This window comes from Mus musculus, chromosome 13 (genome assembly GCF_000001635.26).
Source record: "Mus musculus strain C57BL/6J chromosome 13, GRCm38.p6 C57BL/6J".
NCBI classification, from domain to species: Eukaryota; Metazoa; Chordata; class Mammalia; order Rodentia; family Muridae; genus Mus; species Mus musculus.
Window position 1 is genome coordinate 44,352,420 of NC_000079.6, and position 72,089 is coordinate 44,424,508.

Sequence of the window (72,089 nt, forward strand, 5' to 3'; positions counted from 1 at the left end):
TTTGGTTTGCCGCTCTAAAAGAAATTATGCTGCGTTATGCCGTGGGGTGCGAGGCTAAGCACTGCACAGAGGATAGCTTGCTGTTGGCATCCTGTGGAAGGCATGTCTGATTGCATGAAGGTTCAGTGTCCTAGTTCCCTTCCCCCAGGAAAAACGACACGGGAGCTGGCCAAGACCTCTCTGGGTGATGAGCCTAAGGGATGGTTTTGTGTAGGGCCCCTATGCTTGCACACTGGGGATCAGACCTCTACCTTCACCCATGAGGCTTGCTTGCAGCAATTAAGATCTGGCCATAGGTTAATTAACATCCTGGCCTTTTGATGCACCTGCCGCAAGCAAAACACAATCTCCCCAGGAGTGGCTTGGCATGATTGAGAGGTAGTCAGTGATAAGACTCCCTGGGCATGTCACCAACCTAAGACAGGGATCAAACCAATGCTGTTTGTCACCCAAGGACGGGTAAGGGGCATGGCTGCGGGGGGCTATCTACAGACATTCTCTCTGCCAAAAAAGAAAAAAGGGGGAATTGTGGGGAGCGGGTGTGGCGGCAGTCCCAAAGGCGCCAGGGACTGCAGCTAAGTCATATGACTTGCACCTGACTTCCTCATATAAGACACAAACATCTTGAGTGCTGCGCAGGTGTACCAGGATACAGGTGAATCCAATTTGGTGGAGATTTGCCCCTGCTGCCCTGATTAGCTGAAGCCTCGTGACTGGCGAGGGGGCGTGGCCTGCGGTGTGTGGATGAGAGAGAGTATAAAAGGAGTGAGAGGCCCAGGGTTTGGGGGAGATATAAAAACAAGGGAGATATATAAACAAGGGAGATATAAAAACAAGGGAGATATAAACAGGGGAGATATAAACAAGGGAGATATATGGAGAAAGAAGAAACAGGACTGAATAAATGTGTGCAGAAGGATCCTGTAGCAGCGTCGTTCTTCCTGGCCTGTTGAGCGCGCGCAACATTGGAGTATAAACGGGTGAGTGAGAGACACGATTTCTGCTGCTGAAAGATCACTCTGCTTTCTGCATGAAGACTGGGTTCAGACGGAGGGAAGAGCAGAGAGCATTAGTTCAGGGCTCAGAGGGCTTGATGCACAAGCCTGAAGACCGAAGTTCAATCCGTGCAGCCAACAGTAGGACACCCCTCAAAGTAACCCTCTGACCTCCACGCATGAGATGTAACATACGGGCATCCATAATCATATCAACACGCACACACACTCATGCACACACACAGGCACAAACAACAAGTAATGAAGAGGAGGAGGAAGAGAAGGTAGAGAAGGAGAAGTAAAAAAAAAAATGTGTATCTTTAAGAAGAACACCAAGTCATATAAAAGTCCAGGCAGAGGGTGATGGTAACCTGCAAGGTGCTGCCATGACAACTGTGATCTGGTATGTCAGTATAGAGCTGGAAGGAGCTTCTGGAAGAACTGAACAAGGAGACAGGCTGCCCACAATGCAGAAATCGGTTCGGTGGCCATCAGTCTCTGCCCAGAGGCACACGGGGCTTTAAAGAGCATCAGCATGCACACAGAAACCAGGAAGTGACTGGATGGCATGGTAGGCTCGCAGCCAGATGCTCAAACATCTGTGTGGAAACAGGCTACGAAGTTTCCACCCATAAGGAAGCTCTCCACCACAACTCAGGTCAAGAGAACAATGTGCCTCCCTCTCCTCTCTCCAGCCGGGAACGGCACACACTAGTGTCCACTCTCAGGTTTCAGTTCATGCGCCGTGCTGAGGCGCAGCCCTTCTGCTGAATTAATATTTCCATCTCAGTGAACAAGAACAAGTTAACACACCAAGAGCGTGGGCTACCTTCCAGGGCTTGTCTGCTGACAGATTAAAAAGTATGTCAACATGGCTTTATAGTCACAAATATCCAAAGCAGAAGTCTTTTTATTTGCTTTGTTTTGCTTTGCTTCTCCAGTTTATTGATAATGTTGGTGAACCTGTGTCTGCATTTTATGCAAAATCTGACCAGGCAGGTGATGCTGGCTAGCCCTGCTAGGACCTTGGGGTATGAAAGAGTCAGGAAGCTGCAGTCCCAGTTGTCAGTCAGTTTCTCCCTCCTGCTGAGTACATCAGCCTGGAAAGGAGAGATCACCAGGGTGTGTGACATTTCCTTCTTATAGTATGGATGTCGTGAGGTGGACTTTTTTAATATCTGAGTTTTATTTACAACGTGCTGTAATAGGAGGAGTACTTAGCAACTTTTCAGGAAAGGTTGACTTAAGAAGGAGGAGGAGGAGGAGAAAATATCTTACATGATGAAATTTTTATTCACATGTAAAAAAGAATTATGTATTTTCATTTGCAGGAAAAATTGGAAGAACTGACGATTGTCATGTTAAGTAAAATGAGCCCTTGGCTCCCATGTTCTCTCTCATATGCAGACTTTAGAGGTGAACATAACATGCATAAATCATGGAAAGAGATGATGAGGGGGAGAGAAAGAAACCTAAAGGGAGAGGGAGGAGTAGGACGAAAGAGGGGAACTGGGAGGGAAGAAAGAGCAAGCGTTGCCTGTTCTCCATCATAAGTAGTATTTTAAAGGGTGTGTGTGTGTGTGTGTGTGTGTGTGTGACCAAAACACACGCACCCAGAAGGACAACTATTTGAGAGGAAGAAAGTGATCAGGAAAAAGTGGGGAAGAGGGACAGAGGAAGGAGAAGCAGATGAGAGCAAGGGACAATCATATGTGCACACACACACACACTCACACACACAGATACACATGCACACACTCACACACAGACACACATGCACACACTCACACACACACAGACACACATGCACACACTCACACACACACATGCTCACTCACACACACACACTCACACACAGATACACATGCACACACACTCACACACACATGCTCACACACACAGGCCATAGCAATAACCCAGAATGTTTGTAGGAGACTCTTGAATAGCACAGACCAGCTTGAAAGAGGGCTTCTCACGCCTGGTGTAGGGGTTTCCGTTAGGTGGCCTTCGGTTCTTGAAGGGAACATTGTCAGTCCAGAGGAGAAATCTTTATTTAAAATGTATGCACATGTATTATACACAGACTTCCAAGGATCGCAGGTTTTTGTTGTCGCTGTAGCCCTGTAGGTTTTTTTTTTTTTCCTTCATTTTGTCTTGTTTCCTTTTGTGTTGGAAAGCAGTTTGATGGTACGGTTCTTTATGACCTCTTCAGGCATCCTTACTGGTTCTTTACCCTCATTCCCTCCTTCTGTGTTCATCTTTCTCCCAACTCCCTAACCAGAGTCCCCTCCCTTCTCCCAGTCCCCCAGTCAGATCACTTGTACACTGTTATTCTTCTCTTCAAATTTGATTTTTTTTTTAAAGCCAGTAACTCTAGACTTTTTCTTACTCTCTGCCTGGGGTGTCTGGGTAGGGATAGTGATTCGGAGCTGACTTGGATCCAAGGTCGCAGCACAGCCAAGGGCTACGCTGGAGCAGTGTTTTCCAGGGGCAGCTCACAGATCAGTTTCACTCCACCACCTGCTTTTTCTCTACAGTCCGTGAGCTGAGAACAGCTTTCACATTTTTAAGTGGTTGGGGGAAAAAAATCAAGACTCATATTTCATAACATACGAATCACACCGTGTCACACACGAAAACGACATGAAATACAAGTTTTGGTGCCTATAAATAAAGTCGCCTTGGAATGTGGCCAGGCACACTCATTTGCATGTTATCTGGGGCTGCTCTCTGGAAACAACAGCGAAGTTGAGACCTCTGGTTATTGGTTAGGTGGCCCACGAAAGTTTGAACCCTTGACTGGCCGGCCTGTCAGAGGAAATGCTCGACCATTCCTGCCACAGAGTTTAAGGAAGAGGTGTGTTTGACCTTGTCCCACGGCCTCCCTGGGTTTTCTGTTTCTCTTCGGGCTCCTTGCAGATGAGTCTCATTTGTTTGAAAATCTATTCTGAGCCTCTTCACACCAAGCAGCATGCTCCCTGGGTCCGAGGGATACGGCCCAGAAGACTCAGAAGAACAATAGTAGGTTCTGTACCGAGCCCAGAATCCCACAGAGGAGAGGCCATGAGTCACAGAGGAGAGCGAATGCAGTGTGAGAAAGATGTAACTGTGGCGAGGGCCGCAAAGATGAGCTTCAAGGAGCTAGAAAAGGACCAAAGAGGTAACAGATTTCCTGTTCTGCGGCATCAAATAAGATATGCCAAAGAGTAGATGAACAGTTACCCGGGAATCATGGGAAATTCTGAAGTTGTCGAAGGAAAAGGGAGGAGGAAGAATTTAAATGCCTTCACCAGAACCCCTCTTCGATATCTTCTACCCTCTGGGGATGGAGTGAAGCTGGAGGGAGTAAGGTCAATGAGGTTGTGAGGGAGGAGGGAGGAGGAGGAGGAAGAGAAAGAGGAGGAGGAGGAAGAGAAAGAGGAGGAGGAGGAGGAGGAGGAGGAGGAGGAGGAGGAGGAGGAGGGAGAGTCAGGAGGACCGTGCCTCTCGAAGACACTAAGCACAGAGGTGAGGAGTTGTATGAGTGTCTGGCTAACAAACTCTAAAAAACTGAAAGAGACCAGACGAGTAACTCCTAGTGCATTCCTGCAATGAACAGCAACAAGAATTAGCAGGAATGTATGCCGCAGTGTAAATGAATCTGGGCCACAGATCATAAAGTGAGAAAAGGAAAGTCCAGAAGATATCGCACACAGCATGCCGCACTTCGATTCTTTTGCTTATTGATTGATTTTGCCTGAGCCGGGCATGGGCAGTACATTCATGCCAAGGCGTGGCTATGGAGGTCAGAGGACAGCTGGTGAGAGTCGGGTCTTTCCTTCCACCGTGTTCGTTCCAGAGTCGAATTGAGGCTATCAGGCTCGGCAGGAATCAACTTTACCTCCTGAGCTACCCTGAGGGCTCAAGACCTTTTCACAAAGTTAAGTGTAACCAAAGTTTAACAAGATGCTTTAGAAACATATTTGTGCACATCTATATTTATACATATATAGTTGCACGAGTTTTTTTTTTTTTTTATAAAGAACACAGTCTTGTAAAGGAATAAGGCTTTGCAGAGTCCGTGGTCCACACAAGAATGAGTGTGTTAATGACACTGTGAGCAATGAACGCACAGGTAGTTATGGGTTTTTTTTTTGTTGTTTTTTTTGTTTTTGTTTTGTTTTGTTTTGTTTTTTGGGCTGGGCAGTGGTGGCACACAACCTTAATCCCAGTGCTTGATAGGCAGAAGCAGCTGTTTTCTTAAGTTTGAGGCTAGCCTGGTCTACCAAGCAAGTTCCAGGATAGCCAGGGTTACCTGTAGAAACACTAGTATGAAAGAAAGAAAGAAAGAAAGAAAGAAAGAAAGAAAGAAAGAAAGAAAGAAAGGAAGGAAGGAAGAAAGAGAGAGAGAGGTGGAAGGATGGGGGGATGCCCATAAGAAGTTATTAAACCAATATAGAATGAAGGGTAATATGATTCAGGTTTTTTTCTGTATTTAACGTTTATTACAAAATTATAAAACAGAACTCTATAACAACAACAACAGCAATACACACTTGTATTTGCTTTTTAACACCCAGGTGAAATGATCTTAACATGAGCCACTCAGAACCACACTCACATCTGAGGGATTTCAACAAATGTGACAATAGAGATTGACTCTCAACCCCTTTAGAGCTTATCCCTTTAGAACCGGCTATTCCGACCTACAAACCAGTCATCTGTCCGTGTCTTTTAAAACAAGACTCAACTGAAAGTCACAACATAGTATGTAATGCCAATGTCTCCCTCTGGCTTGCATGGGGAACAGGGCAAGTATGGAAACCCATCAGGAGCCTACTGTCGGGCTAGGAGTGTGTCTCAATGGCAGAGCATTTGCCTAACATACCAAAGGGTTCACTCTTCAGTGCTGTAAGATGGGGGGTAGAGGCTGCTATAAACAACAGTTGGAGCTGACGGCTGTAAAAGTACAACCTGAATAGGCAGAAGGTGGCAGAGATAAAGACTATAGTCCTTTTGTTCAAACTGATTTACCGTCTGTGTTTGCATTTGAGGCATTGGTATTAAAGAGATGCTAACACACCTTAGCCTTGCCTCCCAGACCTGCATCCCTAGCCACTCTGGAGACTGAGGCAGGAGAATTAAAAGTTCACTTGCAAGTAGTCTGAGTGACTTAATGAGATTGCTTCTCAAAATAACAGCTAGGGGTAAGAAAGTGGCTCAGGACATAGCTTAGTAATAGAGCCTTTGCCTGGCACATGTGAGGAGGTGGATTCAATCCCTAGTAAGGGGGAAAATGGAGGAGGAGGAGGAGGAGGAGGAGGAGGAGGAGGAGGAGGAGGAGGAGGAGGAGGAGGAGGAGGAGGAGGAGGAGGAGGAGGATGGCGGCGGCAGCAGCAACAACTCAACAATTCCATAAACACATGGCAGAAAAGAAAATGAATCAGAACAGGGCTTTTGACCAAGAAATTCTAAAGCCTTGGAAAGGTTATCAGGTGAATTACAGACCACGACTGAACCGTGATTTGAATGGATTAGAAGCATTTTCAGCTAAGGAGAATTCAAAATATTTCTCCTGTAAGAGCAGCCAGGTTATGGTGGCTGAGAAGGAAGGTGAAACACTAACAGGGTTCCTGGTATTTTTTACACACAGGCGTTTTTTGGTCCTTTCTCAGGCTAAACCAGAGTTTGTTTTTGCTTCTGATGCTCTTATTCCTGGTCACTTATTAGCACATTTAACAAGCAGATGACTCAAACTAAAAACTAAGGTAAGGGACTCAGCCAGCCCCATTTCCATCTACCCTATCTGTCTCCTCAGCCAACAAGCCTGTAGAAGAGGGGCGTGGCATTGCTTACAAACCAGGCTTCCCGATTACAAGCCTTCCAAGCGAGTATTCTGACTTTGAGGAATAGAAGATTAAAAACAAAATAAAACAAAACAAAACCTGTCCCTTAAATAATGTGAATCATAAGAATGGTAATCAGTTAAAATTTCCAGAATGATAATGTCTGCAAAAGCCCTAGAGAGGAACCGATTTTTAATTCTGAGGAATCCAGAGGGTGGTTTGCTCAGGCAGTTTGTTCACAACAAGCCTGCTCCAACCGGGTTGTGGGGGGGCTGGAGGGGTACAATTGTGTGCCCGGCGGAAATGGAAATTATGCGCTCCGGTAACCCTGATCCGCATCACAGCTAACTCATTTCCATTGGAAGTTGAGCTGATTTGCCCCAAGTTACAGGTAAACAGATTTGCATGAAGAGTCAGTCTAATCATAGGACAGCAGAGTTAGGAAGGGTCTGGGTACCACCTAATGAACCTCCATCATGAGACAAAAAGGGAAACTGAGGCTCATAGACAACCCCCCCCAAGCGTCTGCCACATTTGGTACTGGAACTAGGGCACGCATGTCCCCTTCTTAACCGCCTCTGAGCTTTAGCGAAATCATCCTGTTATCTTACTACAGACAGAAAAGCAATGAGGGAGATGAGATGGAGAGGGAAAAAAAAAAAAGAAATTGAAACAGAGAAGGAAGGATGAGATAGGCTGTGACAGACAGACATTGCAGGCGAGACGGCCCGCCTCAGCCTGTCTTTATCTGTCTCTGTATCTGCCTCATCTCATTCTTTCCGGAATCCCTTCTCTTTCCAGGCTCCCACGGGCTGGCTCCTAAAAACATAGAGCTAGTTCATTCTTTCCAAACACCTTCGAAGGGGGCCCCCAAAGGAGCAGAATGCTGGCAGTTGCTCTCCAACCTGGGGGAGGAATCTTCTGCTACCTTTGCCCATCCCCCACCACGGCTAAGGAGGAAGGAAGCCGCAGATCATTTAGACTCATGAACACCCTCTGACACCTTCATAGAAGCAGAATTTTGGGCCTGGCCACCACCAAACCTCAGGGGCCTACATTTTAACAGGATGCTTACCTGTCTTGATTGTACACTGCATAGCTATTGCCAGTGTTTGAAACAGTGCCTCCTGCCTTCACACACTGTCTTCCTGGCCCCCAAGAGGGAGACAGGTCAGAGATCTTAAAGATGAAGACTTACACAAGTCTTTTAAATGCTAAAAATCCATCACGGGATATGCCTCGAAGTAGATACATTCATTTTAAATAGCTCCTTCCCTGAGTGTTGCAACTGCTCCATCCTCTTCAGGCCAGATGTCAACTGTGACAAATTCATAAGACTCCCTCTAACAAGGTTGGTTCTACAAATTCTAAAGGGATATAGGTATCCTGGTTTCCCTGGCTACTCTTCAATCAGAGGAAGCAAGAGTGGAGAAATCTTAAATATTTTCAACTTGCCCAGTCCTGGGGCAAAGCAAATTCACCTATGCCTTGTTGAAATGGAGGATTCAGCAGGTATGGATCAGAAAGACAGAGAGGAGTCGTGCTACAGGGATAAACCTGCAGGCCAGGCTCCTAATGAGCAGTATGGTGGCAAAAAAAAAAAAAAAAAAAAAAAAAGAAAAGAAAAAAAAATCACAATGCAAAACAAATTAGCCGGGGAATTTCCCAGGTGTCAGTTTCAATGAGGGAGGGACAGACGAAGAATGAAATCATCCCATGGAAAAGATTCCCAGCTCTGGAGCTGCTCGGGGACCAGTGACTTCTAGCCTTCTTTTTCCCAAATGCGTGTCACACTGACACGGTGAGGATTTCCTATGAAATAATCCCTTTGCCAACATCAGCGAATCACCCTCCCCTTTGATCAGGACAGACGCTGCGGATCTTGAAAGTTGGCCTACTTAACACAGCTCCAGTGAGGCTGCTCAAAATAAGATCTCCGAGAGCGGAGAGGGGAGAACGGTCGTCGTCGTGTACAAGCATAGAGTGAGTAAGCCTTTGAGAAGAAGAGAGAGGAAGACAAGCCTGCAGAGAGAGAAGATTCTAGCATGGGTATCTCGTGAATAGATCCTACCAGCATGTGATACTTTTATACAGCATGTTATTACCTCCGAGGGTTTTACTTAACCTGCAGAGTTGGCAGTTGCCTTTCATATTTAAAACTGTGTGTAACTGACAGTCCGTGGCACAGGGGACAAAACAAAAGCCCAAACTTCTATCATGAAGAATCTGAATTCTATACCTCTGTGTGTGTGTGTGTGTGTGTGTCTGTGTGTGTGTGTGTTTCTATCTCTATTTCTCTGTGTCTCTCTCTGTCTCTGAGTGTATGTGTCTCTGTGTCTCTGTCTCTCTTGTCCCTCTGTCTCTCTCTGTGCGTCTGTCTCCCTGTCTCTCTGTGTCTCTGTCTCTGCCTCTCTCTGTGTGTCTTTCTGTCTCTGTGTCTCTGTCTCTCTCTGTCTCTGTCTCTCTGTGTGTGTCTTTCTGTCTCTGTGTGTGTGTGTGTGTGTGTGTGTGTGTGTGTGTTGGTATGACTATGGAGGTCAAAGGTCAGCATCAGGGACCTTCCTCAATTCTTCTCCGTCTTATTTTCTGAAACAGGGTCTCTCACTAAATGTGAAACTCCCTGGCTTAAGCAGATTGGCTGGCTACTGAACCCCAGGAGTTCTTCTGTTCCCACCTCCCCCATCTCTGGGATTACAGGCTTATGGTGTCATCCTGGCTGTTTTATGCCATTGCTGGAGCAAGCACTGTACCAACTGAACCATCTCCTGCACACAAGCCACCACCTCCGTCAGTCTACAGCCTCTGGGTACACATCACGACAAGAGCGTCACTGGATTATCAACCAGTCACTGCACTTCTCAGGGCAAAGATCCCAGCCACCCAGGCTGGAAGCAGTTTTCACTCTCAACTCTAGTCACCTCCTGTCCTGCGGAGAAAAGCTTAGTTTTTGAATTGAACACACACACACACACACACAGGGAACCCAGGAAATCTCTAAAGTTACCGCATCACTTGTTGCAACAGCAACATTAAAATAGCACACCCATGTATACATACATTCACTCATGTATATGCTCCCCAGGCCTTTGAAAGACTCCCTCACCCCTATTTTTATTAGACTCTGAATCCAGCCTTGTGACCCTGTCTGAGGACAGTCCGATCTGCTTTACATTTGAGCCAGTTCTACCCTGCTGTAAAAACAAGCAACCGCGAATGCTTGTCTCTCCCATCAGGTGCAGGCTGATGGGAACCAGGACTCAGTCGTAAAGACCTGGCTGTTTCGCCTCATCAGAAGTTTGGTGAACGTGAAGAATTAAAATAGTTTATGAACACGGAGCGAGACCTCTGGAGGGGAAAGCAACAGTGAGAGGGAAGGCTTGGCTCACCACCATTTCCAAGTACGTCTTCAAAACCGATGGATGACTGTAATACGCCCCATCATGCAGTCTGTTGCAACTCTACCAGTTTGCTAGGGCTGGCTAGTCAGCTGCACAGGGCTTTCCTGGAAACCCCTCATTCTTGGGACTGGGGGGTGGGGATGGGGGGGACAGCTCTCTACAGAATCCTCTTGACATAAGAAAGGATTTCTTTTTGAAAGTCCATCTTTTCTTTTCCCATCTGTTTCCTCTCACGGCACAGTTTGGGGTCAGATCAGGTCTTCTGGCGTTCCGGAGGATAACTCGGCCCTTTCCTGTGAATATCCAGACTGGAAAGGGCTTCCTTTCACCTCTTAGTTCACTACAGAGAAAGAAGCACAGGGTGAGGGCAGTACTCCGGATGGCCTGTGTCTGAGAACCTGCCACAAGTAAATGGGGTGAACGACTTTGGAAGGGCAAAAAAGAAAAGAAAAAAAAAAAGAAAAGAAAAAAGAAATACCCTCAAAGGGGAGGGTGTTAATTGAATTTGGTTTCAAAATTTGCAAATTCCTGTGTCTGCTTAAGGCAAACGAGGCATTAGAGCTGCAGAGTCCATTGTGCCTGCTGAACAGGACCTCCTGATGTGGGTGGGGTGGGGCTACTAGGAAGGCCTTTCTTGTGGCTGCTTTGTCTTTCAGTTTGGTGAAAGCTGGCCTCTCACTCATGGGATCCAATGTGGGCTGACAATGGACACCCAGGAGCAGATAATGGTAAAATTTTATATTAATCCTGCCAGAGTGGGTGAGTGATAAAGCTGAGGGTGTGTTGGGTGCCAGGAGCACAGGCCTCAGGAGCTCTGCCACAAGCCCTAGTTACAGCTTATCTTGGGCTATGGATAGCCCCTTAATGGCCATTCCTTGCCCACCTGTGTCTGACTTAGCACCCTTGTGATTAAAGTGTAGAACTTCTTAGAATGTATTCGCAAAACCACCCAAAGGCTAAAGATGTTATCCGGTGTCCCTGCTTGGCTCTAACCCCCTACCTAATGTCTCTACCAAACGCATTTGAAAAGTACATTGATTTATAACTTTATTTATTCTGTTACAATAAAAATTCCATCAAATTGTTACCATGTTGGAACGTTGAATTTAGGACAGTCTGAACTTGTGTTGCCAGGCCATGGTCACTCCTACTTAGCTTCAGAATAAATTCTCTTTCTTAACTTCTTTTGAGGTCATGGGTGTGTTTTTGCATCGACAATGCCATCTTTGACGTAGAGTTAGCCCTGACCAGATAGTGAGTCAGCTATCGCCTTGGCTATAGACTTACAGGCTTCTAGAATTCTGAGCAATGAAATTCTGTCATTTTTAAATAACCAGATGCAAGCCATTTTGTTACAGCTGCTGGCAGAAGCTGGCTCCCTCTCTCCGGGCATATATAGGCAGGAAAGCCCACTGGAGTCTGTGGTGAGAAAGTAGCCATCTGCCAAGCAAAAAAAAGAGATCACCACCAAAGCATGACACGCAAGTACTTATATTCTTAGACTACTACCCTCCAGAACTCCAAAACATGAAAGGCTGCTGTTTAAGTCCTTCTGCCCAAGCTGACTAAGACAAAGAGTGAACCCCATCTAACTCCATTCCTCCCTCAAAGCTGCCAGACTTGACCCCTGCCCCTCACTAAGTCTTCTTCCTTCCTCACAGCTAAAAATAACCCCTCCTTACCCAGGCCTAACAGATCTTCATTTCCTTCCTTCCTTCCTTCCTTCCTTCCTTCCTTCCTTCCTTCCTTCCCTCCTTCCCTCCTTCCTTCCCTCCTTCCCTCCCTCCCTCCTTCCCTCCCTCTGTCCCTCCCTCCTTCCCTCCTTCCCTCCCTCCCTCCTTCCCTCCTTCCTTCCTTCCTTCCTTCCTTCCTTCCTTCCTTCCTTCCTTCCTTCCTTCCCTCCTTCCCTTCTTCCCTCCCTCCCTTCTTCCCTCCCTCCCTCCCTCCCTCCCTCCCTCCCTCCCTCCCTCCCTTCCTTCCTTCCTTCCTTCCTTCCTTCCTTCCTTCCTTTGTGCTGCACATGGCGAAATTAAGCTTCTAATTGCAAGAGGTGGGGAGAAGCCTCAGGAACATGTGTATGTATATGCTGTGTACACACAACACAGAGAACACCCTCATTCTCAAAGTCCCACCATAGAAACACCGCCTGGACAAAGGCTTTAACCGTCATCTTTCAAAGGAGATACTGTTATGTGTATTTCCATCTGGATTGGCATCCTCTGACAAGCTTTTACTGACATGTGTGTCATGTCTGGTTCTTATAAACATCCTTTTTGACGGGGGTGAAAGGTCAGCTTAACTTTCATCAGCAAAAGCAAGAGGCCATTAGTGAAGCCTGTCTCCATCGCTGATGTATTTTAGAAAGCTCCCACCAACAGGCCTTTTTGTTACCAATGTGAAATGTTTTTGAAACACAGAGACACAAAACAAAATCCACAAAGTCTGGGTACATTCAGACTCACAAAATTGCTGGCCTTGACAGAGCACTAATGTTTTGCTGAAAGTCATTGTGAAGAGGGTCAGCAAGGCAGATAACAGAGAGATAGGTCCCTGCTGAGGTAGAATTTCCGCACACAGCTGCATCTCTAAATGTACCCTGTGGTTACATGGCCTGGAAATTTTAAATGTAACCACACTGGGTGATCAGTCTTGCTTTCCCAAGGTCAAAAGCATCATGAATAATGGTATCACCATTCACTGTCAAGAGAGTACCAAGAAGAATGTTATTATAATTAAACCAGTGTTGTTGCCTCCCACCAGACACTGTAGCATGACTTAAAAGCACAGGGATGGAAGACTAAGGTGGAAAAAGAAGTGCAAAGAATTGTGGACAAGGGGCTAGTGTGGATGAACAGAGATGGGAGGAGTTTAGCTCAGATATGTAGCGGTTGTATAGTAATCCGATTTATACTTCCTGGCGGGGGTGGTGCGTGTTCCTCGCCGCCCATCCAATGTTCTGGATTCCCAAAAGAAAGATGCATACACAGCCTTCCTTATGCCTAATATGCCTTAACAGAGCAATGGTTGGGCCCCTCTCAAATTTCCACATGCTTACACCTCCCCTCTGATACTCCTGAATTATCACTTACTAAAATCTCTATTCCATCTTTGCTATCCCAGACCCAATCGGGGAGGGGCCCCTGGGGCCGCTCTTCCCTGGCTCTTACATGATTGTTACTCTGTCTTCTGCAGCTCTCCTGCCTGATCCTCCTGTGTTTTGTTTATTTTTTTTATTAGTTTGTTTTTAAATTTAATAGGAATGTGTGCCGCCCCAGCCTGGAAGTATAGAATGGGTTAATATACTGCTGCTACACAGATGCCTCCAGGAAGAAAGACTGATGCTTTTTGAGACTAGGGAAAGGTTGGAAAACAACCCCTAAGTAGTCGTAGAGGGAACCATTAGAACTTTCTGACCATCATCAGGAAAGGATGAGGGAGAGGACAAATCCACACATTCTGTCAAGCAGCACCCCTGAATCACAAATTCATGTCCTGCTGTCACACAAGCTCTAAATGTCTGGGCGGGACATCCAAAGAGTAGCCTTTCTGGGGTTGGGAAGGTAGCTAAGTTTGTAGAGTGCTTGCCTAAAAAATGCAGGAAGCCCTGGGTTTGCTTCCTTACACTGCAGAGAACTAGAGTTGGTGGTTCACGCCTATAATATCAGCCTTGGGAGATGGAGGTAGAAGGACCAGAAGTTCAAGGCTTTCCTCGGCTATCTAGTAAACTCAAGGACAACATGGACTACATGGGACCCTGTTTCAAACAGACCAACCACAAAACAAACAACGGTGGTGTTTATTGCTCCAGTCAGAAGTACCAGTGCTGTTTGAGAGGGCAAGTGACAAGAAGGTAGAAGCAGGAAACAGCTCAAAGACATGAACAGAGCCCACCCTGCTTTTCCATTTGTCTGTCATAGGGTAATTTGTTACCCCGTGTTCCTACCATTGTTCCTCTGGACTTTTGGTCTGTGTTTGAGAGATTTAGTTTGTTCCATTGGTCTATATGTCAACTTGTGTTACTCTGGCTTTGTTGTATAATTTAATACCCAAGGGAGCCTTTTATTTTACTTGTGTTTCCTTTTTAATATAGACTAGGCTATTTTGTTAAAGGATTTTGCTGCATCTTTGTTCTTTCAAAAATGAAATGAGTACCTAAAAAATACAATAATAGGGGGGATTATAATCTTTGTAATGTTAATTTGAACATGATATTTATTGCTATTGCCTTACGTATTGCTTATTAGAGACTTAAAGTTCTATTCCACGGGGACCAAATTAGTCATAGTTGAATTAGTTTCTAAATTTTACATTATTTTTGTTGCCTTTGGAATGACATATTATTTTTTAATTATTGTTTTATTTCCTAGATGAAGTCAATGTGAATAGACCAGTGCGAGAGAGGAGGAATTAAAAGCATTAGATTTCTTTCTTAGTTAATTTTATCTTGCTGTGATAAAATATCATGGCCAAGGCAACTTATAAAAGAAAGCATTTATTTGTGGATTACAGTTTCAAAGGGTTAAAGTCTGTGACCATCATGGCAGGGAGCATGGCAGCAGGCAGGCAGGCATGGCACTAGAGTAGTAGCTGTGACCTTGATCCACAAGCATGAGTCAGAGAAAGCTAAATGGGAATGTTAGAACCCCTAAGCCCAGCCTGACCCCAGTGACACATCTCCTTCTACAAAGACACACCTACTCATCCTTCCTGTAGAGTTCCACCATACTGGAGAGCAAATATTCAAACTTATCAGCTTATGAGGGCCATTCTTGTTCAAACTACCATATCCTCTAAGTTAATGATTCCTTTCTACCAACAAGGTAAGGGAGTTTCCCTCAGCTGAGACTCTTCAGGGATAATGTCCAGTAGAGAAACTTTCTCCTATCTTTCCTACTGTCTTTGATTCCCCCATCCTTATTTTTCCCTTAGACCTTTTTCAAGTCAACTCAGAGCACCTGCCCACCACCTTTGCAGATTCCACATTCTCTCTACCAACAAGTAGAGGAATTCAACATTGGGGTCCTGCTTGCTTCTCACAAATGCCAAAGCTTGGCTGCTCTGAAGTTCAAGGGCATGAGTAGAGGGGTGAGCTCTTGTGAATGAGAGGAAAACTAGGTGCCAGTTCTGGTTAATATTTTAATCTCCACCCAGGAGCATCTGGAGATCTCCCAACTGATTCCCTTCATAACTGCAAAAAGCATCTTGCCAAGCCAAGCATTAATTTGCCTTAAAGCCATCACAGTGTAATCTCTCGGGAAGAGAAGACATCTCTGCAGTCAATGTGACTTTGATCTTGCCCCTTTCAAGATAATGAGGCCTGGCAAGATGGTGCAATAGAAGCTTCCATTCTTGCTCAGTTGAGCTTCTGCATACCACAACACACATCACAGTACCTATAAATGGCTCTCTGTCTGCCAGTCCAACTGGACAGACAGTCCTGGCTCTGCAGTTGTTTTGATCTAGTTCATTTGGATGCCAAATGATCCCCTAAGAAGTGGAGTGCATTTAAAGGGACAGTGAGAGCCGGGTCTTCTAGAAACTCCCCATGGACGCAAAGAGCATTATTAAAACTACGAGCTCCAAACCTTCCCTTCTCTTTGCCATTCTAATGCCAACATAGAAAAGAGCCCCATCCCATAGATTAGTATGTACAGCTTAAGTGAGAGCAGAGGCAATATAATAAAACATCCAAGGCCCAAATTATTGACATAATTCTAAACTAAAAGCAGACTGAACTGCCTACAGTCTTATGGAATGCTTGGATATTTGTCCACAAATCAAAGTCTCTCTAAGTCTGGAAAACACATTGCCTACAGAAGACACCCTCTCCATTGACTCGTGACTGCTCCCTGCCCCTCTCCCTTCAATCACAGTTTTCTTTCTGCTTTTCCCTTTCCTTCCACCAACGACTCCCATGCATCCTTCAGTGGTTACAAACGCTCCCGGTTAAGAAAAGACAAAACATTGGATTGTTAAGGTTTATGGTGGAATTCAGCTGGATCTTTAAAAAACCAACTCCTTTGGGGCTCTTTTCTTACCCTATCCCCCCCACCGTTTTCACAGCAGAATTTATCACTTCCTCCCTCCTAAGTCACCGTGTGCCACTACAAGGCAAATGCATTCTCATACTCAATTAGGCAAAAAAGCAGAAAAGTCTCAAAGAAATCCAAGTCTGTCTGTCCATCCACTCCCCCTCCTTAACACTGAGCTGTGGTTAAAGCAGCACTGATATTGGGAATGGCTGAAACTTTACTACGCCAGGCTTTGTCTTCTTCTAAACCTGTGCGCTGGCCCTCTCCTCTTTGTCTCCTCTATCAGTCTGTGCAGTCTACAGAAGACCTAGGCCGGGTCATTTTGTCCTTAGCTCTCCCAACCTACAAGGACAGTAGTTTTCCATATATACTGGAGAGTTTATTTGGTTTTGTTTAGTTGCTGTAGGGCTGAGATGGAACACAGGGCCTTGTCGCATGCCCCACTAACGTTCTATCACTGAGCTGTGTTCAGTCCACAGTACATTGATGGGAACTCAGTGACTCCAGGTCTATGATTTTCATGCAGATCAGGGAACTCGGTAGCCATCCTACAGAAACCATCCAAGCTGGCTTTGCAAGGGAGATATCTCAAAGGCTGGGAATATAGCTTGATAGTAGATGGTTATCTAGCACATATAAGGCTCCAGGTTCAGTCCACAGCACCGCAAAAAATATCATAAAAACCAACGGTAGATAGGAACAATGGAGATACTGCATCTGTGGCAGGATGCCAGAAGCACAGGAAGCCATTGTCCTGTGCTGTGAGTCCATGCTCACTCACGTGCCTGCATCCTTTGGATTTCCCTTTTCTCAGAGAAGAGAAAGGCGTTTCTGTTCCATATTTTCTCTCACTTAAGGACTGGTCCAGCCTCAACAACCTGTGCCAAGAAGCAGACAGCGTAGCCGTAAGGACTTTTTCCCCCCTAGATAAATGTATCATTATGCATTCACCCCAGAGGATGAGGCACATTGTTCCGTTTCCAACAGCCAGCAAGAAAAACCCCTGCTGAGCAGAATGAAGAAAGTCTCTGCAATTAATCGGCAGAGTGGAACTGTTAACCTTCTCCCAGGTTCCCAAGCACAGGGATCCTGACCAGGCGGCTGCAGAAATTAACCAGGGGTTGGCGGCCAAGGACGGGTAGAGCAGAGGGAGAAATCTCTCATTAACAATCCCAATCAAGCCCCCTTAGCACTTATTCCCCCCCCCCCTAACAATTGTTTGAGGCCAGGATGTTACACTTGTTGAATGTCATTGTCGTAACAAATCTCTGCTTTTTCCTGAAACCTGAAATCCCCGACTGTCCTTGGAAGAATTTCGCAGAAAGCATGTACTGGAACTCCTGTGATCGGTTCCCAGGACAGTGCATGCTTCTACTAGGAGGCCTCTGATAATGTGCGTGTCTGTGTGCGTACATATGTGCATAGACATCACTCGGTAGATGTGTGTGTTCCAAAGATGCCCAAACTAGTATGACACGTTCCGAACTCTGTGTGTGCTTGCTCTCTCTCACACCCCTCCTCCTTCTCTTCCCCCTCCCCTCTCTCCCTCCCCCTCCCTCCTTCCCCAGTCTGTGTGTGTCTGTCTGTATTTCTGTCTCTGGCAGAGATGGAAAAGAATCGGGTACTTCTCAAAAGTGATTAAGTCAATGCCCAGGAAACCGTCCTGTGTAAAGGTTGCAGCCATGTGGTGCACCTGGATGCAGTGTGTGTGTGTGTGTGTGTGTGTGTGTGTATACAGTTCTCCCTCCAGCTGTCCTCCACTCTTGCTGTGCTTTCAGGGGGATCCCTGTAACCATGTTTCTTCAACAGGACCAGGACCCCAGCCCACGTTTCTAGGAACAAGAGTGAGTACCAGGCCTACCCAAGCCCAGTGAGATTTCCCAAAGGATAGACCCTAGGACTGCAGCAGAGGAAGATACTCTGTTGAAGATGCTCATTGGCTGGTACACTTGAGGGGAAGAAGAGGACACTGTGTTGAACAAAAGAAACAGAACATGAAGACAGGGATTAGTGAGGCTATTACTCAAGTGCCCAACGGCCTGACAAAGGAGCACCATGGTCTAGGGCTAACGCACTGAGAGTCCTAAGAAGGGAGTCTCCAGCTAAGACAAATGTTCCTGTGCCCTCTACATTCTTTCTACCTCCTTCAGCAGCAGACTTCTAGCAACAAAACAACTCATCAGACACCTTTATTTAGTGTATATATCAGTATGCTATCATCATAGTATTTGACCCATATAAAATAGGTACACCGACTCCTTATGCTGCATATTTATCTATCCACATTATTGATAGACCTGTAAGGAAAAAATCCTGGAAGAAAGGGTGAGCTGAGGGACAGCTTCACCATAATGCTCATATTTTACAAAGGGGAAGAAGCCACTCGAAGTAGCATTGGAAGGATTGCTTGACTCAAGCATTCGTCACCCTTCCTATCCATTGTCTTGTTCCCTATTAATGCCATTAATATAATCATTAATATAGCCATCCCTATACCTGTGAGTCCTCTGTTTCCAAATTTTTCCTGGAAACAGAAACCATGAACACAGAAGGATGTAGAAGATTTTATACACTCAACCAATAACACCAAATTCACTCACCAGATTATCCAGTTGGACTTAGGCTATCAGATGGCAATCTCTAATGAGTTTGAAAACCACCCTTCCTCACGTTGGAGAACATTGCTGAGTCTTTGTTATCTACTTGACATTCTACTAGTGACACAGAACACGCATGACCCTACTCCTTTCTCCAGAAGCTTAAAACCAAGTGGAGACCAAGAGAAAGGGGTATAGAACAAGTGTTATACTGTGACACGTGCTGACACTGAGGCTTGAATCTAATACAGCAGTGGCACATTGGAGATGATGGGGGGGCAGGGGTCACAGAAGGATGTAGTGTGGGCTGGGTCTTCAGCATGGTTAGAAATGCGTGAGGCAGATGTCCTTTTAGTCAGATGCCTGCCTCACTCACAAGTAGCTTGCTGAGTAGATCTGTGGTATAACTCCTGTCAACAGAAGAGGGAAAGTTCTGGAAGGAGCAACTAGGTTTGCTGTTGAGGCTCATAAAGGCCCTTATTTCCATGCCTTGAGATTTGAACAACAAAACCAACAGAGAAAAGAGACAGTAACTGTGTGGGCAGGAGATGGGGTAGAGAGGATTGTGATTAAAGCATACAATATGTGTGTGATGATGTCACTAAAAAATCCAATGTTTTATACAAGTAATAGATTCTCATCAAGATTTTTTTTTTTTTTTTTTTTTTTTTTTGGTTTTTCGAGACAGGGTTTCTCTGTATAGCCCTGGCTGTCCTGGAACTCACTTGGACAAGGCTGGGCTCGAACTCAGAAATCTGCCTGCCTCTGCCTCCCGAGTGCTGGGATTAAAGGCATGCACCACCACGCCCAGCTAAGATATTTTTAAAATATATACATATAAATATACACATACACATAACATATATACACATACACATATACAAACATATACATACAGACACACAGACATACACACACACATACACACACACACACACACACACACACAGCCCCTAGAAACTTTGTTGACTCTCACAGGCTACCTGCTGGCCACTAGGAGCCATTAAGAGGGCTCTTTTCAAATTCTTATTTTAGATTTATTTATCTTATTTTATGTATGCACATGTTTTGTCTGCATGCATGTATTTTACCATGTGCATGCTTGGCACCCACAGAGGTCACAGACGGTGTCAGAACCCCTGAAATTGGAGTCACAGATGGTTGTGAGCTACGATGTGAGTATGGGCAACTGCCACCTGGTCCTGCTCAAGAGCACCAAGCGCTCCTCACCTCTCTCCACCTCCCTTCCTCTTCTTGAGTTTGGATAAGGAAGAGTTCAGAGGCCTGCCAGGTAGGAAACTAGTTTGGGTCTCTCAGCTTTTCTGAGTCCTAGGCTCCAAGTTCCAAGCTCATAAGTAGTTTCTCATGAGAGCTTTTGTTTTGACTATGTGTAGGGCTTATCTCAAGTGTACACGACTTCCTTGTAACACTTCCTTAGCTTAGAGTCCTAAAATAGACTGACACTTAGACCAAGTTTTATGGATGCTAACTTAAAGGTTTCTCTGCTTTTAGACTTAGCGCACTTAGGCTTGTGAGGTTCACATACATGAGATGCTACTTGGCCTGTCGATGTAAAAGCTGCCCCCTTTTCTTCTTATGGTCATTAAGGGCCATCTCAAGCCAATGGGGGGCTAGGGAATCTCGCTCCACTGGCAACGTGCTTGCTCACATGTATGAGGTACCAAGTTTGTCTTCTAATACCACATAAACAAAATTTGGTGGCACATACCTATAATTCCAGCACTCTGATATAAATATCAGAGGTTCAACATCATTATTAGTTCAAGGCCAACCTGAATTACATGAGATTCAGCCTTAAAAAATGTGAATTACCTGTGCTGTGGATGTAGCTCAGTAGTACGGCATTTGCCTAACATCGTGTACAAGGCCCTGGGTTTGTACAAAGCAGAATACACTCACACACACACACACACACACACACACACACACACACACACACACACACACACACGTAAAGTACCTCTAAGAAGAGAATAAAAAACTGAAAAAACGAAAGGTAGTTGTTTTTAAATGAAAGACATCAAAAACAAAATGAATAAACAGAGCATTAAAATATACTTTTATATCAAACCAGACTATCTACAACCTAGAATTTTTATTGTAAATGTAAATTTCTTCCAACTTAAAAGACTAGAGTAGCCACTCAAAGAGAAGCTAACAGTACTCAGCCAATGACATACACACATACACATACACACACACACACACACACACACACACACACACACACACACACACACATACACATACACATACATATACACACACTTTGGCCTGCTCAGTAGTCCTGTCCAGAGCCATAGATGCAGCATATAAGGATTCTCATCCCTAAAATTGAGTTGTTACCCAAGTCCTGATCAGTGTGGGGACAGAGATGCTGGAATAGGATACAGCCATGCGCAGCCATAGCAGCAGCACATAGCAGCACTGAGACAGGGCAGCTTGCCCAGCAGAACAAAATAACCTGAAGGAAGTTTGTTTCGTTTCATTTACAGTTGTTATGTTTTGAGACAGAATTTTGCCGTGAACCTTCAGCTGGCCACAAACTCACCTCCTCCTACCTCCACCTCCTGAGTGTGTGTGCATTACAGGGGTGTGTCACTCATGCCATCTACATGGAGATATTTTAATATGCCGTGTATACAAACATAAAACACACATGGTTTCAAAACACAAAATAATGCACGTTTGCAAGGATGCAGAGAGCACAGATAGGCATAGGAAGCCGGTACCCTGCACAAAGGACAAAACAGCGGTGGAAACAGGATTGACAAGTCAAGATGCAAAGACGATCCTTGAGAAGACCAGCACTGCAGAGTCCGAGTCCGAGTCCAAGGGGATGGGAGCCACTCTACCACAAGGACCAAGAGGAGGGAGAGCAATGGTCTCCCTTATTGATGGCCTGCAACACTAGGTCCCGTGTTTGGGCAATAGCCACTTTTTGGAGTATGGGTATCTAATTAATCAATGTGTAAATAAACAAGTGACTGAGAGGAACAGTGAGTCAAAGAAAGAGTGTCCAGGAGACAGAGTCATCCTCTGTAAATGAATTGTCAGCAGGACTTCCATATGTGATACAAAGTGTTGACAGCTGCGTCACGAGAAAGGGACAGTGTGTCTGGGACACTAGAAGACAGCTCCTGACCCAGTTAGGGAAGGATAGGAAGGGCACCCCAGGAGACTAAGTCTGAAAAGGGACGTGAGTGAGAGGGAGATTATAATTCTTAAGAAGCAGGAAAAACCGGCGTGCAGTCTGAAACTGACTAGAGTACCTAACACGTGCTTCATCTAAGACAGAGCACAACCGCCATTTTAAGAGGGGGAGCCTCACAACGTGGTTTGTGTTCTGGAACCATCTTCATGGCCAACTGATCGCCAGATAGGAAATAAGAACAAAGAAACACTCCATTCTCCTTTCAGGGCAAGCAAGCGAGTGCACAACTCCAAGTGGGTAATGCCTAGAGCTGTCTGCCTCCCCCACCCCACCCCCAGGAGCCGAGTCTTCTGCCACCCTGTGAAGTCATTTCAGTTCTGCTTCAGAGTGACACACTTTGAACAGAGAGGCTTTTTGCCTGCCGAGCTAGTTCCTGCATCTCTACTCCTCCTGTGGTTGTGATTAGCATCCTTCATCTGTGTGTGGATGCTCACCACCGACACACTTGACAGGTCTCACTCTGGGAGATGTTGCCGGGAGTGCGTGAGGCTTTCGGCTTGAAACAGCTTGATGAACTCAGTCTATAGCTGTCTTCAGACACCAAGAGAAGGCACAAGAGGACAGTTCAGACTGCGAGCCGTCGAGCCGTAGCTGGGATCTCGCTCCAGCGTGATGAATTTAGTCTAAGAGGCATTAGCGAGGCTGATGCTAGAGGGAACACACAAGAGCTTCCACCTTAAGGTGATCTTGAACCAGCATCAGCATCCCTGAATGGCTGGTTAAAGCAACATGCATCTATCTGGCCATTCAAAACTAACATCTCTAACAAGGCTAGCGACCTGGTTGATGTTGCTGGGGGGTCAGGAGGGGAGGTGTATACTTTTAGAAGAACCAGTGGACCATGCCACTCACAGATGAAGATACTGAAATCCAGGGAATAGGACTCTGTAAAATCACAGCAGTTTTTGATGAGCTAACCCAGACCTAATGAGACTGTAAAGATAGGAAATAGAAAGCAGTGGAGATTTTGGATGAAGGCCCCACACTATCAGTGGTTGGCTGATGCTCATAAGATAGATACCCTTCCAGTCTCACAAACACGTTCTCCTTCCTCCTTCAGCCGAGCTTGAGGCTGGCTGCCACGCATTGGGTAGGGTCACAACAGCAGCAGAGGAGAGAGAGAGAGAGGCCAAGAGCTGAGCCTAACAAAGCCCTGTGACCATTGCTGCAAATCAGACTGGCTATGCTGTGCCGTGCATCCATGCTCCTGCACAGACTCGAGTGGGGCTCGAGTCTAAGAGAACCAAGGAGAATTGAGTGACACCTGTCTTAGGCTTCACGACAATCTGAAAAAGCAGAAACACGTCTTCCCGCTCAACCCAAGTGACAGTCACCTGTCAGCTCTAGTGCCTACCCAGTGGGGCAGCGGCTGCTCTGACCAAACACCCCCACCCCCCAAGAAACCCTCTGAAACATAAAGGGATCCAGCCAGACTTCTCCCTTTGTCAGTCCGCCATTGTGTGGCTTGTATTCTGGGAGAATGATGGCTAAGGCAGTTGTAGGACTTTCAATGCTTTAAACAAATGGGGGTTGGGGGGGAGGCACTAAACAAAAGGAACCACAGGCCTGTTTACTAGAGAGAAGGCTTAATTGGCTTCAGAGAAAGTGCAGGAAGTGTGTGGGTTTGCTGCTCTCGTTTGTCGGGGGCCCCAGTGAAAGGCTGGAAGGGACAGAGATTCTGGCTCCCCCCAGCCCCGACTGTCTGGCCCCTCCCTCTCTTTTATGAGGAATTTGATGGAGGAAGACAAGTAAGTCATCAGATGGGCCCCGGCCATCAGCAATGTCAGTTATTGAGTCTAAGGTGCATTGTTTGGGCATTAAGAGTTCAGAGGTCAAACCTCTCTGTTTACTATACCCAGGGCCTAGAATACTGCAGAGATCTCACATAAGGAGCTGAATTTTTGTTTAGAGCAACTGAATCATTAAAAGACTTTTTAAAAGGGGGTTTTATTTTAATCACGGTTATGCTTGTGTGTCTGTAGGGAGGGGTTGGGGGGGTGTATCTGAATGCAATTGCCCTCAAAGGCCAGAAGAGAGCGTGGGAGAGCCCCGGGAGCTGGAGTGACAGGTGGTTATAAGTTGAATGACATAGGTGCTGGAAACTGAATGTGGGTTCCTCTGCAAGAGCAGGACCTGGCTTAACCACTGAGCCACCTCTCTGGCCCCATGCGATTATGTCTTTGTGGACTATATCATCACCTGCTATTTCCAAAAATGGACATTTCCTGCATTGAAAGTTGCATGATTTCAAATGTCATAAAAGCATAGTTTTGTCCACCGAATTGTTTCCTTCAGTCAGACGTCAGTCACAGGACTGCTAAACATGTGTGTCTCTGGGTCTGTTTGCTAGGTTGCCTTTTGAGACTGTATAAATGCTGCATGTGTATCCCCACCCTCACCCTCACCCCCACCCCCACCCCTCAGAGTCTTTTTGGTCACAATGTGACTTATGAGGAGGGTTTCTGCACTTCATTCCAATGAGTCCTAATCTTGGTTGACCAGGGTAGTTAAGCAAACCATGTCACAGTTGCTGCATTTGAAAACGTGTCATCTGGTAATGCCGGGGCTCCATGGACAACATATATTTATTAGTGGACACTTGGAGAATACAGGGTCAATAGCTGGACAAAGCCTCTTTGTGCCAACAAGAGATGTGGTGAACAGGGCTGGGGATAAGGTGTGGTTCTTAGAGTACTTCTCTAGAATGTGTGAGGGCCTGGCTTTGCTCTGCATCACCATATAAACTGAGTGTGGTGGGCACACTTGTAATCCCAGTGCTGGCGAGGCAGAGGCAGGTGGATCAGGCCATGCTTTGTTTTTGATGACCATAGTGACAATTTTGGAATTTTGGTTTCTTTAAAGAACACAGACATATTGGGGGAATATGTTTTCTTTCTGATCCCAGGTGTGGGGATATGGGCTACTTCGAACTGACCGCAGCATCTGACTAGGGTTTGCTTCATGTGTGCTCTGATAGAGGTGTGATTTTTGCCAGCTGCAGATGGTTTTCAAGATTGTGTGACATGTGAAAATCTGGGGATTTTTCAGAAGGTATATAAATGATAGAGCCCCAAGAGGCGGCAGGGTCAGTTGGCATCGTCTTATTGGTGGTTAGTGGTTGGTTCTTGTTGTTTTGTTGTTGGTCACGGTTTGTTAAGTGCTTGTGAGCAAAGAAGAAACAAGGAGAAGAAATAAGATATCCTGGCTCGAAGATCAAACTTGCTCCAAGAAACTCTAAGCCCCTAATCAGCAGGAAGTAGCCTAAAGATAACATTGCCTCTTTTCTAACCCCTGACTTTATTCAGGGAGCCTTTCCCTTCTATTGTTTTTGTTTTCTCTCTCCCTCTCTCTTATCTAGTGTTAGGGAGTTGAAAGGGTAGAAGAATAGGGGTGAAGAAAAGTGGAAGAAAAAACACACACAAAGTAGCGAAAAGATAGTTACAGAGGCCTCCTCCCTGGGATGCCTGAGGTCCAGGACTAGAGAGATAGATAGAGATAGGGAGAGGGATGGGGAGAGAGAAGGGAGGGGAGGGAGAGGAGGAGGGGGAGGGAGAGGGAGAGGAAGAGAGAGGGAGAGGGAGGGAGAGAGGTGGCAGTATATATATATATATATATATATATATATATATATATATATATATGAGGTTGATATCAATATAATAAGATATACTATTTCTCAGTAAACTCCTGTTACCAGTATGCACTAAAAAACAGAAGGCAACATGGTCATTTATTATGAGCATTACACATGGTACATAATTACATATGCTACAGATTTATAGGACTATAGGACTAGCCACCCAACAGGTTTGTTAACATCAACATCACCAGAAACATACATTGAACTATTGTACTATGATGCCAATAACAGCTATGCCTCACTCCATAATGGGAAACTTTTTAAGTGATTATTATTATCATCCATGTGCCTTGTTTTTCTGTAACATGTGACTATTGTACACAACACTTATCAACTGTGATATGAAACCAAATTAGCAGGTTCACTTTGACGACTAATCACTAGTGGGTCTTCATAGCTAGCTGCCCAGCAGCCCAACCTATAACTCACCGATCCTTGATGACCCCTACCGAAAAGGCTGATAGAATTAGCAAGGACCGCAGCTGCTGAGCCCATGACGATCTTCCTTAGAAAGATATCGGAAGCTATACACCCAGAAAGGCAAATTCTCCTTATTTTTCCTTTACTTTTGAATCTTCCTCACTTAGGCTCAAGCTTTTGAGAGCATGCTCTCAGAACAGCAGCAGACGTTGGGCTAAACAATGGCCGTCCATCATGCCGTAAGAGAGCTAGGACCTGTCTCCAAGATTAAGTCTGTTCTTATGGGTTGAATCCTTCCCTGTCCTTCTTGGCTCTCAACGTTACACACACTAGTGAAACTCTTTGTCCTAATCTGAGTTCACCCCTCATCAGCCCGTCACTTCATAACCACACGTAGCCACCACATAAGCCTTGTGGGGAAAAAAAAAATGTCCTCCACAAAATCATTTATTTTTAATTTTAAGAATGACTAATTTGCTCCCAAAGAATGTCAGAGATCCTTAGGGCTGTACAAAGATCCATCATTACCAACAATTGCTACTAAGGCTAACCCCTATGTAAAATATCATGCATATAAATGGGTTAATTTTGAACCACTTCAGACTATTAAAGCTTGAGTCTGCTGTGAGCCTTATCCCAAGGCAGTGCTCGGGAACATCACGGTAGCAAACACCTTGGCTATATGTATTCCTATTTGGTTGGCTTGTTTTATATCTTTGAATGTTTAAATAGGCAATAGGAATGCTAATTAAAATGCAGTCATGCAGATAAATTATACCACGTTCCTAAAAGGTAAAATGAAAATCTTTTTGATTCCAAAATCTTTGCAGGATCTCAGGCAAAAGCACAGCATGAACTAAAACCTAAGGGAACCTTTCCATGATTTTTGCATGTTTAAAATATTCATGCAGTACTCATCCCCGGGTTTCTCTATTTGTTGTATATGCAATGCAGTGTGTTGATTATGAGTCATTTCTTGTGAGAATCAGGACTCAGCATCTCTAGTACAAATGTTCGTGATTCAGGCCGTTGAATAATTTGTAGTATCTGTGTTCTGCCTGTAAAGCAAGAAATGTAATCTATAACACGAAGCCTCCTTCAGTCTAGGCACAAGGGAAGCTTCAAAAGCAATGGTGGGCGATCAGCCACCCATGGGGTCTTCATCACACCTGTTTGCTTTCCGGCCCACAGGACACCTTCATGCCAGCAACACCAAACAAAGATAAATGTCTTAGTGAGGGTTTCCATTGTGCTGTGAAGACACACCATGACCAAGGCAATTCTTATAAAGGATAACATTTAATTGGGGCTGGTTTATTGCTTCTAATGTTTTGTCCATTATCATCAAAGCAGGAAGCATGGCGGCATCCAGGCAGGCATGGTGCAGGAGGAGCTGAGAGTTCTACACCTTGTTCCAAAGGCAAATGGGAGAAGATTGGCTTCCAGGCCAGCTAGGAGAAAGTTCTCTCAAAGCCCACCCCCATGGTGACATACTTCCTCCAACAAGAAAACACTCCCCCAACCCCCTAAAAATTACACCAACATCTAGCAGTTCTTTTGAGCGTCTGATGCTTAGTTTCTTACCTTGTATGGTTGGTTTGGGTTCACAGTTTGAAGGATACAGTCCGTCATGGTGACAGGAGCATGAGTTGCCTGATCGCACTAAGAAAGAAGAGTGAGATGAGTCCTAGTAGCCTTTCACTCACTTTCTCACTCTTTCCTTTTTACCTGGGCTGAGACACCTGTTCATCGGGTGATGCTGTGCAAACTCAAGGTGAGTCTTTCATCAACAGTTGTCCTAGGTTGCTATCTGTTATTGTGATAAAACTCTGACCACAGCTAGCTTGGGAAGGAAAGGCATTGTTTGGCTTATAGGTTACAGCCCATCATTGATGGAAGCCAGGGCAGGAACTTAGGCAAGAACTTGAAAAGGAAACCAATGGATGAATGCTACTTACTGCCCAGCTACCTATCTTATAGGCCCCAGGCCCACCTGCCCAGGAGTAGTTCTGCCCACACTGTTCTAGGCTTTCCAGTCATCAGTAATCATTCAAGAATCACTATCAGGACCAATCTGATGGAGGCAACTCCTCAACTGAGGTGTGTCAAGTGTACAACCCAGACTATCACACTCAGTTAACCCTGAAACACACTCCTAGACATCCCCAGAGGTGATATAAAATAAAGTCAGTGATGGCAATTAATCACTCCTCTACCGTGAGACTTATCAAGTCACTAGGGCTTGGGGTTGGTTGTGTTACCACTACCACAGCCAAGCAAAAGTTTTTAACCTTGATCCTTCTGATTCAGAGCGTCTGGATTAAAGGATTGTGCTACCATGCCTGGTTAAGGAACTGTCATCTATTGGGGGAAAGTTGACAAATTGGGTTGGCACTATCACTTTATTAGAGAAACAGCAAGTGGTTTGCATTCCACAAAAGACTATACATGCATCCATTCCACTGCTAATGTATATCTGTGCGGCTCAAGGTAAGGATCTCAAGGCCTTACCAGCATGAACAACCTATATGTCTTCATCAAGACCTTGTTTTAAACTGCACACAAAAAGCAATCACGTTTGTAAAGTATGTGTGTGTGTGTGTGTGTGTGTGTGTGTGTGTGTATGTGTGTGTGTGTGTGTGTGTTAGTCTTGCTTCAGTGTAAGGATAGCTTGCTTTGTGTATCATTTACAGCTCAGGAAGTAACTAAAAAGTAGTAACCCTGTCTTGGTTACTTTTAAATGCTGGGATAAATGCCATAACCAGAACGACATATAGACAAAAAGTGCTCATTTTTGGTGTATGCTTCCAGGCTGATCAGAATCCATCCTGAGCAAACAGCCAGAGCAGGAAGTTGACAGCATCTCCATAGATACGCAGGAAGCAGAGAGAACAAATGGAAGTGAGGTGAGGCTACGAACTCTCAAAGTCTGCTCCCTTTGACAAACTTCTGCCAGTAAGGCTCCCTCCCCAGAGTACTACCAACCAGGAATCAAGGGTTTAAAATCCTGGGCTTATGAGGGGCATATCTCATTCAAATGACCACAAAAGCCAATTTTTTTGTTACCCCTGGAAGCATGAAACATCCTAAGAGCCCTTGTCCACTCTGAAAAGTCACAAGCTCAGACAACTGGCCTTAAGGCATCAACGCAACCTTGTTTCCCCCAATGTTATAAAAATTTATATTACCGTCCAATCATTTTTTCCTATTGCAATACTGGCATACACTTGGAGAAACTCGGCAATCTGGTTTCCATCATGACCTCAGCCAGAGGACTCAATAAACTTGACTCAAGTTCTCTGTTTACCTCATTCGCTTGTCGTCCCCTTCATTGAAATTCCACTTGGTTCAATGACCTCTCGGTTTTTTCCCTACTTTGCCTGCTGGTATTGTCCATCCATCAAGGTCCATGACCCTCCACTAGGGGCAGTTCATTTCCACAGTCCCTTTTGGGATTCACAGTTCACATTTGCATATAAAAAGGCAGTCACCAGCCTGACCAAAAAATAGCTTCCATTGTCTGCTCTTCAAATGAGTCTAAATAGAATCTTAGACATTTGGAGCTGAAAGAGCCCTGAGAGATCACCCAGCCATTCTTCTAACTTTATAAATAAAAGAGCAGATCTATGGGATTCTGTGACTTGACAGGGAAAATAACACAACCAGGTTTTCTGAGTCCAGTCCACAGCCAGAGGAGGTGGTTGGAGCATCCTTCAAGCTCAAGGTATGTGAGATGAAGCCACAGTAGACAATAAATGCGATGATGTCTCAAGGAGTGAGATCAGAGATCCCTCTCAGAGATGCTGTCTTGGTGGGGACGGACTCAGAAGTGAGAAAGATTTTAAGGAAGTGGCATCAGGAGAGACCTCTCCATTCACTGGGCAGGAGGAGGCTTAGGAGGCCAACCTAATTCCCATTCTTCCTTTAAACAGCTGAAAGCTCCTAACAGCCCTGCACCCCATCGGGCAAATGACAGACAGAACAATTGTCTTGTGGTCCCCTTAGAGCACACTTTGAGATTCCGTGATTCAAGTCTTTTCTTTTAAATTATTCTGCCTTCATCTTTAGCATCTCTTCTCTTGGGAGTTTATTGTTTGCGACAACCTATGTAGCCTCAAATTCAAGATCCTCCTGCCTCAGCTCTCCAAATACTGGGATCTAAGGTATAAAGCACCTACCCTGCCACCTTCTCTCTGATTTTAAACACACGAACCACCAACTCTTGCTCAGGAACCCTTTATTCCACGAGCATTCAGGTCTTGTCTGGAAGGGTGGGGGGATTTTTCTTTTGTTTTGTTTTGTCCTGAGTGTTAAGTCTCCTCAAGATTCTTAAATATAAACATCATTTTAAAGTATTAATAAGCTAGAGAAGGCCTCATGGTATAACCTAGTAATCTCTGCTACTTGAGAGGCTGAGGCAAAAGGACTGGAAATTCAAGGCCTACCTGAGCTCTGAAGCATGGTCAAGAACAGCTCAGGTAACTTAGTGAGACCTTAAAGAAAAAGTATTTACACACACACACACACATCACACACATCACACACACACACACACACACACACACACATCACACACATCACACATACATACATGAATGTAAGTTAGCAATAGAGTACTTGTTTACCATAAGTGGGTTCAAACCTCAACACACACAAACACACACACACACACACACACACACACACACACACACGATAAAAGAAAACCAACCCAAGTGTTCATGGACACTGCTCTGGTCTTAAACCAATATCAAATCCCACTCCCCTCCTGGAATCCCTGAAAGCATATAGCTTTTTATTTGCTAAGTTCTATCATGTGTTCTATTTCTGTAGCAAGACCTAGGACTCTCAGCAATTGCAAGTTCCTGGGACAGCACCGTGACTCCATCTGGTTGTCTCTGCCACAGCATGCAGCAGTACCAAATCACAGCGGCCTCCCCTTAAAGGGACAGCAGGCTCTCCTGCTTCAAGTCTGTGAGATTGCTTTAAAACACCAGTGTTCAACTGTTGCATGTATTTAAAGAACGTCCGTGGCCCCCAGAACCTCTGGGCGCGAGTACAAAATACTGTTCCGAGGGGAGCCCGCAGCAGCTCTCAGTGTTCTACTTGCTGTTCATTATCACGCTTTAACCAGCGAGACAGAGAGCGTCAACAAGGACCAACTATAAGAAACATATGATCCTTGTTCACACTTACATAAAATAGTGACAGTGCTGTTAGTAATTAGTCACCAGATCCTCTCTGCTTTGTTCTTTGGCATTAGTAATACGCCACATGAAGTTTTACACCAAATTAACATGACTCCCATTTGACTGTTTCGGAACACTTTGAAAATGTGCTGACTCCCTTTCTACAGGAAGAGATGCGTCTGGCTGAAGATGGGCTCTTGGATTGCTTGCTTCCGGCCTCGAGAACAGAGAGATCCCTTTCAGCCTGGCCCATAAAGATCCAGAGCCATACTGTCCTGGCTTGATGGCCTTTGGTGAAGGAGCTTGTCTAACACTGATAGCAGAAGCTATGTTGCTCTGCCTGGGGAACATAGTGAGATGGCTCAGCGGGTGAAGGCTGCCCACCGAGCCTGAATCCTGAGTTTGATATCAAGAATCCATGTGACTAGAGAGGAGAACTGACTCCCAAACCTTGTCTTCTGACCTCCACATGTGTTCTGTGAAATGGGTGTACTCAGGCAGGGACTCACACACCTAATGCTAAATAAATGGTATTTTTAAACTTTATTAACATTAATCCATCAAATAGTCATCTTAACAGATAAAAGAGATGAAGATAAATTCAGGCTATCGAAAGGACAGTTGCATCACTGGGACTCAGTTCTGCTCCATGGTCAGCTTGAGGACAGAAACATGAACCAGCATGCGTGGGATTAATGTTAAGCTGCTTTGTCATCAATGCTAAATCTGTTGATTCAGGTTTTGATTTCCTGTCTGTACAAAGCCATGTGTGGTAGCACAGGCCCGTTACACCAGTACTTGAAAGAATGAGTGGGAAGATTACACAGTTGAGGACCAACCTGAGATGCATGGTGAGTTAGAAGAGCTTGGACCACATAACTGGAAAAGAGAAAAGAAGGAAGGAAAGAAGGAAGGGAAGAAGGAAGGAAGAAAGGGAAAGGATGGTTATCCATTGACATCCAAACTCCTTATGACAGTGAATAGAATGGTAAATATATAGATAACTTCCATTTTAAAGAAAGAAAAATACTTTGGAGATTTGTGAGGATTCAACAGGATCCCAAACTTAGCTTCACATTCTGTTGCCAGAGAGTTGGTTTTTACATTAAGTAAAGGGGAAAACTGTCGCAGGATTTTCCCTGTCCAATTACATTAGTGCAGGGCAGGTCTGTGATTGGACAGGGAAAAGGGAGGCAGAGTTAAGAGTTGCTCAGACAGGGAGTGACTCAGGGTAGGAGAAGAAGGAAGATGGCTGCGGACATGAACCCACATGGTGTTTGCTAGCCACAAGTAGCTATGATTTCACAAGGCTAGAAATATTGGGATAAAGCTTTTATCATTATCAATTGGCTCTGAAATTATTTTATTGGCTTCTTGTAAATTGTGATTTTATTGATACTTAAATCTGATTGGTTAATTATGCTTTAAGAGTCTTGATTTTATCTGGTTACTGGGTATTGTGACATGCAACTATGAGGTTGGCGGTTCCAGTTAGCTACTGGAGTGTGGGATTGCTGACTACATGGGTTTCTGGCTGAGGAAGAACCAGGAGCTCCCTGGACAAGCAAGCATGGTCCAGCCCCTCAGAGAGATGGCAGGCTTGTTTTTAATATTTCCCACAACCGAAAATGGATTGTAGTGACACATGCTTCTAATCTCAACACTCAGGAGGATTGAGAGTTAAAAGCCAGCCTAGGCTACATAGTATGATCTTGTAAAACAAAGCCACAAAACCCCATTCACCCAAGTTTAATTCACTTTATCTTACAAATGGCCCAGTAGACAAAAATGTATATAATTTTTATGGATTTTTCTTGTTTCCTCATGATGTAATAACTAGAAATTTGGATCCAAGGCTTCTCATAGCCTATGTCTGCAGACTTTGGCCTTAGTTTTCAGATTCATCTGAAACTCCCAGATCTTTAACTATCAGTTTCAAACTGAAACAAGCACATCAGTTAGCTCTCTGCTGAGACAGGCTACATTGCTCTCTAAAGTTTTGTCATATGATCAAATATCTTTGATACTGTAAGTGTAAATCCTAGGATTATATTTAACCCTCTTCTTTCCTGTATTCCAATTTAATCAAATGATAAGCTACTATTGAAAATGGAAATTCTCGGGCTGGTGAGGTGGCTCAGTGGGTTAGAGCACCCGACTGCTCTTCCGAAGGTCCAGAGTTCAAATCCCAGCAACCACATGGTGGCTCACAACCATCCGTAAGGAGATCTGACTCCCTCTTCTGGAGTGTCTGAAGACAGCTACAATGTACTTACATATAATAAATAAATAAATAAATAAATCTTGAAAAAAAAAAAAAAAAGAAAAGAAAATGGAAATTCTCAGGCTGGAGAGATGGCTCAGGGATTAAGAGCACTGACTGCTTTTCCAGAGGTCCTGAGTTCAAATCCCAGCAACTACATGGTGACTCACAACTATCTGTAATGGGATCTGATGCCTTCTTCTGGTGTGTCTGAAGACAGCTACAGCGTACTCATAAAATAAATAAAAAGAAAGAAAGAAAGAAAGAAAGAAAGAAAGAAAGAAAGAAAGAAAGAAAGAAAGAAAGAAAGAAAGAAAAGAAGGAAGGAAAGAAATTCTACTGATCCACCACATAAAATCAAGTTTTTGAGGATTTTCTCCTCCTAAAGAGAAATTCCACTATTTCTATCACTATCTTTACCAAGTTTTTCTCTAGCTACATGAAGACAATGTTACCTTAAAAGAGCTCCTCTGTTAACTTGGGAAAGGCTTGAGGTGGAGTTGCATTAGAAAACATAAAAGAAATTTAAATTCGTGATCTATATTCTCAATGCCATAGTCAAATAAACTGAATGAACCATCTGAGATATTATAAGAATGTAATCATGCATTTAGTTGAGAGATAGTCCTTAAATCTTTGTTGAAATAATGTATTCTAGATTCTAATAAGCTTTTACAGGATTGGCAAACAGAAAGGAATTCTAGGCTTGGACACAACCGTTCTGGTTCTGCAAGTAATTATTTCACTTAAAATACTCAACACCCCATCCCCCTCCTGCAACGCAAGCGCTTCAATCCTTTCAGATAAAAGGCTTAGATGACCTGTTGGCTGTAGCCAGAATGACTGCATATGTTCAATAATATCTTGGTTTCATCAACCACCATACAATCCGCGCATATAACAGTAAATCATCCTGGGAACTTCCTGAACCCCAGCCAAGTTGTAGACAATAAAAGATCCTGCTTGTAAAGTCAGCTATAAAAGTTAATTTCATACAGGTTCCCCAGAACACATGCTACACGCAGTTCCAAACAGATGTGATCTTGGAAGAGCAATGGAAAATGGCACGAGGCAGTTTTGCTGACTTTCCATATCAAGAGATCCAAACGCTTGGTGTTTTGTATAACCTTTGGTCGTGAACACACTGCAGCAGGTATGAAATGTAGATGCTTCAAGCTTCCCTAGTGTCCAAGATACGGTCTTTTCCCTCTCCTCCACTAGAAAGATTATTCATTTTTTGATTAGATTATTCACCCATAGTGCCAGAAATACAAAGACTTAGAGAAGCTTCATAGGGCAAAATAACAGCGTAGGGGCTGCCTTGTGAAACAAATGATTATGTTGTTAAAGACAGGATGGTATGTAATCCAGGCTGTACTCAGACTCCCTACATAGCTAAGGATGTCCTTGAACCTCTGAGTTTTCTCCTCCCACCACAGCAGTGAGAGGATTACAGAAGTGGTGAGGTTCTATGCAGTGCTGAAGGATGGAACCCAAGACACTGTTCATGTCATGCAAGTACTCTACCCACTAAGCTATATCCCCAGCCCAAGACATTCTTGGAATAAAAACTTTTCTGCATTTTCTTATTTGGTTTTGGCTGTAGATGTGTTAGCAGGTAGCTGCAGAGACACCCAGCCTCTTCACTCACCCATAGATCAGAAGAAGAGACATGGAACCGAGGAACCATTAGTCATATGGGCCACATAAAATTTGCTGACTGAAAGTTTGACTATTTATCAAATACACAGTGTCACAAAGGCCACTATGAACTGCCCTGTTCACTCTTATTCTTTCCTTCAATCACCCACAATGCTGAGCTCAAAGCATGTTTCTCCCATTTTAAACAATACCTAGATTCCTGGGAAATCATACACTTATAGAGCTTTATGATTTGAGCCCTTCTCTGTGCACTGCCTGAGGTTCCCATTGAGAGATCCCTGGAACTGAATTGTAGTAATTATCATCCGTCTCTGGCTTCTCTTCTGTTGCAACAGAGATCTTGGAAATGTGATAAAGACAGACCATCTTCACAAGAGCTTTACCCTCACCCCACACTGAGTTCCAGTTCAAAACACAACTAGAAATGAAGACATAGGACAGTGGGATGCCAGGGGAAGATTGAAAACATCATTAACATATTAACCATACACCTGAAATCAATTAAGGCCCATCTAGGAATTAAGAAGTGCCAGGCCAAACAAATAGTAGCATGATCTTGTGCGCGCTCGACTGGCCAGGAAGAACGACGCTGCAACAGGATCCTTCTGCACACGTTTATTGGGAGAGCTTGATTGTAGAGGCGAAAAGACCCCGAGCCCAGAACTGGTGCTGCTTTTATAGGCCTAGGAGAGGTGTGTCTCACACCCGGATTGGTTATGCACTAAGCCTCATTTGCATGTTCCTCATCTGATTGGCTACTCTCTCTGTACCTCACAGAACCTCATTATCATACCTCATTTGCATGTCTCACATCTGATTGGTTATACTCTCAGTACCTTACAGAAACTCATTATCATGCCTGGGCCAGGCAGTGTCTTTGCAAAAAACTTTACTGCATATGTACACATTGGTTGTTTGTCCAATCTTATGCGTGGTGGCCAGCAGTAGTCAGTGCCACTCTGCAACGGCACATGTGGCTTCCCACAGCATGAGGATGTTATGTGGTCCCAATTTATACCATTGCATGTTCCACCAGTAAAATATGTCACGATGTCAACTGATACCCCACCCCTATTACTGTAAGTGCGAATCAGGACAAGCTCACACATCTGAGGCTGATTCTTATCAGGAAATAAATGCCATAGCTTGTATCTTTAATGTCTCTCAAAAGTTCATGGGATAACAACTTGGTCTCCAAGCTGTGGTGCTACTGGATTTGGTCAAAACTATTTAGAGTTAAACCCTAGTGAAAGGAAGTTGGATCACTGGGAATGTAGCCATAAAGGGAATACTTAAATCATAGCATCTCTGGGGCTGGTGAGATGGCTCAGTGGTTAAGAGTGCTGACTGCTCTTCCAAAGGTCCTGAGTTCAAATCCCAGCAACCACGTGGTGGCTCACAACCATCCATAACGAAATCTAATGCCCTCTTCTGGAGTGTCTGAAGACAGCTACAGTGTCTTCACTGTATTTTATGTAAATAAAATAAAATAAATAAATAAATATTTATTTAAAAAATCATAGCATCTCTTTTCTCAGTCATTCACTTCTTGGCTCCCAAGATCATCTTGTCCCTTATCATATGCTACAATATTATAAGCTTAAAGCAATATAAACAAGTGACAAGAGACTGAAACCTTTCCTCTCTTTCAGTTGTATGTCTCGGGTATGTTGTCACAGCAACAGAAAGCTGACTAACACACAGAGGCCCAGTGTGTTAGTAATTAGGTAATTACCTTAGTCCAACCTTGTTGCAAAAGCAAAATACCTTTGAGTGAAGTAAATAATTAATAACATAAACTTATTCCTTACAATTCTTTAGTCTGTGGGATGAAGTCTAAGGTGATGGTGCCAAATGACTTGGTTGTGGAAGAAGGGCTTCATTCCACATGTGTCCTCATGCAGACTGGAAGAACAAAATGGGATAAATGTGTGCCCTCGTAGCTTTTTATAAGGGTTCTGATAATGTCTTTGATAATGGGGCATCATGGTCTGTCTCATCATTACCCAATGACCTCATCTGGTCACCTTAGGGTTTAAATTCCAAGAGGCATTAAGCATTGAAACCACAGCAGTGATAATCCCTGAAAAGACAAAGGAGACCAAAAGACAAAGTCCGTGATACAAGAGGCATGGCCTTGGGATGGCAGGGATAGGAGGTAGAGATAGTAGACAGCTCCTAGTCATCAGTCACACCACATTCTGGGACCACACCATGGCGGGGGAGACACACGGGACTCAGGGCAAAGAGTTCTGCTGACATCTTAGTCAAAGACCAGCTGCAGTCTTGGCAAGCCACTTTGCAATTATGCCTCCCTCAACCCCAACGCTTCTCATTCTTAAGAGCGAAGAAAACAACCCAGGCATGATGGTAGCTCATGCCTATAATCCCAGCAAGTAGGAGGTTAAAGTAGGAAGATTGCAAGTTTGTCAATACAAAATAAAATAAACTCCCTCTCACACACACATATGCACACATGCACACACAGGCACATGAAAGAGAAAGATAGACCAGAAATGAATTCTTAGGCCCATTATCAATTTTACCTACTATATGAGGCCTCTGGGTATAGTGATAGAGAAAAACTGTATTTGTTAGCAAAACATGTCAGAGATGGATTTTGCCAGCCTTTGCCAAACTTTATCTTAAGTATATTGATCGCCTTTTCTGGAAATAGGTCTACATGGGCTGGGCAAAGTAGATGAGTTGGGAGAGTGTTTGTCCAGCATCCAGGAAGCTCTGGGTATCATTTCTAGCTCAGCGTGAAACCAGGCATGATGGTCGAATCTCTGATCTTTGCAACGGGAGGTGGAGGCAGGAGGATTAGAACGTCAAGGTCATCCTTACTTTTTTAAGGATCTAGAGGAGCTACAGGGCATCTTGTGAAAGGAAGGGATGGAAAAAAGCAAGGAGGAGGGAGGGAAGGAAGGAAGGAAGGAAGGAAGGAAGGAAGGAAGGAAGGAAGGAAGGAAGGAAGGAAGGAAATCTAATACATGTTTATCAAGTTATAGTTGGGGTACTCTCAGAGCCAGAGAGGGCATTTGTCTTCCTAACAGTGTAAAAGACAGGCCAGGCCAGCAAGAGCAAGAAGTCTGCTCAGACTTCCCTGGAACTGGCTCTTGCACTATTGGTTAGTTTTCTCAGAAGCAAGTGCATGTGGTTTGGCTTTACCAACAAGGTTAGAAACCAAGCACCTGGGCGCTGGCTAGCCGTAAGCTTGCCAGAGGCTCTAAGCCTCTCGGGTTATCTACTCTGTGCCAGAAGGAGTAGAACAGTTTTCATCCTACATGGCTATTCGGGTCTTCCACTCACCTCATTCTGAAATTCAGAGCTCCACAGATCTGCATCAGCTCTGTCCGAGTGTTAAAGATGCCAACTGTTTAAACTATAGTCTTTGACATGGAATAGTGGTGGGGTTGCTATCCAGACTCTACGATGAGAATGATTCCTTTGTCTTCCGACACTCCACCCCCGCCTTCGAAGATCCACAGGCCCATGCTGGAACACCTACAACTCAGAGCCATTCCTCTACCAGCATCTTTTGTCAGCAGACAGACTAATTTACAAGTGTTTAGAGCCAATTTGTTTTGTTTACTTTGTCTTGGGAGACAAAGCAGATATCATTACATAAGATGTAAAATGGGTCTTGCTGGGCAGGAAGGTCTCAGATCTGTACTACTTCCTAGAGAGGGTAGACTGTAATTGAGTCCTGCTCCCAGCACCCACGCTGGAAGGCTCACAACCATCTGTAACTCTAGCTGCCCAGGATCTGAAACCTCTGGCCTCTGTGGGGATTTGGTCTCATGTGCACATATACACACATCTTCATATAGTTAAAAATAATATAAGCAAACCTTTTGAATGTGTGCTTTTGGATACGCAAGATGCTTCAGAGAACCAAGTTGCTAGTTGGCATAAGGAAAAACTGAGTTTGCTTCTCAGAACCCACATGCTGCAAGGAGAGAATGGACTCCCATGAGCTGCTCTCTGACCTCCACACATGTGCCATGGCATGGACATACATACATACAGACAGACAGACACACACACAGAGACACACAGACACACACACACAAAACATTTTAAATGTACTATTCCACCCAAAGCTATTGCATAAATCTTATGACTTGGAAAAGAAAATAAACCCTGAAGACATGACTGATGAACACTACAAACATTTTAGAAAATTATTAGACGGAACCAGCTTGGGGATTCCTGCCTTACTTCTCCTGGGGAGATGAACAAATGCCTATTGAGGCAGAGCAAAGTAAGGGGTCCCTCCATCTCCACCTTGGTGAACTGATACACTTATGGGGTTACTTACAGAAACACGGGTGAAGAATTGCTGACGGAGCTTGGGTAACCCCCAAAACAGCTGCATCACCACAAAGTCCCATCCCACCATGCACAGCAACCTCATGGAAGCTCCATTATAGAGTTCTTCTCAGTTAAGCTTCCACTTCCTGTTCACTCCAGTGTCGCCCACCGTTCTTTAGAGCTGACGGGAGCAGGTGGGAGTACTGGCTAGGATCCCAGGTCTTATGTCCTGCCCTTCTTTTCCCTGGGGAGTGTCAACAGCTCCGTAATTGTTACTACAGATCTAGCTGGCACTGTATTAGTCTGCTTCCTTCATGGCCTTAACTACTGGCTAAAGTTATCTCGACTCCATGATGATCAGGAGTATACCAGGAAGGAAAAAAAAAAAACAAAAACAAAAAACAGTAGACACTTGTATAGTTTCATACAATTAGCAATTGACCTTCAAAGTGCCCAATGTCCATGACAGGCCATTGAAAGTTGTTTAAGAGCAAACCAACACTGGGATAGTAAGAAGCCATGACACAATTGGCCATCTGTGTAACACTAGAGAGTGGGCTAAGCATTTTCACATCTATCATGCAATGCTTCCCCTATTGTATCCACATTTATCACATAAGCACGGCCATGAACTTCCTATCCTCATTTCATAGATTAGTCACCATAACCAAGATGGCCATTAGTCATGTAACCAAGATGGCCACAGGAGATTCATATCCTTCTCTTCTGAAGAAAAAACTAAATCTCCACCACTATACCCAAACACATCTCAACAGTGTCTGCCCCTTTTTACACGGTGTATTGAAGAATCTAAGTTCAGGGCCAGCCAATTGGCTCAGTGGGTTAAAGTGCTCCACAGACCCTGAGAACCTGAGTTCTAGCTCTGGATTACATGTAAATGTGGAAAAAGAGAACTGACTCAGAAAAGTTGCCCTCTGACCTCTGCCTGTACCATGGCGTCTGTCCCTTGACCTCAAATAATAATTTTTTTAAAATTTAAAGAATCATGAAAATTTTAAAGTATCATATTTCTGGAAGTGTTCATAAACTAACTTTTAATGGGCAAAGAAAGCATCATCATGAAGCTCAAAAGACTGGTAGTTCTCCTTGGGACTGCACCATGCTGTGTCCTGCCCATGATATGCTCAGTAGAGGCTGGAGAGGTGGCTCAATGGTTATAAACACCTGTTGCTCTTAAAATGGACCAAAGTTTGGTTCCCAGCACCTAAGTCAGGCAGCTCACAGCAAAGGCATCTGTGTCCTCAGCTTCAGGGGATCCTATGCCACTGATGTTCTCAGGCACCTACACACATGTGCACACACACACACACACAGACACACACATTATTAAAAACAACATAAAACAAATCTTTCAAAGCTTAGTGATATACTCAGCAACCATCCATATTTACTCAACGTAGTTCTCTGGGGTGAAAACTCTCCTACACTCCACCTCTGTATTTCAGGAGAGTCCATTATCTAACTACATCTGTCTCCAATATGCCTCTAAGGGAAGTGACATCAAGTTCTGAGTCTATAGCTGCTATAGGTGGCTGTAAGGTCGCAAGTGGTTTTCTTAGAGTGTGCAGGAGTCATTTTTTACCAAGAAACCTATCACCTTGTAGACCACCAAGAAATACCACTTAGGGCTTCCCTGTGTAAGCCCAGCAAGGGAAGGCGTTGGCCTTGAAAGAGCAAAGACGGAGATGTTTCGTCAGCAGCTGGCAGTTAATTGTGTCCCCAGTCAGGACTGTAAGCTTTGGTTACCTTTGTATTTTCCCAACTTGTAGGTTCCTACCTGGCAAGGAATCATTAGAAGAGTGTCTGATAGAAGAGGAGGGGGGGGGGAGGAGGGAGAAGAGGGGAATGAGCAGGAGGAGGGAGAGGAAGGAGAGGAGGGAGACTGGAGAGAAGGAACTGAAGAAAGGAGCAGGTTGGACTTGAGCTTCTAAGGCTGCCTCCAGTTTCCAGGCAACCAGCTTTCAAAGCCGGCCCCTCCACCCTTCTCTGTAAGACATCCCATCAGTTTAGATCATTCTGTATCACCAACATGGATATCTGCTCCTAGCAGGGACAGCCATCATCACTGTGGAGGAAATCTGCCATCCCCCTCTGTGTCTAAACCCCTCCAACTTCCTTCACGTATCCCAAGAGCCTCTTTAGCCCAGGGACTGCCATCCTGTGAGAGGCTGCCCAGCTTCCCTGGAGCCTGTTCCTTCTGTCCTTTCTTCCTGGACATGCTGCTCTGGAACCTGAGCCAGGCTGAACTCTCCACTTTCTGCTTTGCTCTGGAAGCCAAGGGATAGATGGACTGAAACCACCAAACCTGCGACCTCCGGGTGCCATGTCTTCCATGTCATTTCTCCAACCTTCACCAAGCGGGTTCTGTTTCTGGTTTCTAGTAGACCCTACCTCCCTAACGTTCTTAGACTCCTCTCACTCAGCTTGTCCAGGCCTCAGGATATTGTATTCTCCAGCTCTTCAGCTAACTCTTGATTAACTTTGCCCCTAGCCATCCAGTTCTCAGGGCCCTGGGAGGTGTATTCAGAGGTGTAATTCTCTGCTGTGGTCGGTTGCCTAAACCTTGTGCCCAGAGCCTCTGACTGGTTCAGTCACCACTCTACAGAGCTAAAACGTTGCTTTCCTTAGTGACTTATGAAAGACTCTATACCCAGGTTAGGAATATTCACGACAGGGAATGCCTTGAAAGCCACTCCACTTGCTTGCAGGACGGTTGGCTTTTGTCAACGTAACAGAAACCTAGACATGTCTGCGAAGAGGAAATCTGACCGAGAAAATGATTGACCCATGAGATGGGCCCATGAGGCAAGTCTGTAGAGCATTTTCTTGATTGATGACTCAAGTAGGAGGGCCCAGCTCACTGTTGGTACCAATTCCTGGTCAGGTGGTCCTGGACAGTACAGGAAAGCAGGCAGGACAAGCCACCGTGGGCAAGCCACTAAGCAATACTCCTCCGTGGCATCGGCTTCAGTTCCTGCCCTGACTTTCTTTGATGATGAACAGTGATGTGCAACTGAAAATGAAAATGAAATACGCCCCCCCCCCAAGCTGCTTTTGGTCATGGTGTTTACCACAACGACAGAAACACAGCAGACACAGGATGACACTAGCCCCTGTTTTGCGAAGAAGGATGGGAGAGAAGAGAAGGTATGAGGTTTCACTAAGCAACTTCTATAAATGAGAGCGTGCACAAGGTACCCCATCGCTACATCTTCCTTACTCTTGGGAACACATCTATAAAGGGAAGGACTGAGATAGGTGTCCCGAGCTAGTTTTTCACCAGCAAGAACACACTCGGACAACTGGATTCTTCTGCAGCAAAGCTTTATTGCTTCATTAGGAGGAAGACCCCGAACCCCGGGAAATGGTGCTGCTTATATACACCTGGGAGTGGCGTGTTAGCACCTGACTTGTTGCTTGCCCATCGCCTCATTGCTACGCCCCGGGATGGGCAGTGACTTGGCACGAATTCACTCTTGCACCTGCGCACATTACTTGTTTACCAGGCACAGCAAAAAACGGCGCCATCTTGTAATGGCGATTGCTCACGGCTCTCCACAGATAGGATCACCCACACTTTCCCAGAAGGGGAAACGGAGATACAAAAGAGGTGACTAGGATCGTGGTGACCACGTTGCTGACCCACAGTGAAGGGGACATTATGAACATGGAGCCTGTTAGCTCGTTTCTTAGAGACTTCCCTCCACTTGACCACTCTTCTTACTCAAATTCCTCATCTTTATGCTCTTGTATCAATCAGCCTTTCTGAAGCATCTGAGGAAACACTGGACGGGGTACCTTTTTCTACAGCCATTGGATTTATGAAGAATGAATATCTTTCATATATTATTTTTAAAAAAACAGGAAAACTGGCTGACCAGTGAAAATTAAAAATCCCTTCTATTTGCAGAATTGTAGAAAGTACAATGAGAGTCATCTCGCCAAAGTAAGCTAGAATCTACCCCACACATAGTAGACGTCTGCCTCCTCTCAAGATCTGTTTTGCAGCTGATTCAGACCAAGGAAGGACTCAGTGAGAAATTCAGCTTAGAGACTGTATTAGAGGTTACTTTCTTACAAGTATCTCTTCCCCACACTTTTAATAGTGGAACTCCTGTGCATATAAGACTATGCTTTCCAGTTTTGCCTTCTGGAAATAACCAACGGACTGTGAGCAGAAGGCTCAAGGCCACTTTCAAATCACTGCCCCATGGGGAGGGGGAAGGGGGAAACATGTCCCCTTCTTCACACTCTTTCTTCTTCCTGCTTGCTGCATCTGCAGCGACTGCCTAGGTCCCAGCCCAACCTTCCTGACTTCTGGACTGTGAAACTTCTATTCTCTCTCTAGTCATGTATTCAGGGATTTTTCTGTTTTAATCCCCAGCCTGGGCTTTAACAAATACAGGGGCTCAGAGCTTTCCCTTTAAGAGGGCTGCAGGTACAGTGTACACCTAAACCATGAATTATTTAAGGCTTTTGTTCAATCCGTGTTAACTAAATATCAGTTGACTTAATACGCGGTTAATATTTCTGAACATCTGCTCCATTCAAGGTGCTGTTCCTGGTACTGAGATGTACTACTCGGCCCTCAAACCATGAAGAGCAGACACAAAGGAAAATGACACAACATTATTAACATCTGCACCAGTAGTCTCAATAGCGATCACACAGACAACGTTTGTTCTTAACCATCATCAGTAACAATGCCCTGGTCCAAGACACCTTCCAACTTGGGGCAAAATTTTATTAGACTCAAATCTTTTCTCCCTATCAAGTCACTCACTTCTCAAGTACTTCCAATTTTCCAGTTATGTAATGGTCCTGATGTGCCCATTAACATCATTAGCCCTTTAAGGCTTAGGCTCCTGGACTGGGGAGATGGCTCAGCGGTTAAGAGCACTGACTTCTCTTCCGAAGGTCCTGAGTTCAAATCTCCGCAACCACATGGTGGCTCACAACCATCCATAATAAGATCTAACGCCCTCTTCTGGTGTGTCTTAAGACAGCTACAGTGTACTTACATATAACAAACAAATCTTTAAAAAATAAAGCATAAAAAGACTTAGGCTCCCTAACAACTCCAACAAATATCCCTGAGTCTGTCTCTGGTCCTAGAATTTATGGAAGAGAGCTAAGCCATGCCATGAAACAAATCATGCGTGCTTACCTTGGCCATGAGTGTTTCATGCTAAATGTCTTCTAGGAGCCAGCGAGAGGTATCTGAAAATCCTTGGCTGTCCTAGGAGTTCCGGGCAGAAAGCTAAATCAGCCAAACAAACTTAGGAAATGAATTGATAAATACAGATTGGTTCTAATTACATGGCTCTTCAGATTAGTCAATTGGTTCGTTGTTTGCTGAAGTGAAGCATAAAATCTGTCTACAGTATTGGCTAACATTAAAGAAAACACACACGAAATGGAATTCTACCTATCACTTTGGATTAATTACACCACCGAGCTGGCTAAATTTCAGGAGGAGGAAAAGCCCAAAGTGTATGTGAATTTGAGAGTGGCCTCCACTTAGCTATGAGGGAACCATACATAAGAGAGAGAAAAGAGTCCTTGTCTTTATGTTTCATTACAGCTTAAGTACTCGGTACTAGTCTAACTTTAAAATTGACTGTTGTTCGTTTGTTTGATGAGGTGGAGTCTCCTGTAGCTCAGACGGGCTTCAAACTCTATATAGTTGAAGCTGGCCTTGAACTGCTGACCCTCCTGCCTCCTCCTCTTAAGTGCTGGGATTACAGGCATGTGCCCCCTGTGGCTGACAAAGGTTAGTAGTATTTTCACGTGTAAAACTGGAACTGGTACAGGGTGTTTCCAAGTCCTTGATCAGAGACAGTGCTTAACACACTACTTATCTGACTAAATAATACCTATTACCTGTTAACTCACACAGTAACTGAAGGCTGATGTTTGTTCCGGAGTGAAAACAAGAACCCAAGGCTGGGGTTGCAGCTCAGTTGACAGAATCCTTCCCTAGCATGCAAGAAGTTCAATCCTTAGTAACATAAACCACGGGTCATAGAGTGCCTCTCTGTAAACCTAGCATCGGGGAGTAGAAGCAGGGGAACCGGAAGTTCAAGATTACTCTTCGCTACTCTGCCTACATGAGACATGGTATCAAAAAAGAAAGATGGAAAAGATAGGAAGAAAAGGAAGGTGAGACAGAGAAAGAGAGAAACCGAGTGTCCTGGAGGGAAGGGCTACCAGTCTATGATACGTAAAGACAATGTTTCCCGTTCAGAAACCTTCTTCTCTTCAGGGCAGATTTCAGGAATCAGCAAAGGTACACCATGACCTGGAGGGCATGTGTGGGAATGCTTTGAAACAAGGGAACCACAAGGATGTCAAGTCAGGAAAGAAAAACAATAATTCATTCACTACACTCCCTGTGAGGACAGTGGAAGGGCACAGCCTTAGGGGTGCATCAGGGTAAGTCTCACTTTAAGACCAGAGTCATTCTCGGGGGTCAAGAAGACCTGTGAGGAAACCTGTGAAGGACAGACAACCAGAGAGCATTGTAGAGCAGGGGTAAATTACATTAAAATTAGCACATGATTTATATATACTTATAATCTGCCAAATAGCTATAGGCTTGGCCAGGATACTTCCATATGTTGTGGTAAATCACTTGGAAGGCCAACTGAGCATTTGTGGCATTTCGGAGATGCCAGCTTTGGCTAGGAGGTTGGCGGCTGCTGGGGGCAGTAACCTACCTTGTGTGAAGAGAGAAATAGAGTCTAACTCCAAGAGAACAGATGGCAAAACTGTGGGAGCCTCCACATCGCCTCCCTTCTCGAGAAATGTGTTAGGATACCTGTGCTGGCAAACAGGCCAGACTGGTCCCGACGCCCACGCCCGCACAGCCAGCCTGGGTTGCCCCTTGGCTTCTCACTAACACAGTGAAGAAGGATGGGGGCATCTGGTTTTTACTAGTTCTCGCTCAGTGTTACAAGGCAGTTTCCTCACACCTCATAGCGGGAGCCCTCCACCCATGGGGAAAGGGCCTTGCAAAAGGAGGAATCCAAAGAGTTTGTACAAGATAGAAAAGAAGGAACCCCTGGCATCTAGGCCGTAGTTGGTTGCATAAGGATTCTGTTTCTCTGAGGCTTCCTCTTGTCTGTGAGCAAACTGAGCGTGGTAGGGTCTTTCCAGAGCCCATCCCCAGAGGACAGGGCAGCACAGAAAACTCGGAACAGAGGAGCATGGCAAATGGTTTGCATCTGAGCCCCTGACCTCCCCTTGGACTCAGCCAGTATCCCCATCACTGCCCAATCATATCCTTAAGTCCTAACCCCGTCAGAGAGAAGCAAGAAAGATGACAGCACTGTGCCTACAACCTGAAAACGAACCAGAGCCAAGCTGAGACAGGACCCACCCTGGTGACCAGATGGCTCCTCTTTAGTCTGCACTTCCCGGGGGGGGGGGGGGGTAGGGGGGGGGGCCTCTGGAAGCTCAGGAGTACCCGCAGGGAAATACCTCGTGGCTGGCAAGTCACCAACCACACCCTGGCCATCTGACTGTATGACAAGGCTGTAAGGGTGTGTGTCCTTATTTCTCTGGACATCCAAAAAGCTCAGCTGGTCATTTCCCTTAGCTTCATTCCCTCCTTTGACCATCAGGACAGTGAGACATCTGAAAACCTGTGGTCAGCGCCAGACCAGAAACAGAAGAGAAAGAAGCCACCTTCTTTCCCCAGCATGCCGCCCCAGGGAGCCAGGCCTTTACTTTCACATATGCTGGAGGTGTGGTGTCCAAGAGAAAACCTTTTGAACTGTTTTTTTTTTTTTTTTTGGAATCTCCAAAAAGACCCTGCACATCAAAGGGGACCCAGTCCCTCCCTCGCTGTGCATGGCAGGCATTGTTAAGCATTTTGCATGAATCAACCTCCTTCTGAAAGAGAAAGCAAACCCAAAGCATGTGGCCAGCCCGTGGCCACAGCGGCGGCCCCACGCACATGCAGCACACATGGCCTTGCCTGGTTCAGTAGATTCAAATGCCGCCGCAGCTACAAGAACCTTTCTCACTACTCCCCCAGGCCAGGATACAATGGGGCCAGTTGTTGGAGATATCACATATAGACCTACCTCTTAGGAGTCTGTGCAAACTCTGACTCCAGTCATAAGGGAATCCCTGCTGGGCCACCTAAAAAAAAAAAAAAGTCAGGTTGAGATGCAGTCTGGGGTGAACAGAGAGGCCTGTGTGAGCCATTGGCACTGGGCCCAGAAAGCCACACTCCTGAGCAAGCTTCAGTGTTGCTGGCTTTCTGCAGAGGAGTCCAGACCCTGAAAGGATGAAGGGGTGGGTTCCATCCATAGCTTCAGACTTTTGTCATCTACCTTCATGGATCTGTCTGGTTCCCTACAGGTGGCTAGGGTGATGGGCGGAGCATTCGAGACCCTGCTGAAGGCCACTGATGTCCCCACGGAGCCTAGACATTGAGGAATGTCTGTCTCTCCCTGGCCAATATGGAGGAAGGCATCTCCGGGCCCTTCCTGAAAAAAAAAAAAAAAAAAATGGACCTGAGGTTTTCCTGGAGATAAATGGAACCATTTTAAAGGGAGATGCTTTTTTAAAGAAGCCAACTTCTCTGGTAGCAAAGTTCTAGGTTCAGGAAAAGAAAGAAAAGGGTTCAAACCCTACGAATACAACTCAATCGGTAAGTTTTAATTAGCAGTTCAAAACTGCCCACATTCTGGGTTTCTAATTAATAGGCACAATTTCCGTTGAGTTCTACTTCAGCGAGAGCTATATAAAACCAGTGAGTGGGTGACATCATTCCATTCAAAAAACAAAAAAAAGAACAAGAAGGAAAGAGAGGAATGCCGAATTAGGAACAGAAAACGCAAATGATCCATCTCCCTTCTATACCTGTATAAATACACATTGTTACCCACAGCTCCTCCTGGGGTTTGTCAGTCCGTGATCAATCAACACCTTGAGCCAATTCGATACCTCGACTCCCTGAACCATAGGCCAAACAGTACGGATCCCAGTCAGACCATCCAAACATACTGGGGGATCAAGAAAAGAGGGTATGGGGAGGGGGTGGAGACATAGAGCATTTGCAAAGCCATGAGTTACACCCCACCGACCACACACATAAGCGGGACATTGTGCTGACACACAGAGATAGGCCCTGAAGAATCCCTGTATGGGACATGTGGTTATATATCCCTGTTCCTGAAAATGGGGAGAAGACTTCAAAGGCCTTTAATCAAAAAAAGACCAGGAAAAAAAAAGAGCCACAGCCAGATTTGAGGAGAGAAAGCATTTCTGGAAGCTTTAGAAAGCTTTAGTGGAAAACACAAGAGTAACATGGTAATGGTTAAGAGGCCATATCTCCAAAGCATGCAGGAGGCAGTCTGTTCTTCCTGGAGACTCAGGAACCAAGGATGTAGAGGGTGAACAAGGAAGACCTAGGAGCCGCTGGTTCTGATACCATGAGCCTTGAAGAAGGAGTGTCACATGGATTTGCACAGTCAGATGGAGCCACCCAGTGTGTGCCCTAGTGTCTGCGACCTCAGGCAGATCTGCTGGAAAGGTAAGTTCTACTGCACTGAGGTTTGCACGAATTCCCCCGCCACCCGCCGGAGTCTCATGTGTACATGCATGCACATACTTACATACCCATCCCATGCATGCAATGCCCATCCCCCTCAGCAACATTAGGGTCCAGATCCCCTCTTATCAGAACATTCCCATGATTGACAGAAACCTGATGTCAAATCAGAAGATGTCACAGAAAGCAGCACATGAGTAGAAGGCTAGACACTGATGGGGTAAGGACAAGATAAAGCAGACTCCGGGAACACATCCAGGTTGACGGAAACATGCATGCCTCCTTTCTCATATACACACGCCCCATAGAGCTGTCATTCTCTTGGGGAAACCTCAAGGGACCCCTTAAAGAAGAAGAGGCATTTAAAAAGAAACCTTTTAGAACACACCATGAGAGGCTTAGCACGTGCCCAGTTGGCCAATCTAGACAACCAACCTTCTTCCAATACCCAATTGCGGTCATATCAGATGTTTATCTGTGAATCTGTGGACAACACATCCTGGAAGACCAATAGAGAGATCACCTTGCTCTCTTCTTCCCATCAGATGATTTTCTTAAGGCCCTGGCTCCCCTGAGAAGCCAAACCACCCTTTCTAAGCCATCATCACGTCAGTCTACCCTGGATCCAGTGAAACCATTTCTATGTGGCACGCACTGGAATGTTCAGGTTAAGTTTAAGTCTTCCTGCCTGCCAAAAAACAAACAACAACAACAAAAAAATCAAGGTTCTATGGTTATAGCTTAAACAAAAGAACTTTCATGATCAACCTGGTCTCCCACATGACCTGCCTGTGAATAAATCTATCCTATAGTCTCATTTTATTATTTGTCTAGAGAATGGATTGAATAAACAATGTCCATGAAACAATTCAGAAAATTGTCTGTAAGACCTCAACCTGAAGTAAATGGTTCTAGTCAGGATGGTGAGGAATTCTGGACATTAAAAGAAACAAGCTCCAGTCATCCCCTTGAAGTGGGTACCAGACAAACATATTACCTTGGCAACTAATAAACTCCCTCGAGTTCCAAAACAGCGTGGCTACCAGACCAGCCTAGGGTGGGAAGAAGTAAGGGATTCACAAGCTCCTATCCCTCTAAGAGCCTGTCTTTCAGTTCCAGCCACGAGCTACAGAACGTTTGGTTCAGTGGGAAAAGCATATATGTTGGTGGGTCCCATATATTCCATCATCCAGCCACATCGTAGCGAGTGTAAATGCATAGCATGTTGATAACAGTACATAACCTAACAGCACTCTTCCCAGAATGCCCCACCACCACTACCACCACCCCTCCACCTTCATTGCATGGTTGATTCTTGATTTCAGAGGTAGCTCTGCGCTGTAAAGCCAGCTACATCATAAAATTAGCAGCTACCAAGTCATCAATTGAAGAGAAAATGCAGGGTTGGGTTTCTGTGAGCCTCTGATTATAACATCTTTTTGCCAATCGATACAAAAATCTCAGTTTGTATGTTTAAAGCTAGCTTTATGAAGAGATAGTGACCCATCGTCAATGTTGACCTCTCAGCTTTAATACCTTGGAAGCCTTTGCCTGAAGAAAGCATCAACACACCAACTCTCTCTTTTAGATACACTATAGCCTTCTTGTGCCCAGAATCCCATGACAGCAATATCAGCCCCGTGACTGGAACATTTTTTAAACAGGAAACACACACATGGACACACCACATACACACACACACACACAGAGAGAGAGAGAGAGAGAGAGAGAGAGAGAGAGAGAGAAAATAAAAGGACATGGCACTAAATAGATTAAAAAGGAACTCCCATTTTTGGGAGGAGAATTAAGAGTGTCACTTTGTTCCGCTTAAGCTGAGAACATGCTTGTCTGGTAGCTCAAATTGTCCTGAGCTCTGTGAGTGTCCACACACGAATGCGAAGGCAATGGCAGTGTTGATCCACGGTTGTAAATAAAAACTAGAAAAAAGCAAATCCATAAAGATACACTCTGCAAATGTAGGTGTGGATGTAGGCCGAGGGGCCATTCTCTCCTGTAATATAGTCGTTCTTTAAAGAATCCAGATCGAGCTGAGTGCGATGCTACGCCCTCGTCACCCCGGCCCTCCAGAGGTCATCCTTAGCTACATAATGTGTTTGAAGTCAGCCTGAGCTACATGAGAGCTTGTTGAAGAAAGGAGAAGAAGAGGAGGCGGCGGAAGAGGAGGAAGAGGAGGAGAGAAGGAAAGAAAGGAAAAGGGGAAAGGAAAAGAAAGAAAAGAATCCAAAACAAATACTCAAATCCTTTGTCAGTTATTAAGCCCAATGTCTTGGAAGTCACCGACACTACTTTCGTTTTTGAGATGTTGTTCAGTGTGTGTGTGTGTGTGTGTGTGTGTGTGTGTGTGTGTGTGGTCGCCCAGATTGGGTTGGAGGACAACTTAGTAGGATCAGTTCTCTCCTTCCACCTTTACATGGATCTGGGCATCTAACTCAGGCTGCCAGGCTCCACAGGAACTGCCTGTACGCACTGAGCCACCCCGCCAATCCGAGATGTTAGCGTACTTGAAGAGCTAAAATTAAATAGGGAATTGCCTAACAAGGTGATTGAAACTACAGAATACTTAACTCTGCTTGTATCCAACACCTTAAAGTGTCAGATACAGTAAGTGTGGCAGCATGGGTGGCAGCTGTAAGGCTGTCACGGGTAGTGTTTACACAGGGAAAGCACAACGTTCTCAGTTCTGTGAGGCCATCATCTTCCTGGCTCTTCACAGAAATGGGAAGAGGGCATGGAGTAACTCACTTTTAGTTTCTATTAACTTACATTAAAACGCATATGTGGGGGTGGCTAAGCAGAGCTCTAAACTCACACCCTTCCTCAAGCCCTACTCTATGGTTCTATAGGTCACAGCCTGAAAGGGCGTCTGTCTTAGGAAATGGACAAATGTGGGCAGACTTGACATTTGCTTTTGTGGATTCTCTTTGGCCAGAAAGCCAGGGCTTTCTCTTCTCTAGTATTCTCCTAACATTCTTCAAAACTGTATAGGGAGGCACAGAGAGGACTGGCCACCAACCTGAAAGGCGGAGCTATAGGACATTTTAAATTTGAGGAAAACACGTGGATATCAGCGTCATCCATCTTGCCTTGAACCCCGGCAGGCTCGGCAACTATCCCAAGGCTCATTCGGCATCACTGGTTTCCAGCTTTCAACAACCCCCTGGATGTGCGGTATCGCTAGTTTGCAGCGTTGTCCTCAGGTGCTGCTACGTTCCTTTCCATGATGTCATAGCTCTGCAAAGCCAGGTTTTCAACAGCTGTGGTGAGATGAAAACTGCCTCAGAACGACGTGAGCAGCTGATAGGGGAGGGGTAGCCAACAGGATTCCAGTTTTCATAAAGAATGGCTTCTACGCCTTTCTGTCATGACCTCAGAAGTGTGTCTTCCAATCTTTCTAACCCCAGAGACCAGCAACTTGCTTTATGAGATTGCTAGACTCACTGAACCTGACAAGAACTAAGTGAACTCTATCTGGCCAAACCTGCCTGAGTCAGAAATATGAAAAATCTTTTTTGAATCATGTGCCCAATGTAAACCGGGCTTCCCTAACTTCTTACCAGACTGCCAGGGTTTCTTTGTTTTGTTTTTAAGTCCTTCAGAAGTCTGGGGTTCACACACACACTTCTGTGTGTATATGCATGTGTGTACGTGTGTTTATGAGTGCATATGTGAGTGTATATGTCTGAATATCTGTGTATGTGAATATGTATGTATATGAGTGTGTGTATGAGTATGTGTGAATGTGTGTGAGTGTGTGCAGATGTGTGTGCTTGAGTGCAAGGGTATGTGTGTATGTGTGTGTATGTGTGTGTATGTGTGTTTGTGTATGTGTGTGTATGTGTGTGTATGTGTGTGTGTGTGTGTGTGTGTGTGTGTGTGTGTGTGTGCATGTCTTCAAATGGTTAATCTGGCTCTCTGAACAATTGGGAAGGCTGGTTATATTAGCGCAGAGGTCTCTCTGCTAGGGAATAAGCGTCCATTATACATACTCCACACAGTCATCTCCAGTGGCTAGGCAGCATGCTCTCTCCTTTACCTGCAATCAGAACAACTTTAAGGAGCAACCGACAACTTTTATGTGCTTTTCAGCTCCTGGCACTCTCCAGGATCTGGTTAATGCCTACATAAAGGGCAATGAAGTTAAACCATTTGCACAATTTCCATCTTGGTCATAGTGAACAACTAGGGAACATACTAAGTGCCCAGAGAAAGGACTGCACACACATACAACACATACACACACATTCACAAACATATATACATATGCATATAACGTATTTGTCAAACACATGCAAACATGCACACATACACATCCATGCATATATGCACATACCACACACACACACACACACACACACACACACACACACATATACATCCACACATGCATGCATACACAAGGAGGAGGTAAGAAATGGATACATTAAGAAATAACCCAAACAGACCTCTAATAACATGGAAAAATCATAAAAGTCAAGTAACATGGAGCTCCCTGGAAAGTCAGCCACAGCCCCTCAGGAGCATGGGGAACCATGGAAGGGCATCTCGGGAGGAAGGAAAGTGAAGGGCAGGGTGGACACAGTGATCCCCTCAGGGTGAGCAACAGGCAGCATGCATCTGTCTCCAACTCACCTCTCATGTGTGGGCCTCCTCCCTCCAGTCCATCTTTGCACTGAACCAGAGCTGCCTCTTTAAAATGCAGCTCTCTTAAAACCTTTGGTGCCTACTCTTAGCATGGCTTTGAAAAGACACTCAACAGTCTGAGCTCTCTTACTGGTCCAGTCCCGGCTTGACCATTCAACAGTAGACTTCGTTTCAATCACCTGGAGAGACCTCCACGATAGGCTCCCAGCTGGGTCAGCGACTTGCGCACATGCTCATGTAGAGCACGTATTTACAATGTGCACTGCAGCTGTACTAAAATGACCTGGCTCTTGTTGCTCCTCTCTAAAGCACTGTAACTACTTCATAGTAGCAACTAATAAATATGTATGGGAAGGATGAAGGAAGAGTAGGATCATGAAAAAAAAACTGCAATGCAAGACATGAACTAAGGAAGAACTGATAAAGGAGTCAGGAAGGAGCGATGAAACACTGGTCGAAAGGTCATATTGTGGGAACAGAGTAAAGGCAGCTTTGTGGTAGTAGGCTCTTAAGAGAAAGACTCTAGAGACCTAAGGCACACTAGCTAACCTTAGTTGTCAACTTGACCCAATCTAAAGTCATCTGAGAGAAGCCTAGACTTCTATTGGTTTGCAGACATGCTTAGTAACCATCCTGATTATTAACTGATGCATGGCCCAGCCCACTGTGGGTGGAACCATTCCCTTGAGCAAGCTTGGGCTATATAAGAAAGCTAGCTAAACCCAAGTCCTTGATGCAGCAATCCAGAATGCTCAAGGCACAGAGTGAGTGAGCCAGCAAGCAGCATTCCTCCATAGTTTCTGCTTCAGCTTCCTGCCTGGACTTCCCTCGGTGGTGGACTGTACCCCGGAAGTGTAAGCCAAAGAAACCCCTTCCTCCCTGGGTTGCTTTTTTTTTTCTTTTTAAAAGTATTTTATCACAGCAATGGAATGAAAATAGAACATAAAATGGTTAAAATGGGTTTCTTTGCTTGCCCAGCCCCCACCACCCCACCACCCACAGATCTCTTTGGCAGTCTACTGCAGACTATAGACACCTCTCAAAATAAGAATACTAAATATGTAAAATAAAATATAGAGTAGTAGCTAAAACTACATATAGCAAAAATATGACCATAGCACAGTGTTTAAAACATTATCCTATAGGCTTATGTGTGTGTCGTCATTAATACATTAACAAAATCTAGCAGTCACTTTACAAACCACTATAATGTCTCAGGAGGGATGGAAGAAAATGGTATTTTAAGATCCTTGCAATAACTGCCATGTTAGCACAACTGTGGTTTGTTACCACACCCTTGGCTGAAGGAAATGCTAACTTTCAGTTAAGGGTTACAATAGGTTTTTTTTTTTTTTTTTTTGCCTTCCAAATTCAAGCTCCCAAATTAAGGAACACTAACCTCAATCGCCAAACTGGCAGGGAGGTCCTTATATAATTCTTGCCAGAGCAGTGTCAGGCAAGGGATTGAGGCAAAATGAGTAGTTTTGCAGTCAAATCATTAAAACAGCTTGTTTCATTGCAGAATCTGTGAAGGGGCACACACATGGGAGATACCCTCTCCTCTTATGCCTAAAAGTGGTGTCAGGAAAGTGGCGGAATCTCTCTCTGACAGAGTGATTGCTGACCAGTGAACAGACAACAGGAGCTCAGGATACGGGGTAATTAGCATTGTTTGAGGGAAGCAAGGAGATGACATAGACTGTGGCGCCAGAACTTCAGAAAACGACACAGTTCATGCCTCAGGATTATTTTCCTTTGAAAAATAACCATCGTTGCTCAGAATCAGACATAACACAGGATCTGCCTGGCTCCATTTTTTGCTTGTGATTCTGACTGGAGCAAAGACCAAACAAAGAATTTTCCTAGAGAGCAGGGGAGACAGAAACACCTAGAAACCTGCTCTCAAAGCAGCCTTTCTTGTTCCGCTGCAGACCACCATGGACGTTATGCAGCATTCTACCTTTCTGCATCCATATTGAGTATGATCAACAGCAGTTGATACCTAAGGTTGCCTCAAAGATAAATAAATAAATAAACAAAAATATGAGAAAGAGGCAATGGACACAAAAAGAATATAATAGGTCAGACCCAACTGTTATTAAACAGAACACATCAAAACAAAAAATGAGAAACCATTTGGGTTTCTTAATAACTGGCCTTTTCTAGCCAAGGACAAAGAAAGGGTTCTAGTTGGCTGGGGAAGTCAGTACCTTTTGAAAGTCTGGAGAGATCTTGCACTAGGGGAAAGCAGTGTAGATATGCAAATGTTCCATTCAAATGCAGCCTGAATATGAGGTAATTCAGTGGACAGAACTACTTTCAAGCCCCCTCTCCAGCTTAGAACTGGTCCAGACCTAACATAGCTTTATCTCCCACAGCCCACACCAAGATAATTCAAGTTGAAAGTCCATTGACAGCGCTTAGGTAGGAGAGCTTGTGGGTTCTGAAGTCTGGAATTCTCATGTAAGACTGTACGCTCTGAGACTGGAGCTCCTGGGTGGTCTCTGCGCTCCCGATGAGACTAATGGACCGATTATGCCATCCCAGAAGTTCTCCCAGTGCATCCTTTATCTTCCTTTTCCTTAGGAGTAGTTCAGAGCTTTCTTCCCCGAAGTGACCTCTGGCAGCCTCTGTGCTGATATCAACTCACATTCCCAGTGAGTGAAAGGATTAACTCAAGGTCACCAAGCAGATAGAAGGTTGAGGCTTGGGTAACACTAATGACTAACCTTGTGTGTCTTATCATTCATGGTCCTATTTATCTCAACCTGTGGATTCCTAGGATATTGCACGCGCGCGCACACACACACACACACACACACACACACACAAAGCCAAACAGGCCCTTCCTGAGAGCATTCAAGGTTGTCCCTGGTGGAGTTCACTCATCTGGAATTATCAAAGGATCTAGCACAGTGGTTAAGATTTAAAAAAAAAAAGTCCCAAGTCTAACAGCTCAGGTTTCTAACCAGGCACCCACTGGATTCCTGGAACCGTGTGGTTGGGAAACTATATATAAACTTCGGAGTTACTGCCTCTCAGGAATGTGAAATCCCATCAACCTCAGCTTTTGGCTAACCCCAAACCTCAGGGATTAAGTCCCCATGGACACACAGGTGTACTTTGCTCCAAAGAGCCCTTCAAAACCTCACCAGAGTTCTCAGCTCTCTTTGGAAATTAACAACCCCGGGTCCAGCGCCCACCGCTCAATTTAGCAATCAGTTTGTGCCTGTAGAAATGCAAACAAGACAGACTCCTGCTCCTCCCGGGCCAAGCTCCGGGCTAGAGAGCCACTGCCAGGCGGCTCCCAGGGGAGATTTCAAGAGGACTTTGCTCAGGTTTGGCATATGCTTCCTGTCCAGACCAGAACAGAGAGTTCCCATCTAGCAGCTGTGAACTCTGACTCACCTGCCTGCAGGAGAATTTCTCCATGTGACAGAGTATTTAACAAGGGCCTAAGGAGCAGGCGTGTTCTGCCGGAGTCTCTGAAGCAAGAGGACAGCTGTGCTCGGGAAGGAGCAGGCGTTGAAGATAGGAGTCTGTGCTAATCTGGAGCTCCCATCTTCTATTGTCTTCTCCCCCCTCACCCTCAGACAAACCCCAGGGTCTGGTGCTCAATTTCTCTTGAGCTAGGGTCCCTAGAGGTGGTCACACCCATACTCACTTTGTGCACTGCCTGTAGGTGTTCACATTCACTGTCCTTTCTGTTGCTTTTAAAAACCATTTACTGTATCTAGGGCTTGGCTTTTGCCGGCAGCCAATGTCACCTTGGTTGTATATACGCACGCTTGAGGTACATTTGTGAATCACTCAGCCATCACCAAAGAAACGTCTTCTCGTGGTAAATGGGACTTAACAGAGAGATCCACCACTGGACAAGGCGCAGAGGATGAGAGACTTTGGAGCACCCAGTCCTACATGGTATGCTCTATCAAACCCTTTCCCTCCACGCTCGGGGATCAACGCGGAAGAGGAACAGAAAGATTTTAAGAGCCAAAGGTAGAGGAAGACTCTAAAGAAACAGTGTCTGCCAGACGCAACAGGACCAATAGGAACTCACAGAGACTGTGGCAGAAGACCCAAAACCTGCACGTGTTCAAATCAGACAAAATGGCCGCCCTGAGAGCAGAAGTGGACACAGGGTCCCACCTCTAACTGAGAAGCTCTTTGTAACTGAGAACTCCTGGGAGAGGGGAAATCTGCTTGCTACAGTGGAGTGGCCCTGGGTTTATCAACCACACTCAGACAGGCTCTATGCCCAGGAAGCAGTTGGCCAACACAAAACAGACTCCATGTTGTTGGTTTGGGGGTGGCAGGGGGAGCTTCTTGCTTTCTTTTGTTCTGTCTTTTTGCCCCCCCCCCCGCCACGCCCTTTGTTTTAATTTTGTTGAGAGAGAGAGTAAGAAGGAGAGAAGGGAGGGAGGGAGAGAGAAGCTGTGAGCTAGTTAGGGGAGGGGGAAAGACATGATACATTATGAAAAAAAGCAATTCCTTTAAGTGCCCATGAGACCTTGTGGGTAAAAGGCTCCCATAGAACTAAGAAAGAATGCAGGGAGGTGGCAGATACTGTGCAATCCCTTGGGCTCAGAGGCTGTGGAGTGGCTGTACCACCCATAGAGTCACTTGGAATCTCAGTAGCACTCAGAACAGAATGGGTGATAGAACCCTAGAGCCCAGTGGCCAAAGGGAACCAATCCCATTTCAACGTCTGCCCTTATGAAATAAGCAGTTGCTTGAAGACTCTTACAAAATGGTTGCTGAGAATGCAAAGAAGTGAGTTGGAACCTCCCCCTTGGCCATTGCCCTCCCAGAATCGTGCTGCCAGGAGGCTGTGTTGGCTCCTTAAGGCCATGGCCACACCTGGAGTGTCAGTCACGCCTGTGAGCACCTCTATTATCTTCTTATTCCTATGAGGTAGAAAGCCTGGTGATGACATTCATGCGCACTGGAGTCCCTGGGCCCCATTCACCCCATCTACCCTTCCCTACACCTGAATTTCAAAGCTCCCCTCTAGCCTCCTATCTTCTACAACCTAGCTTCTCCCTCTGCTAAGATCCCATCTGTCTTCTTGTGCAGTTAGTTTCTCCAGCTCGAAACATAGCCTCTTGGAGAGGAGGGAAGCTCAGGAGACTCTGAAAGTTCAGAAAGGTAAAAGACTCCTAAGGCCCTTCCCTATAAGGTTACTGACACAGCATGACAATCATTACAGAGAGGAGGCTCTTCGAGGGAACTGCCTGCAAGTTGTACAGAGAATCCCAGAGTTGCACTTTTCCTTAATGCTATAGAGAGCATCCAGGCTAGAGTGAGCTTTTTGGTGGTACAGCTAATCATGTCGCCTTTAAGAAACTCCAGTAAACTTCAAAGCGGGACGTGAGTAGAATCTGTTCTTTGGGCTGTTGCCAGTACCCTATCTGGAGTGATTACCTGTTTGTTCATGTCTCCTCCTCCCCCCCCACCCCCCCACAACCCAACAGTTACAGAACAGTCCTGTTGCTGATGGGTCCCAGAAGTACAGGTGGCTTTCCAGCCCCTGATGCTGTGTAGGTCCATGAGAACCTTGAGGCACTTTGCTTCCATGCCTTTTCCTTCTCAGAGCCTTGATTCCCACCCCTTTCTACAGGTCTGCCTTTCCTCCCTTAAAATGTCCCCTGGTCCTCATCTTGGCCCAGGCCTTGGGTAATGAGAGCTGCTTGGGACTTCTCTGAGCTGTTCTTTAGTTCTCAGTCAACCTCTGGCCAAGTCACCTCCCCATCTGTCATTACAATTCCCAGATACCATTCCTTCCTTACCCCAGGCAGTGTGGGTCACACCCTTCCATGTCCCCGAGCCATTTATTCACTATGACTTGTCTGCGAAAATCTCCAACCACATCCAATGCTAGACCTCTTCTCACTTCTCATCCACCTTAAATATCATGAAACATTTCAGTTTGCTAGTACAAGTGCACATACACACACACACACACACACATCCTGCCTGAGGCCTGAGGTCCCTGAAAGTAATGGCTCTCACTAATTTGCAGAGATAGCAAGATCATAGTACAGATTAAGGGGGGATATTCTGTCATTGACAGCAGGCCACAAAAGTGAAAGTACTCAGGCAGCCCAGATATTGTTTGGGGCTTCCTTTTATAGGGCTCAAGAGAACATGAAGTTTGGTTGCTAATGGGAATCATCTCAGAGATTCTCCATTCTGATTAATAGTTTAGGTTATATAATCATTTCTCTACTGAGCACATCCCTCCCCACAATGCATCTGATTTTTTTAATCATATGCGGATCCGATTATGCAGAGGCCTAAGACTGTAGATAGGGGTTTGTCCCTAAAAGTTCACTTGACAGTTTTGTCCTATTGTGCAATTACCTAAAACCAGTTGAGGCCAGATTAGCCCTTCCATTCTTTGCACCCAGATACACTGAGAACATAACTAGAACTTGCCAAGTGTGATGGCCACTAGGGGAAGAGAAACATATTCTATTGTTCAGAGACAAAGTGTAGGTGTAAGCATACCCCGATGCCAGTCAAGGGGAGGGCGAGACTGCTAGGTACATTGTTTGGAAAGGGGTGTGTGTGTGTGTGTGTGTGTGCGTGTGTGTGTGCGTGTGTGTGTGCACGTGTGTGTATGTGTGTGTACATACGTATGTATATATGTGTGTATGTACGTGCACGTGTGTGCCTGTGCTATGTAAGCAGAGAGCTAGGCTTCCACATGGATTATTAGGATGGGGATGGAGGGTGTTTATATCCCAGATGGACTCTCAGGATGTCAAGCTCTCCCCATGCTTTTGCGCCTCAGGTTGGTTCCTACCCGGACATTTCCCTCTTCCGCCTTTACCAGTTTGTTTCTGAAAGTCAGAGCCTGTATTGTTCCTCATCTTCTTCATCATCGCTCCTCATTCCTGATTAGACAAAGGAGCAATTCGTCACCCTAACCTTTGACCACAGGACCAGCCCAGCCGGCATCGTCTCCCTTCTCTCTAGCCACCTCTGGCCTCCACACTGAGCCACAGTTATGAATACTTCTGTTAACTCAGGAAACTCCCTACACCATAACCCCCTTCTTCTTTATCCAAACCCTACTCCTATTTCAACGTCTAGCTCAGCTTTCATCTTGTCCCTACCTGTGTGATAAGTGCATGGAAAACTCTTACATCATCTTAGACTCCGGGATAACTCCAAAGAGCTCCTCGCCAGGCACACACAGAAGCAAGGCAGAGCCACTGTGCAGCAGGGATCACGTGAGCCCATTTCGGAAGTATTTCACTCCTCCGTACACCCTCCCTACTGGACCATCCCTGCAAGAGGCACTGGGCAACACACGGTTTGGCATTTTTTTTAATTGTTGCTTGTCTTGCAGACGTCAGTGGTTCTCCCTCCTGTCATATGCTACGGCTTTCATTTCCCAGGTTGACATGGGCAGATTTAGTTCTGACCTGGCTTGTTGCTTCCCTCAGAGTTATTAATGGGGTTTGAGATAAAACTGGGGCAGGATGGTTTATGCCAGAGATGCCTTTTCTTTTTTTTTTCTTTTTTCTTTTTTTTTTAACTTTGGTATCGTTATAAGCAGAATTTTCCTTTTTCATAAAAGTAGGGCACTTTGTTAAAATATCTAAATTTAAATATGCAATAACATCATACTGAACACTATGATTGAAACAAAACACAGCTGTAATTTACTGATAGAAAAATAAACATCAAAAGCAAATTCTCTCTCTCTCTCTCTCTCTCTCTCTCTCTCTCTCTCATGTAAGCCCAGGCTAGCCTTGACCTTGAACCCTTGACTCTCCCCACCCCCCTCATCTACTTCTCAAGTTCCATGACTACAAGCCTGTGTGTGTCATTATGTCCATTTATTTACTTACTTGCTTATATATCTACTTAGTTATTCTGATTTCATTGAGTCAGGGTCTGTTTTGTAGCCTAAGCTAGTCTCAAACTCACTATGTAGCCCAGACTGGCTTCAAACTTAGAATTCCCCTGCCTCAGCCCTCCAGGTGACGGGATTGCATGCTGTTACTACTCTTTAATTAATAATGTGTCCAAACTTGTATTCTTTCTATCCCGTCCGTGGTACTAGAGATGGAACCTAGAGTCTCATTCACGCTAAGTGAGCACTCCACCACTAAGTCAGTCCTCCTTTGCTTCTTTCCCTCCTTCTGTTTATTTGAAACAGCATCTTAACTAAATTTCCCAGGCTGGCCTTGAACTTACTCTATAGCCCAGGAAGACCTTGAATTTGGACTCCTCCTGCCTCAGCCTCCTACGTAGCTGGGATTATAGGCTCACAGACTCTTATTCTTATTTCGTACATGATTAGAGTATCAGTCTGCACGCCATCTGTACTGCTGCTCGTCAGGATCCAGTCTCTTCCTGACCAATGGGATCCTCTCCCATCTGGCCATCACCCACCCTCTTTCAGTTACTGACAACCCACGATGATGACTGTCAATAGGGTGCAAGTAGAGTCGGCATGTTCTAGACACAGGCAGAGCACATGCCATCCCTCTTGCTTCTTCTTGATGGCTAAATGGAGGCAGATGGTTCTGCCCCTCCAAGCCTATAGAGGCACAAGAAGAAGCATGTGAGACAGTGGAAGGAAGAGGAAACAGCCAAGCAGAAAGAGACTGGTCCTTCATTTTTATAGATGCCCACTTTAGCCTTGGGGCGTCTGCCCCCAGACTTCACCCCATGAGACGGAAATACATGTTTTCTAACAGTCATTGTCGTTTCTGGTTTTCTGCTAATCCACCAGACACTTTTCCAAGTGCTACAGATACAGAAATCAGCAAGAAGCACACACTCCCTGCTCTTATCCAACCTGCATCCCAAGGCAGACCAGAGACAACCCAACCACCCTGTAGTGTAGAGTGTAGGCTGCTGAGAAATATGAAGTGTGGGTCTGGGGATGGGAAAGGGAATGGGCTTGGAGGCAAGCACAGTCCCCTGAGGCAGAAGCATTCTTATGTTCTAGGAATAACAAGAGGTTCAAATCGCCTTGTCAGCAGCATAGCCTATACAGACCAGGTCAGAGAATTAAGAAGGAACAAAATTAAAGGAACAAAATTTAATTTTTTTTTTTTACTTCCTCTTCTTGAGGCAGGGTTCTAATGTAGCTGAAGTTGGCCTTGAATTTTCAATCCTCCCCTCTTCTGGCCTCTACTTCCCGGTTAGATTTGCAAACATCTGCCGCCACACATGGGAATTCCGAGGGCATGGTAAGCATTTCAGTTTTTTTGTTTTTGTTTTTGTTTTTCGAGATAGAATTTCTCTGTGTAGCCCTGGCTGTCCTGGAACTCACTTTGTAGACCAGGCTGGCCTGGAACCCAGAAATCCGCCTGCCTCTGCCTCCCCAGTGCTGGGATTAAAGGCGTGAGCCACCACGCCCGGCTTGCTTTTCAGTTTTATGCTGAATGAGCAGGATGGACTGTGAGTTTTCAGCACATATCTTTAGAGATTCACCCTGCCTGATGAGTTAGAGGCTGGATTCAGAAACTGATGTGATAATCCCGGAGAATTTATTGGTGACCTGAACCAGGGTAGCAGTAAAGAAAGCAGGGAAGAAACCAAATCCTCGTCCTGATGTCATCTGCAAAGCAGAGCTTTTCAGGTTTGTCCAAGCTAAGAATGTGGGCTAGGTCAGAAGGCAGTGTCTTCTTGTAGGCACTCAATGCCCATTTCATATAGAAACGAAAGAATAGTTTGCCCAAGATGACCCAGCAAAGATTTTCAGAGCCAGAAATCAAATCCGGATGTGTTTTGTTTGAGAGCACACCCTTGCCTCCACCCCGGTCTCCTGCTCCCTCGGACAACTTCCAAGCTGGGATCACATGGAAATATCATAGGTCAAGACAGCCAGATCCCACATGCCTGGCCCATACATAAAACAGAAACAGGACAAAGGCACACAGCTGGACTAGTACCACATACTCCTGCCTTAAATAACCCCGCCTGTCACGTGAAGCACAAGACCAGAGCTATACCCTGCGACGCAGACAAGCCCTTGACCCTGGCAGCAGGCTTTACCAACTGGGCTTTAGCAACAGCTTGGGATTGCTAAAATCTGACCAAATGACTTTACTCTTGGCAGAGGCTGCTAGGCCATTCATCATCACAGATTTACTCAAAGGGTCAGAATACTAAAGCTATGAACCCACCGTGGAGAGGACTCAAAAAAAAAATCATGTTTTCAAAGTGTTAGGATTATTTTTATCATATCCTGACCCAGAAATATTAAAGCTGATGTTGGGAAGGTTTTCTGTCAACAATCTGCATGGGAGAGTTCACTCCTTACTCTACTTGAAATTTTCTAGCTGGAAGGTTTTCTCAATGTGACACAACAATGCAAGTGTGTTCGTGTTGCGGAAGCTTTTTAGAATAGGTACACACACACACACACACACACACACACACACACACACACACCACTGTAAGTAGTTAACCATGGGCCTAACACAGTTTCGAAAGTTTTCAAACATCTCAGGGTAATGCGCCACCAAAATTCCACAATATGAGATATGTTGATAGGAACCGAGGTTTCTTTCCTAACTTTCACATTTCCTATTACCAAAATTAGAAAGTCATCGCATCAACTTTTCTTCTCTATCTTCCCCCTTCTTTATTATCTCTCTTTCCTCCTCTTTTCTCCCCTCCTGGACCTTTTCCCCTGTCCCCCCCCCCACCCCCCTCGCTGGGTCGATTTTCTGCTGTACAGCCTCCCAGACCCCAGAGGTCCAACTGTTAAGAACACCAATTTCCAGCTGAGGGCTCACTCCAGAGAGAGTGAAGGATAACTGACACCAGAATTTATTGCCCCCAAAAAACAACCTTCTTAACTCAAAGCAAAACCGTAATTACGGGTGAGAAAGACACTCCCTGTTAACTGGCTGTGAACGAGTGATTTATTTACAAGGCATCCTCCCTCCCAGCAGAAAGCTCTTGGCAGTCACAAATACAGATTCTTGTGTATTCAGAGGCAAAGCGCAGAGGAGCAGAAGAGAGAGTTAAAAGGACATTCTGCACGGGAAGTGTGCCTCTTTCCACCGAATTTACCCCGTAAAGCCACAACACTAAGAGCCCCTGGAAAATCCCCCACTAGGGAAACAAACTTGCACCATGGCAGTGACAAAGACTCCGCATCCCCTCTCCTCTCCCCCCACTTGCTCTCCCTCCTCTCCCCTTCTCCTCGCTCCCCAAGCCCCCCTCCCTGTCTCTCTTCTCTCATCTCTTTCTCTATCTCTCTGTCTCTCTCCCCCAGCTATCTCTTTCTCCCCCACCCCCGCCCACTTTCCTTTTTAATGTGATTCTTTTCCCTGTGAAATCTCCCTGTCACTACTTACAACTTACAGGAAGGCAGTTCTTGCAAGGATGAGGAAAAAAACCCAACACACATTTAATTCACAAACCTGACCCAGCAGAGATAAGTGCTTTTAAATAGTATTAAGTTCTTGTTTTCAGGGAACTGTCAAACTTTAAAGCTAACATAACACTCTGAGATAAGCAGGCTATTGAGGGCTTGTCTCTCTGACAAAGCAGGTTGGGGGAAGTCCTGGCAAAGAAACTGCAGGGGGCTTGAAGAGAGGAGTCTGCTCAGGCCTCCAAAGGATGGAGGAACCAGGCCATAGAATCACCTAGAGAGACATTCGGCCGCCATAGCTCTGCTCGGCTCAGGCTCGTTTCTTCAGTGTCTCCACCTGACCCAGCATGGTTCCTGGAAGGGATATGACCAGAAGCCCTTGACCCCACTCTCCAGACGTCAGCTTAGCTGTTCCACCAAAGCCAGTCCCTCTGATGCAGGAGCAATGGCTCTCAATTACTTCTAGGACAGATGTAGATTCCAAACAGCACTAACCTTTGGAAAACCTCTCCAGGAGACTGGGAACTGACTTCTGAACAAGGGCCTCATATCAAGGGAGAGTGAGTTGGTTCAGTTTTCTGCATGGAAGGTTTTTCTGGGTTTTGTTGTTTGTTTGGTTTTGTTTTGTTTTGTTTTTTGTTTTTTTGGGTTTTGTTGTTGTTTGTTTTTGTTTTGGGGTGTGTGTTTGTTTGTTTGGGGTAGAAGACATGAATGTATGTACCCAGAGTGCACAAGGGTTCAAGTCCTTTTAGTAGGGAACTTAGGCTCTGAGTCTCATGTGATCAAGTAGTTGGAATAGTTAAAATGACTCCCTATAGACATGACCTGTGGTGACTTAGCAAAGTGCCTGGACTTAAGCTACATCACATTGCTGCTTAACACAGGGGAGTCATCTTCTCTGCTGCAAACTCAAAGTTAATCCCTCTAAACCCAGACATGTGACCCTCTGGGAGTCAAGAAGGCCACGGGACAGTTGGCTCCACAGAGCCTAAGCTTCAGAAGAAAATTCTACAAGCATACACCATTTCTGTGAAGAAGACAGAGTTAAGCCACATGCCTGGACCTCAATAGTTGGAGGGGTGAGGCTGGAGGGTTTTGAGTTCTAGACCAATGTGGGCTATACTTGAAAAAAGAGAGGAAAGCGGGGACAGCTGGAATGGCTCACAGTTCGAGAGGATACAGTCCATCATGGTCTTGAAGCCATGGGGGCAGAGATGTGAGGCAGCTTGGTCAGATGAGAGGACAGGAAGTGGACCAAGTCTACCCCTGGTGACTCATTTCCGGTGGGGATGTGTCTTAGCAAATTACTATAGCTACCTAAATTCCAGATGGTCTCGTTTCCATTCCTACACTAAACACACTAAGTGTCGGATACTGAAAGGAATGTGGGTGTGGGAAGGATCTGAGGTTTAGGATGAAGGTGGGAAGGAGGGAAGAGAAGGGTAGGAGAGAGCAGTGGGTGGACGGATGGGCTTGCTGGAAAGGAAAGATGCCAGCAAGCAGGAAGTTTCCTTAACTAGTTGTAAATAATAATCCAAACACATAGATGCACTGTGGATGCTTTCTTGTCCACATGCTGAGAGGAGAGGGCGTGTCTGTCTACCCCATGCCCTTTCAGGATTCGGAGAGTTGAGCAAGCTTGGGTTCCTCATCACGCAGCTGTTGCTAAGCTTCTCAGGGTATGGGGCGGTACTCGGGTTCCATGGCCACAGACCAGGCTTTCTGAGATCAGCTGACTGCTTTTTCTAAACATCTTATTCACCACAATTGCTCTGACAGGGTAATGGGTGCACCCCATGTTCACTGAATAGGGCCCTGGGCTGGTCCAAGATGTAAGTCAAACACCCCAGTCGGCAGTGACGGCCGGTTCTCTAAGACAGCCCCGCAGGCTAAGCTGGGACTGGTGCGGGCAGGGAGGACAGGGGCAGTGGGACAGTCCCTCAGGGAAGTGGGACAGTCCTCAAGAGTGCGGGGTTGGGGCAGCTGATATTGGGATGTAAAGTGAACAAATCATTTAAAAAAAAGTTTATGGTTACAGTCAGGGTCAGAATGAACACACCACAATGAAGACCTTCAAACCTTGGATGAACAAAGTACACATAAATGCAAGGTAGATAGGAACGGGGGGGGGGGGGGGGAGGCGCCTTCCGTTCTTCTGGGGCACAGGGAATGCCCAGCAATTTGTGACATTTTTAGACTTTGCCTAATGTGAATCAGAAAGGAAGCCTAACCTAGGGGCTTGCTCCAGACAGAGCAATCCCGTGGCCCCAGCACCAAACAAAACAGTGACTTGTTAGCCTTGCCGGAAAATACCAACTCAAATTTCCTTCTTCCTGCTGCGGGACACACAGAGCTGCTTAAGCCCTGCTCCATCAGCCACGGCACACACACACCAAGCTGCGGGGGAAACACGGGCCTGAAAGCCAAAGCGGAAGGCAGGAAAGGAAATTGCAAGGTCAAAGTGCCTGCCTGGGAAGTCTGATTACTCAACACCTTTAAAGCGTTATTAGCCAGGCTGGAGGTGGCAGGCTCAAAGAGAGAGTCTGGGGGAGGGGCTCCAAAGGGCTGTAGAAAGAGAAGGGGCTCTAAGCTTGAGAATCCCTCCTGGAGTTTTACAGAAACTCAGAACTCCGGGTGCAAGTCAAGGGGGGGAAGGGGGGGGGCAAGGGCCGATTCAGCCAGCCAAACCTAGAAGGGAGGGTGGAGTACAGGTTAATTGTGGCCGTCAGAGATGAGTGGTTACATGGGGAGATTCATTTAAAATTAACGAGGCATTGGTTGCATTTTATAAGTGTCCCTAGGTAGCAAGTTCATAAGGGAATGAGGTGGAAACAGAAGAGGCTGTTTTAACACTTACTGACCAGCCCTCCAGCCAAGCTGGCACTTGCTGGTGTTTTCCCATCACAGTAACACAAAGACAAGTGGGAGCCCTAAGCCCAGGACAGGAGAGGGGTCCCGCTAACGTGCATGCACCTCGGGCCAGTTTACAAATGACTACACAGTGGTCCCAGCCCCGAGCATAGACAGAACAGACTTAAAATTGAACTATGTGCTCTGGCCTTCACAATGAAGTCGATGGTGGGCTGAGCATAGAAGACTGGACCCATAAGATTATGTTGCCTAGTGATGCCGTCGTCACCATCTTTGTTTGATCTCAGCCAGAATGGTTGGAAGGCCACTGAGAGGCACTTGTACACAGGCCTGAAAACCTTGAGTTCATTTCCCAGATTCCACAAGGTGACTGTAGCAGAGAGAACTGACTCCCAAGAATTGTCCTCTGACAACACACACACACACACACACACACACACACACACACACACACACACAATGTTTTTAAGGCCAAGAAGCAACACCGCAGCCGTCTTAATTTGCATAAGGGTGATGTGATGTGCCCACAAGGATGAAATGTAACAAAACATGTCTCAAGACGTCGCCCCCATCCTTAAACGACTCATGAGAGCTTCGTTTTGCTATCACTGACTTTGGCATTAGAAGCAGTATGAAGGCCTCACTTTAGTAATGCCAATAATTGCTTGGCATGGATGCTTCTGGAAAAGCACAGATGGTTCTAGAGTCTGACTTGGAAAAGCGCTGAGGGTGTGTGTGTTGGGGGGGGGGGATGCAGTTAGGAGGCAGGAAGACCAGAAGTGTAAGGTCATTATTAGCTACAGATAGAGTTCTAGGCCATCCTGAGATGCGTGAGAGCCAGTCTCAAAAATAAAAATTAAAATCAATAAAAATAAAAAAAATATATCACCTCTTTTAATATCAGTGCTTGCTGAAGCTAAGAGACAGCAACTCGGAACCATCATCCATGAGATATCAGAGACATAGCCTTAGCCCCAGTACCACTGTGCCTGTAATGACACCTAACTGTTCTCATCACACCCACCCATGAAGAAACCTGAAGTCATAAATGAAGAATGTTGACACTAATCAGCCAGCCCCTCCCCCTCTTCTCACAGAAAGAACTGAGGTATCCACCTACTCTGCTTCAGGGAGAGGCAGCGATGAGCTATTTGGAGGAGACATCAGATTCTTGGCAAAGAACCACAGACACAGTGTAACATAGTTCCAAGCTGTGTTCTGGGAGACACTTTCTTCCTCTAAAGAAGACACAACCAGGATGCCAAAGAACCTACCCGGTGGCCAAAAAGCCTTCCCTGTTTCCCTGTTACTATCTTTCCACCGCATGTTTTTAGCCCTCACAATAGCTTCTCTCTCTCTCTCTCTCTCTCTCTCTCTCTCTCTCTCTCTCTCTCTCTCTCTCTCTCTCTTTCTCTCTCTCATTTCTTCCCTCCCCCCCCACCCCCCCCACCCCCACTTCTCAACAAGGTCAGCTCATAATAGGCCTTTGAGATGGCATGACCCATCCTAAGGCATGATGCATACCGGGGTTGTCATTCTGAGTGTAAATCAGGAAAGAACCACAAGAATTGAGAGGAGAAGGCCCCATAAGAAAGAGCCCTTGTCTTTGCTCTGTGACACGAGGAGCCGTGTGGGAGCAGCAGGGAGTCATGAGATGCATGCATGGATGGAATGGTCCAAGGGTAGATCTGAGGGCAGCAAGGCCAGAAATCACTGTAATGCGGCTGACAAGGGCTGACAGTCTGCCTCAGCCAGCCCTCCAGTCACCAACTTGCTGGGAAGATATGAATGCGTGTGCACCTGGAAATGTACTAAGACTGGGAGGACAAAGATGTCTGTTAGACAGCCCATCCCTTTTGGTTCTGAGAAAGGTCCAGCATGTGATTTGCTTGCAGATTAAATGTTGTCATTGAGATGGTCTTTCTTGTTTAAAAAAAAGAAAAAAAGGAATGTTCTCTATTGTCAACCACATTGGGCCCTGAAGAGTGGGTGGGTGGGCATGGACTCAGGGAGGGAAAGATGATGGAGAATCGTCTGTGAACAAATAGGAAAAGGAAACACAAGAGTCTGCTGGAGGTAAAACAGTACTTACAGGCAAATTTACACCCTTGGGTAAATCTACTGCTGGGGTGAAAGAATTCCAAGGGAGGACATGGCCTGGAAATTCCATGGTAAACGGAAAGAGAGAACAAAGCAGTCACAGGAGCTGGTCCACAGAGCCAGTATCAATGACAGGGTCCTCTCAGGATAAGCTGGTGGAAACAGCCATTCACTGAGGACTTTGTAAATATACAGGGAACCCTTTAGGGCCCTGAACTTCATCAGGTCTAAATACCAGGCATGCTCATAGTGACTACAGTTTGACTGTACAAGAGGTGTGACTTATTAAACTGATGAAATGAAGCCTCAGGGCTCTCGGGTTTAACTGTATAGTTGATCTGTGTTCTGGGGACCCACCCCACCAGTTGTCTTAAGACTTTGTTGGTGCTGCTGTTTGTATGAGGGGTGGGAGGAGCAAAATTAACCTAAACTCAGAGAAAGCTTTTTTTAAAATGGGAGGCTCAACACCTCTTGCTGTCTTCCAGTCCACACTGAAGTGACACTTCCAGCAATCAAGCTGCTTACCAGAGCTTGTCTAGCGCATCACCCGAAGGCCCACGTGCTAATGATGTGGTCACCAGGGAGCAGCTACTGGGAAGTCGTAGTTCTAGTGAAGGCTTCAGGTGATTGCATGTGTGTCCTTGAGAGTGATTGTCCAGCAGTGTCTCATATCTTTTCTTCCCTGGCCATCAGACAACCAGTTTCGTCTTCTCACCTAACTCTGGTCACGCTGTCCTGCCTCATCAGAGACCCAGAAGCAACAAAGGTAGCCAACCATAGACAGAAAGCCGCAAAACTGTAGAGCCAAGAAAACCGTGTCTCCTTTATAAGTTCGTCAGCTCAGGTGTTCATTATGGTGGCAGAAACCTGGCTTAACACACTGCCGAAGAAAGCTAAACTCACAAGCTAAGAGCTGGCTTGATTCGATTCAGCATGTCTAAATGCCTCCCTCTTCCCACTTCTCTGGGTTTTTATTATATATGATCAAGTGTGTTTGAATGAAACTGTCTCCGAGTCCTCATTTTTATTTCATACTGACAATATTATTTTTATCAAGCTCATATTTCAAGAAGAGCTATTATTCTCTGGCTTTCCTGAACCAGGGGAAATTATCTTGTTCCTTCCCTTGAGCTTGAAAGAAAAACCTTTCCATAACTAATGTTTATCGGCAGCACAATTTCTTCTGGGGGAAAAAAGAGAGAGGGAGAGAAACCTTGACATAGAAGGAAAAAGAACACATCAGGGCTGGGATGCTAGTGAGACACCGGGAACAGCTTAGGGGATGGGTTGCTTTCACAGAAGCGCTGCCCTCAATTCTCTGCTGGGATGCTGATGTGGACGACTGGCCCTGGCTGGATTGCTGCTGGATCAGGCCAGCCTTTAGCACTGTCCCTTCTGAATCATAAGAACATCTTCTCGTGAGGACAGGGATAGATTGAGGAGCAAGGGGTTGGGAAGTTAGTCAGGGCTTTCTGGAAATTTTGAAGAAATAGAATGTATACATATAATTAAAAAAGAGACTGGGGCAGATTCGTTTTGTTTGTTTGTTTGTTTGGTTGGTTGGTTGGTTGGTTGGTTGGGTGGTTGGTTGGTTGGTTGGTTGTTTTTGAGACTGGGTTTCTCTGTGTAGCCCTGGCTGGCCTGGAACTCACTCTGTAGACCAGGCTAGCCTCGAACTCAGAAATCCACCTGCCTCTGCCTCCCAAGTGCTGGGATTAAAGGCAACAGATAAGATTTTAAAGAACAGGATTGTGTGATTACAGGGCTGCGAAGGCAAAATCTGGAGGTCAGATCTGTAGGCTGGAAATCCCAAAAAGACTTGAAGCACAACTCCTCATTTGGGAAACTGTACCTTTGTTCCCAATGCTTATGTTGTAAGTGTATGGAGGTTATCCACACACTCAACGACAAATTTGAAGCTAACTGGTGGCTGATATTAACAAC

General features: G+C 45.4%; 1 long non-coding RNA gene across 2 annotated transcripts; it reads right to left on the reverse strand.

Moving 5' to 3' along the window:
* Positions 1 to 11,599: 11,599 nt before the first annotated feature.
* Gm33958 lies at positions 11,600 to 47,742 on the reverse strand. 2 transcript variants are annotated; one of them, XR_873330.1, is made up of 4 exons: positions 47,685 to 47,742; positions 44,762 to 44,833; positions 27,727 to 27,804; positions 11,600 to 11,658 (listed from the first exon to the last, which is right to left on the reverse strand). It is a non-coding gene; the product is annotated as a predicted gene, 33958 (long non-coding RNA). The 2 variants fall into 2 exon arrangements; XR_382291.2 differs by lacking the exon at positions 11,600 to 11,658 and adding an exon at positions 27,106 to 27,200.
* Between the last annotated feature and the right edge of the window lie 24,347 nt (positions 47,743 to 72,089).